The sequence below is a fragment of the Malania oleifera genome, chromosome 6 (genome assembly GCF_029873635.1).
Source record: "Malania oleifera isolate guangnan ecotype guangnan chromosome 6, ASM2987363v1, whole genome shotgun sequence".
NCBI lineage: Eukaryota > Viridiplantae > Streptophyta > Magnoliopsida > Santalales > Ximeniaceae > Malania > Malania oleifera.
In genome coordinates, this window is record NC_080422.1 from 51,265,780 (window position 1) to 51,337,868 (window position 72,089).

The window sequence follows — 72,089 nt, forward strand, 5'->3', positions numbered from 1 at the left end:
AGAGGGTCTTTATGATAGAAATTCGGCTACAAATAAAGCTTTTCTTTTCCAAAAATTGGTGAACTTGAAATATAAAAATGGTGGTCTTATTACAAAGCATTTGAATGAGATGAAAAATATTATCAATTAGCTTACTACTATGAAAATAGTTTTTGATGATGAATTGCGCGCCTTAATGCTTCTTAACTCTTTGCTGGAAAGTTGTGAGACTTTGGTTGTGACAGTTAGTAATTCGGCTTCCGATGGAATTGTTACTATGAACCAAGTAACTAGCAACTTGTTGAATGAAGGAATTAGAAGAAAATCAATTGGCTCTTCTCATTCAGAGGCACTTGTGACAGAAAGTCAGGGCAGAAACCGAAGCAAAAGCAAATATTCTCACCGTAATAATAAATCAAGAGACCGGTCCAGCTCAATTTCGAAAAAAAGATATTGAGTGTCATTATTGTCATAAAAAGGGGCATATGAAGCGGGAGTGTAAAAAATTGAAATTCAAGGAGCAAAATAAAGAGAAAAATTTTGAGAAAAATCATGAAGACAGAACTTCAGTTGCATCTGATGTTGATCTTATAGTTGTTTGTGATGAAATTTATATTAATTTGACAAGTCAAGAGATTGATTGGGCTATTAATTCCGGTGCATCATTCCATGTCACTTCTCGGGAAGATTTCTTCACTTCCTATTCCCAAGAAAGTTATGGAGTTGTTTGAATGAGAAATGAAGGTTTGTCAAAAATTGTTGGCATGAGAAATGTTTGTTTGGAAACAAATCTTGGATGTAAGTTGGTGCTCAAAGATTTGAGACATGTACCCGATATTCGACTAAATTTGATATCTACCAGAAAACTTGATGATGAAGGGTTTGACAACCATTTTGGTGATGGAAAATGGAAGCTCACAAAGGGTAATTTGGTGGTGGCTAAAGGCAAGAAGACTAGTACACTTTACATAATGCAAGGAAAAATTGGTAATGGTGTTGTGAATGCATTTGAGAGTCACTCTTCCACCGATTTATGGCATAAGCGGCTTGGGCACATGAGTGAAAAAGGAATGCAATTTTTGTTCAAAAAGAAGCTCCTACCTGACATGAAAGGTACTCCTCTTAAAGTTTGTGTTCATTGTTTGGCCGATAAGCAACATAGAGCCCCTTTTCATACAAAGTTTGTTACTAAAAAATTTAATATTCTAGATTTGATACATTCCAATATATGTGGTCCTTTGAAAGTTAAATCTCATAGTGATGCACTTTATTTTGTTACTTTTATTGATGATTGTTCAAGAAAAGTTTGGTCTTACACTTTAAAAACTAAAGATCAACTTTTAGATGTGTTTAAGCATTTTCAGGTTAAAGTTGAAAGGGAGACTGGAAAGAAGGTGAAATGTGTGCACTCTGATAATGGTGGAGAGTATATTGGCCCATTTGATGCATATTGTTATAGTGAATGCATTATACATCAAAAGACCATCAAGAAAACCCCCAACAAATGGAGTTGCCGAAAGGATGAACCGCACCATACTGGAGAGAATGAGATGTATGCTCTCTCATGCGAAGTTGCCAAAATCATTTTGGGGTGAAGCCATGAGGATGACGGTGGACTTGATTAATTTGTCTCCTTCAACTCCTCTATTTGGTGAAGTTCCCGAAAAAAATTAGAAATGTAAGGATGTCACTTATGATCACTTGAAAGTGTTTGGTTGTTGTGCATTTTTTCACATTCCAAAAGATGAAAGATCCAAACTTGATGACAAGACAATGTAATGTATTTTTCTTGGCTATGGGCATGATGAATTTGAATATAGATTGTGAAATCCGGTTGAAAAGAAAGTTGTTAGAAGCCGAGATGTTGTATTTTTTTAAGATCAAACAATTGAAGATTTTGGCACGATTAAGCAACCACAATCTAATGGGAATGATTTTGTTAACTTAGAGTCACCTTCTCTACCTTTGGTACATGATGAAAATATGGAAGATGTTCTTCCACCTCTTGAAGATGTTGGAAATGATGAAATTCCTAGTGATGTTGAAGATGAAAATGCGGGGGAGCAACAAGTTCAAGAGCAAGTTCCATTGAGAAGATCTTCAAGAGAGCCAAGACCTTCAACTAAATATCCATCAAGTGATTATGTTACTCTAACAGATTAAGGGGAGCCCAAAAGCCATCAAGAAGCCATGAAACATGAAAATAAAGATGAATGAATAGAGGCCATGCAAGAGGAAATAAAGTCCATATTTGATAATCATACCTATGATTTGGTTAAACTTCCTCTTGAAAAGAAAGGTTTGAAAAACAAATTGGTGTTTAGGTTAAAAAATGATGGAAAGAATCTTCGGTACAAGACTAGACTTGTGGTAAAAGGCTTTGGTCAAAAAAAGGGAATTGATTTTGATGAAATGTTCTCACCAGTTGTGAAAATGTCATCTATTTAGGTTGTTTTTGGCATGACAGTAAATTTGAATTTAGAAGTTGAGCAGCTAGATGTGAAACCACTTTCTTACATGGTGACTTGGAAAAGGAAATTTACATGGAACAACCGAAAGGCTTCAAACAAAAAGGGAAAGAGAATTTAGTGTGCATATTAAAGAAAAAGTTTGTATGGGTTGAAGCAAGCACCATAGAGATGGTACAAGAAATTTGATTCTTTCATGATTGATCATGGTTACTTAAAAACCTCTTTGAATGATTGCATGTTTGTGAAAAAGTTTTCAAATGGTACTTATATTATTCTCTTACTCTATATTGATGATATGTTTGTTGTAAGACAAGACTCCTTTAAGATTGACAAGTTGAAGTTGGAGTTGAGCAAGTTTTTTGCTATGAAATACTTGAGACTGGAAAAGCAAATTATTGGCATGAGAATTATTCGTGATCATGAAAAAGGGCAAATTTAGTTTTCTTAAGAAAGCTACATTGAAAAAGTGCTTGAGAGGTTCAATATGGATAAAGCAAAACCCGTTGGTTGACCACTTGCCAGTCACTTCAAGCTTAGTACAAAACAAAGTCCAACAAGTAAGAAAGACAAGGAAGAGATGAAAAAAATTCCTTATGCTTCGGCCATTGGTTCCTTAATGTACACAATGATTTGCACAAGACTGGATTTAACTTATGTTGTTGGAGTTGTTAGTCGGTTTCTCTCTAATCCGAGAAAAGAGCATTGGTTAGTGGTAAAATGGATTCTTCAATACCTTAAAGGCATTTCAAAGGCGTGTTTGTATTTTGGAAATGGTAAATCTATGCTCCATGGATTCACGGATGCCGACATGGCTGGTGATGTTGATTCTAGAAAATCTACTTTGGGTTATTTGATGAATTTTGCAGGGGGAGTTGTGGCATGACAATCAAAATTACAAAAAAGTGTTGCTCTATCTACTAAAGAAGCCGAGATTATTGCCATTACGAAAGCTTGCAAAGAATTACTTTGGTTGAAAAGATTCTTGAAAGAGTTGGACATGAAACAAGAAAGGTATGTTCTTTATTGCGATAGCCAAAGTGCAATTCATTTGAGCAAGAATTCTATCTTCCATTCAAAGTCAAAACATATTGATTTTAGATATCATTAGATTCAAGATGTGTTGGATAAGAAATTATTGCAACTTGACCAAATTCACACTGACGATAATGGTTCAGATATGATGACAAAAGTATTGTCTAGAAATAAGCATGTGAAGTGTAGAGTTTTGACCAAATTGGTGGAGTCGTTCCCATAAGTTGGGGGAGTTTCCCTTCTTGTGGGGCCCAAGAGATTAGAATTTTTTTTTTTTTTTTTTTTAATGTTGTTTGGCTTCTCAAGAAGCCTATCTGCCATGCCTAGCTATTCCTGGGCTTCTCCCAGGTGGCGCTTCATGCGCACAGCTCAGCACAAAGTGGCCGCCCCCAAATCCTTTCCTCCATTCAAATTTTCAGCACAATAATAGCAGAGCAAGCCGCTCCACGTGATGCTTCCATCTCCATTCTGATTTTATACACAGAGCCTCACCCAGCTCCTCACGCCTACACTGGTTGTCTTCTTCAGCTACCGGTCATCTTCTGTTGCAGCAACCTGCTGCTCCGGTTGCATACTATTATTAACAGCACATTGCGATATTCTGATTGTGCTATTTTGGCTGATTCTTTTGGGAGCTTTGTTCACAATATTTGCGCGACCTTTCTGTCTTGTTACATTTGTTTATACACTCGTATATTTGTAAGGCTATACCTTTTGTATCCGCTTTGTACAATATCTTAGTGATAATAGATTTGAATCACCGTACCCCGTGCACGTATCTCAACATTTGAGAGAATCACATTAAATTTTGTGTCTTATTTTTATTTATTATTTACATTACTCAATTTATTTACTTGTGAGAATTAATTCATATATAATCTTTTTCTCAACAGCATCGGGCAAGGGGGTTATTTGAAGCAGCTTTAGCAGCTGCACTAAGCATACAAATGGGATGAACCGGCAAATTAGGATCATCCTTTCTTGCAGTAGTACAGAATGAGAACTTTTACAAAGCTTAAATATCAAGCAAATGCAGAGTTCTGCTCTCACTTCAATGAACTGTAACAGGCGAATACATTATTGGAAATTAGGCAAAGAAAGCATCAATTTACACACGATGGATTGCACAGATGCTCCATTACAGGGTGAGCAAAATTATGCTGACAGGACCCAGAGAAATAGGGAAATGAAGAAGAGAACAACTGACATGGACCTTCAGTAGACACAATTGGAGAATAGTCCATCCAGTAATGATGGCGAATTCTGTTCTACTTTGCATGCCGTCTCTGCAATATTGCAATCTGCAAATGATCATGAATTGCTTATGTTCCATCAAATTGAAGTTAGGTGGACCAAAATGCCCTTCATGTTCTCTCATTCCATGAGATGTGCACAGGAGGAAGTTGATATTCATCAGGCTTTAATGCCAATGCAAAATCAGGCAAAGTCGGTGCTGTCTCCATAATTCTGCATTTAGTATTTCAAGTGCAACTGTTTACTATGCCATCATTCAGTTGCCTTCAACTAATGGATAATAATGACACCAACTTAACTGCTAAAGCAGGACTCACCTCTCGTGAGAGTACAGATCTCGATTGATTCGCACCTTGCTAGAAGCATCTTTTGGAATCTTCTCAGTAAGATATTTCATGGTTCCCCACAGTGGTGGATTTCTGCACCAACAAATAACAGTTGAGCTCGGTCATAAAATAGAAAAAGAACTGTTGATGTAGTTTTCTTGTACCATCCTAACTCATCCCCCTCTATCCCCACTACTCTCTCTTTCCCTAACTTTTTATTTTCAAACTTCTAACTGTGACAAATAAAAAACTGAGTAGCAAACCCTTAGAAGTAAAGGAAAACTCTAACCCCCACAACAATTTTTTAGAGTCGTTGTCGGTGCATTTGTACATATGGGCAGGCTCTCTTTCCGTCTTTCCCACTGCCTACAGGAAAAAAATTTCCTATTTTCCCCCTTTATACAGGAATCATAAAAACATGAATATTGAATTTTTTCCAACCCCTCATTTGATGCATGGCACATGAATCTTCAATATATATATTTTTAAGGAAAAAAAGACATCTTTTGCATTATACACTATAGCACTAGTCAGTGACTCAGTAACAGAATGAGGTAAAATAATTTGTGTTATCTTGATATACATCCTAACCTAAAAACTATCAACTGGCGACCATTGGAAAGCTTGTTATCACTGACCCAAAAAGAAATCCAACTAAAACAGCAGAATGGAGAGAGAAAAAAGTGCCACAGAAGGTTACTTTGACAAAGGAGGAGCCATGTTGAAAGCCTCACACATTTTCTTACTTTCCTTGAGATACTCATCAGCTGCCTGTAAAGCAGCTACAGCCATCCCATGGGATTTCTCTGTGTTCCCTTCGTCAAGGATCAAACCATGATAATAGTATGCTGCAGCCTAGGAAAATAAATAAATAAATAAATAAACAAATAGAGGCCTGCATTTTACAAAGATCAAAGAGTGCAAAATACAAAGTAAATTACTCATTAAGATTTTAAGTATTAGGGGATTAAAGAAATGGAAGAAGTCATGTTGGCATATTGTCGAGGTGCCTCAACTCAAGTTAACACAAAGGTGATGCACCATAAAAGTCACCTATGCACAGTGTCAATTCTGCACCTTCAGTACTTCATGTACATTTAAAAACTGAATTTTGGCACCAAAACTTTCATTTCATCTTCATTTTATGGCAATTAAACAGTTTAAAAGCTGGACTCCTTTTCCAGAAAATAAATATAACAAAACTGAATGAAAATATGGATAGCTTGGTGTTTGCAACAACAAATACAAAAGCCCCAGCATAAAACCTTGATCCCTTAATCAACAATGTACCAATAGAGCACTTGCGCATGTTCATGCGTGATATCACAAAATAATTCAAATCGAGCATCAATTTCATACAAATATTGGTATTCACTCGAGGTTTGATTGGTTAAGAAGCAACACGAACAACAGGAAATATACTCTTCAGAACACATATCCAAGAATATTTAATTCCCAAAAATTTCTCATCAAATGTTTGGTTGAAGCTAAGAAATGAAGTTAGGACAGCCTAACATACTCAATTCTCTGTTGGATTTTGATTGGTACTAAAATTCTAACTTTCACATTTGGTGAAAAAAGAAAAACAAAAGTGTCACATATTAAAATGTATTCTGTAAGAGGCATTGATGTATAAATTAGTGAAAGTTTGAGTGAAAGTTTGACCATTTGACAATTTTCAACCTGGAATCAACAACTAAATCAAACCTAGAAACAAAATAGGTTCAGGGCTTCAGGTGAAAATTTAGGTTCAGGGCTTCGGGTTAAAATTTATCTCAAATTAAATATATATTTTAAAATTGCAGACCCCTTTGTGGATTATTCAATATGTGTCTAAGGAGTGTCAAAGAATCTTTATAACCCAGACATGGGACAGCTGTCCGTGCTACATAGCCTTTTAGAAGGTTGGTTGGTTGGTAGCTCAGGAACTGCCATGGAGTTGCAGATTTTCCAAATTTTGGCATAGAGAAAACCCAATAAGATTTTCATCCTACATCTGGATGGTCATATGTGTGCAATTCAGGCTTTGATCAGAGTTCTGTGATGGCACCTGGAAAGGAACCATGAACTTGTCATAGAAGCAGGTTCTTATGTCAGAGAATGTGAACCTTTCTATAGCACAGAAGACAGAAGCTTGGGCCTGGCTGGCTCCTAGCTTCAAGATTGACTTTTTAAGCATCATCATTTACGTGCCCTAATGGGTACCAACTCTTCCAACCTCATATAGTAGCATGTCGATCAAGGACCATCTATGCTAATATATGAACCATCCATCTTATTGGCCTTCAGACAATTCTTTTGAAAAATTTACTTGACCCTAATGACCAATAATAAATGTGTTGGGTTTATCAAGGATTGGATTAAAAAAAAAAAAAACTACAAGTAACTTCTACTCTCCAAATTCTCTCACTGTTTCTATTCAATTTCTCAATATTTTAGGGGGAGTTAATCTCTAATGAGTTTAAATTCTAATTGCATCCACATCAAGGACGCCACCCACCTATTGATTTTAATGTGATCCAAACTCTCCATGACATTCTAGTTATTGCCAACATTTATTATTTTGTCAGATGTAAAGGTATCTTATCTTCAGGCTTTAGAAACTACTACTGTGTAATTTTCACATCATATAAGTGTCTTATAGTCTTCCTTAATCTTTTTCACACAGAAAATAAAAATATAGCAAACTATAAGAAGAGATGAGACTGTTCAGCGATAAAGATGGAATAATAACAAGGCTGGAAGAACAATTGTAGAAGTTATGGCAACCATACTATACCTTTGCTTCAACATATTTCCACTTTATGAAGAGCCTATGCTTTTCTCCCCAGCCATTTGCCAATGGAAGGTTCATAATGTTATCTTGAGCCTACAGAACAATATATTCAGAATATCAAAGACTATATGCATTTTTTTTTTTCTAATAGAAAATTTCAGTTAGACCCATAAAGAAAAGAATGTTGAGTTAATATGTGAATAAGTCCTTGCAATCACTGTAAACAAATAGAGGAAAAAATTTACTTTGAGAAGTCATCATATTGGTCCTAGAAAGTCCATACAAGCAAAAGCCCCGGAAAAAAAATGATGGCATTGATTTTCCCAAGTTCCCAACCACAAAAGTAGAATACTTCAAAAGCACAGGAAACAAACATTAAACTAGTTTGCAATGAACTACATTTCTGAGAAACCCTACAGGCAGTATCATCACACAGAAATTCATACAAGATATCCTATGTAAGAAATTCATAATGCAATTACAGAATAAGTCAACAATATTGTACCAAATCTCCATAGCTCAACCATAAAATTGAATAAGAAATTAAATAAAAATTCATCCAAGAAGAATCAGTCAAGCAGGAATTTTTCATTCTACAACTAAATAAAACTGGATTTATAAAGCTTAAAAAATAAAGGTAGAAAAATGAAACACCTTGGAGAGAAGGATCAACTAAAGACTCAAAATCATTCCCTTCAACTGCACTACAAAGATACAGCTGCTGGACAGTGAAAACTTTTGCTCTCTTACTTTCATCGTGAACAAGCGATTTCAGTTTCAACGTCCCTAGAGATAGGACAGGAAATGAGGGATCAGGTTAAAGATTGGGGTAGTTGGAAGGCGGCATGGCTTCTTTCAGCCACCAAAATTCAATATTAAAGCAAAACTTGGAATTGAAAAAATGGACAACACAAGAACCAGCAGACACAAACCAACCTTAGGTGAAATTTCAAAGCAATTTCAATGACACTTGCAGCCAAACATAGGTTGAAAAAATGGTAATTTAACCTACAGTCAGTTTCATTTTGCTATGAACCACCATGTACACCGGAAGCAAAAGGAAGGGGTTTTTTTTTTCACACATAGCACCGCCAGAAGGGAAGGCTCCAAAGATTTCAAATTTGACCTGATCATGTTTCAGAATTCTATTGGCATGAGATGTACCCCTCAAACAATCTGGCTTTAGCATTGTCAAGACAGACAGAAGATGAAGGCTTCCAAACTAGGATTGAAACCCTATAAGAGAAGTGGCTTTACAACAGCAGCAAAGTGGTTCCTGAAAATTATGGTCAGAATAGGCCTATAGAGCCACGAGGTAAACAGAGCCGCTGTCTCTCTAGACCAAAAGGCAGATCCATAATGCATAGGAACATTGAGAGGTAAACATAGTTGTTGTCTTCCTAGACCATAAGACCATGAGAACAATACAAAATGATACGTAGGTTTTGGGGGCATATGTGCCAGCCACAACCCATAAGGGAAATGCAGCTAGAATAACTAATTAAAATTGGAGGACAAACAACACAACATAAAAGCAGAGAACTTAGAAGGCTAACCCATCAACATAGTGGCTGGGTGTCATGACACAAGCTTGTTCAGGACCTTATGCGTGCCTATGACTGCTTGTCTGATGCACATTGGGTGGTTAACCATATATAAATATTTTTTGAAGGTTTTATTCTTTCGTTTGAGTAATGCCTTGACGAAAAAGGTGAATATCCTCGGTCATAATGATGTTTCCTCATGCTAGAGTAGGAATAGCATAGAAAGCTGTTTAGGGGAGGGGAATGTTCATAAATCATTGTATAATTCTCTAGCCTTTTTAAACATGTTAAGCCTACTAGCCTCCCCTCGCTAAACATTCATTTCCTACGGAGATGTAATAATATGAATTTGTTGCTTCACAGTTAACGCTTGACTTGTTGTTTAGTTTCATGCTTGCTTACTACTTCTTGGATAATCTGTATTCGGTGCTTGTGAACTTGTTCATGTGATGCATCTGCAGTTTAGTCTTGTGTCTTACAACTGCTGTTGTGCCCTTCACATGGTGTGATGTGTTTACACAGAGCATGTCTTTGAAAATGCGTGCAGGTTGAAAGAGGAGAAAAATTGGAAAGAAATTTGTTTAACTTTTTCCAAGTCATACCTGTACTTCCAAAGATTTGAAACCCATCCTCAGGCCTACTGTATGTGATTGCAAAATTAGACTTGATTTGTCCCATAGACAATCCATGGTACTTTGCTAAGCAAATCCATGTGAAATCCAAGAATGTCATATATGTTTGAAGAAGGAAAAAATTATAACAGGTTTGAAAGTGTCTTCCAAGATGTTGGCTGAAATAGATCCAGTGAAATAGAAGACTCTAGATGGCAAAATGAAAACAAGAGGTACTAGCAGCATGGACAATAGAAGAAATCATCCAGAATACAAAATTTCAGAAAATGTCCAAAATTTAAAACCATGTTTGCATAGTATGTGCTTAAATTTCTCTTGAATTTGTTCTGCTAGAACTAAACTTCATAACTGTTCCATAACCTTATTTCCTTCTCATTGTGTCAATCAAGCTCTCCGGATGAAGAAGAGGAATGTAAGGGATTGAGAAGGATAGCTTATGTTATTCCAATGATGGTCATGGACTGGTGGTAGATCCAGTTCCTGTCAATCAACTTCTTCAATGCTTACTCACGTGTTTCTTGTGCCATGATCGTTTGGGTCATCCATACCTTCACAATTTACAGCAAGTTTTTCCCGTTTTCAAGTTAATTTCTTGTTTTGAGAGTTCTGCATCTCAATTAGGAAAATACATCTCATGTTCTTTTCAATTTTTCCATTTACAATTGAGCCTCGAAGTAAATAAATTTTCTTCACTTATTCATTCAAATAATTGGGGTCCACATAAAATCAAGAATTTGACTGATAATCAGTATATTGTGTTCTTTCTGATAATTTTTCATGTCTAACCTAAATTTATTTATCATAGACACGTCTAAATTTCTTAATGTATTAACTCAATTCTACAATCAAGTAAAAACTACAATTGGCAATTGTACTCAAATTTTCTAATACTAAAAATACATACCCCTCAGCAAATTGGAGTAGCTGAATGGAAAAATGTACATTTACTTGAGATAGCACCATCTCTATTTTTTCATCCTCACAATATATTTTCTAACCAACAAAATTCCCTCCAACTTCCTAGGGGAAAACATCCCTGTTCTCTATTGTGCCTTGTGTCTTTGGATGCACATGCTTTGTTCATGTTCCACATACCAATCACAAGTCATCTCCTCTTTCTATTAAATGTGTCTTTGTAATCTACTAGAGAACTTAGAAGGTATATAAATGTTATGCAAAGGACGCTGAACTTGAGGTTTTGCAAAAAGATGCGAACAACCAAGGAGGATACAAAAATCTCATGAACCTCTCATGAAGTCTAGAAGAAATACGCAGACCTCCCTTGAGGTTTTGAAAATTCCATGGACCTCCTTTACATTTTATTTTTAGACACTTATACCTCCTCCTAGCTTGTCTTTTTGCCAAATATCATAGGAGGTCAGCATCTTTTACCAAATCTCAAGAGATCTCCATAGAATATTTGAATTATCATAGAGGTCCATGTCTTTTTACCAAATTTGGGCGTAGGTCAGTGTCTTTTGGCCTAGATGATTGCCTCTTTTCAGAAGACACCTAATTTATTCAATGTCAAGCACTCTTTAGATGAACCTCTTTCGAGTCCATCCACAATTTCTGGTTGCCCCTGGTGTGTTGAGCCTGTAATTTTAGAACCTGAACTGCTAACCAGCCCGATAAAGCCAGCAACATTGGTCTGACCAAGTCAAACATGACACCAAGCGATCAAATTAGTGATGTCAGCATGATGCTATAAATATATGTGTGTGTGTATATATATATCGTTGACCAATCTAATAAAGCCATTTGGTTGAATCATGGCAATTGGTCAAACCAATGGGTGACGTCAGCATGACACTATATATATATATATATATATATATATATATATATCGATAGATGTGAATATGTTATTTTAGCATTTAGGTTCTGTGAGTGGAGGTATTTTGTCCTCATTATTAATATATAAGAGGGCAGACATAGAGTAGAGCTATACAAGAAAGTCCTGCACAGCACTGACCTTCCACATAAGAAACAGAACCCTCCAATTATAAATAGCCATGCAGTTATGGAGCCCACAAAGATGTAAGGAAACAAATTAAAGGGAATGGGCACACAGAAAGCATTTAATTCAAAAATATTTTAAACCCCTTCCTAGCTAACATCTCACCGTTCTCCCAGCACCCCTTTTTCCCTCTTTCCCCTCTCTGTTGTTCCCTGTCCTCACACCTGTCGATGGCCACATCTAGCCCAACACCAGCAAAGGGCACTCCTCCAAACAAGCAGTTAATATCACTCTCAGCACTACCAGAACCTCGTCACTGTTAGGATGCCAAAGAAGAAGACTACACCCAAAACCAAAAAGGTCCATAATTGAACTAATAAGCTCTACGAACGAAAATTAAAAACACCAAATATTAATCCCTTCGATTCAATTGAAAAAAAATAAAAAATTGTTAAATTCCTTTGATTGCAGTGGCAGACACTAATCTTGCATCTTGAGGTATTTATTTACTTCTCTTCATTAAATCTAATAACAAACAATCTGTTTGAGATGGGTGCTTGTCCAGTGAATAGCATATGATCTCTCAAACTAAAACAGTAGATTTTCACTGGTAATGGAAAATATTGTGTCGCCTTGGACGTACACAGAGTTGTGAACATGTTTGAAGAGAGAGAGAGAGAGAGAGAGAGAGAGAGGCTGGTGCAGGTCTCTGATCAGCTGGCTGTGTTTCGCATGCTTTACTGGTGTTGAAAGGGGTTGACTGATGTGGTCGTTGACAGTTGTGAGGAGATGGGAAAGAGGGAAAAGGGGTACTGGGAGAACGGTGAGATGTTAGCTAGGGCTAGGTTTAAAATATTTTTGAACTAAATACCGTCTGTGCTCCCATTCCAATTAGTTTACTTCCTTCTATCTTTGTGGGATCTACCCCTCCATGACTGCGTGGCTATTTTTCATTGGAAGCTTCTGTTTCTTATGTGCAAGGACAGTCCCCACAAGTCTTTTTTGATCTATACAAATGCACCCAAAAAAATGACTGCCTCTTTTATCTCTTCTTTTCTTCTTCTCTTCTTCTCTTCTCTCCACTATCCATAACTTTACAACATGGTGTCAGAGCATTAATCTCCTCTAGATTTGATTTATCTGAGTTGTTTTTAGGCACTTTGTCTTTTGTTTTATCTCTCATCTTCCCCTGATCAGTTCTCATTTCTCAAAAATATGATTTTCGAGTTAGTTTGAGTCATTTAGGGACACTTTTGATCTTAGTTAGGCTGTGCAGCATCCTTTGTAGGATGCTTTCTGTGTTTATGGTGGTTTGCTTATGTGAAGTCAGTAATTCAATTTTTGGTATGCTGCTGCTGTTCTGCTGTTCACTGGATCATTGTGGCATGAAGATACTGTTTTGGTGCTGTGTGTGTTCATGATTTTTGCTTGCAATGTTATATCAACTAGTTGCCAGTGGTTTCGACTGGTGCTCAATGACTATTTCCTGTTCTTTCCTGCGCTCAGTTCAAGTTTCTACTAGCCATTATTCCTGCAGCTGCTGCGCTGACATTTTGCTCTTAAGGTTACTCTTTCCTCTGTTTTATATATGCCAAAATCTAACCTTATCAGTTAGTCAATTAACTAAATATTATATCCGTCATATGAACTTATTTACTTCTTATTGTGTTATTCAAGATCTCAAAGACAAAAAAAGAGGATAAGTGGAGGGCTTGAGAAGGATGGCATGCACTATTTCGATGGTGGTGGTGGTAGATATATTTCTTGTCATTCCACTTCCTTAATTTCTACTCATGGTGTTTCTGTCTCATTTGGGTCATCCATCCATGTTCAAGTCTATTTCTCATTTTGCGTATTATTTGTGTCAGTTGGGAAAGCATATTAGGACATATTTCCATCTAAAATTGAGTCTCATAGTAAATCATTGTTTCCTTTTATTCGTTCAAATATTTGAGATCCATGCAGAGTCAAGAATTTTATTGCTGATCAATATTTTGTGTCCTACATGGATGATGTTTTTCATATAACCTATATTTATTTATTAAAAGACTCGTTTGAATTTTTGAATGTATTTACTTAATTTTTCCAAGAAATAAAAATCAATTTTGCATTCGCATTCAAATTTTCATTCTAATAATGCACTTGAACTCTTTCAAAATGAGCTTCAGTCTTCCAGCTTGGCCAAAAGGATAGTTCATCAAACATCATGTATACATACCCCACTAAACGGAAAAATAGACATTTACCTGATATAACATGTCTCTACTCCTACATATGCATGTCCCCAAAACCTTTGGTTGATGCTCCTTTTACTGTTTTTTGCCCTACCCTCTAGTGTTCTAAGAATCTAAGGGAACAAGTACACAAAACATCCATGCTCTTTGTAGTGCCTCCTGTCTTCAGGCATATTTTTGTCCATCTTCCACACACTCATCAGGATAAGTTCTCTACTCATGCTAGTAAATGTGTGTTTGTCAAGTAAAGTATTCAAAAAAGTTATAGATGTTATGATCCCCACATTCGCAAGATATAAGTTAATGTTGATGCCACCTTCTTTAAGGGGACACCTTATTTCTCTAGTGTCGGGTCCTCCTTGGATGAATCTATTTTGAGACCAACAATGATTTATGATCCCCCCCGCCCCCCCCCCCCAATGCTAATCCTCTAGTTCCTACCCTTATCCCTAGTTAGAAATCATCTGCGACTATTCCAAATCCAAGAGTTACTAACCTAGATAAAAAATTGAGGTCTATGAACAACAAAAAGAAAGCACAAACTTCACCACTATCATGTTTCCTCTTTGCTCATCACCATTTTGACATTTTGTTTTATAGACTCATCCTAGTGTGACTTGGATTCACCCATTGCTCACAGAAAGGTAGTCGAACATGTGCTCAATAGTCCTTAACTGCTTATTATTGCTCATATGTTTCAATTCTTCACCTTCCAAGTTATGCATTCTTTTTCATCGTCTATTTGCTCTATTTCTATCCCTTCCTCACATGTTCAAGCGCATGCTAACCTTGGTAGGAAGCATGCAATGGATGTAGAAATGGATGCCTTAACCATCTGAAGGGCATGGGATTTGGTGGATCTTCCTCCTAGAAAGAGTTGGTTAGATGTTGAGGGCCACACCATCAAATATCTTCCCGACGACTCTATTGAACAACTTAGGGCTTACTTGGTTGCCAAGAAGTACTTCCAAACATATTGATTATTTAGAGTCCTCTCCAATTGCTAAACAAAATTCAATATGTGTACTAATTTTAGAAGTCAATTTTGATTGGCCCACATACCAATTGAACACAAAGAATGCGTTCTTGTATAGAGATTCGTAGGAAGAGGTATACATGGAACAACCTCCTGGGTATGTTGCTCAAGAAGGGTAGTAATGTATTTGGGTTGCACAAATTTAGTGTGGTGATCTCTGCATTTGGCCATATCTAGTGCTACTCTGATCATTTGGTTTTTGTCTGCAAAAAGGAGACAAGAGTATTACTTCTAGTAGTTCATGCTGATGATGTCATCAATATTGTCAATGAACAAAGTGGGATGGTAGAAGTTAAGCGGTGGATTTAGGTAAAAATTCCAAATCAAGTACTTGGATACTCTGTGTTACTTTCTTGGAATTGAGCTTGTACGGTGTAGAAAATGGTTAAATCTCTCTCAATGAAAATATACAATGGACTTGCTAAGTGAGACTACTAGATTGGTTTGTTGGGAGCTAAAATAGTTAGTTGATGCTCCTATAGATGCCAATGCGAAACTATCTAGGGACGTCAAATCGGACTTTGAAGACAAACATCGACATAGGCAGCTAGTTAGCAAGTTGATCTACTTGATTGTCACTAGAACTAACGTATCTTTTGCAGTGGGGGTGGTGAGTCAATTTATGGAAAATCTAAAACAATCACATTGGATCTATAATGAAAGCTAAAGGAGAAATTGAAGAAGATGTAATATATAAAGTTGAAGTAAGTTGGGTAAAATGGAGAAGTGCTTTGAGCATGTTGTGTGATCGTAGAATACCCTTAAAATGAAGTTTTATCGAACGACGATAAGACCAGCTATGCTATATGGATCAAAATGTTGAGTAACTAAGAAACAACATATCCAAAAGGTAAAAGTTATAGAAATAAGAATACTTAGGTGAATGGGTGGTACAATGCTAAAAGATAAATTAGAGAATGATCATATTTACGGTACATCAAGGGAGGGAAGATAAGATAAAGGGATAGACCACTCAAAATCTCCGATTGCTTGGGTATTTGCAACATAAGCCAAATAATGCACCAATGAGGAGTGAACTAGTTACTATGTGGGCCAATAGAAGGGATAGGGCAGACCTAAAAATCACTTGGAATAAGATAGTAAGGATTTAATAGCCCTTAAATTGTCCGAGGAAATTTCCCACAATTGTGTGAATTGGTAAAAAAGGACTCATATAGTCGATCCCACGGTCCCACCTAGTGGAACTTAAGGCTTTGTTTGCTATTGTTATTGTATTTGTCAAACAAAAATACTAAATGGAAAAAAATTTTTATTCAAATAAAATTACAAAGATTACTTAACTTGATGTGTGCATATATTTACCTTTTATATATATTTATTATTTATGGCATGAATAGACAACAAATAATGGTCGGTACACTGGTAACTCTCTTTTATCTTGTTCGAGGTTCCAGGTTCTAGTACCCTTGCAACCAAAATTACATCATCATCATGATTATCATTATCATAATTATTTTGGTAAAAAAACGAGTTGACCGAACTTGATTCAAACCGAGTCAGTCCACTCGGTTCAAACCTGCTTCTCTTCAAAAGGATCATAGCTACACTGATCCAGTCAAACCCAATAGGACCAGCCAGTTCAATGCAAGTTTTAAAACCATGATTGATCCTCCTATTAAAGACCTTAATTCATCTAGAGAACACTTCCTCATCCATTGCTTAAAGCATTGAGGGCTATGAATGTCAGAAAATGAGTGCAGACATCAGTACCACTATGCAGCTGCCTCTTCTGCCCTCCACTATCACAAATTCTAGCTATGGAGATTCATTCCAACTAGGTTCGAATTTTCCAATTACTCAGGTATTAGGATTTTTATTCAGCAGTTTTAAGTTGCTGTCCTACTGCTAATTATATTTCAATTCTTCATTTTCCCATTGCTATGTGGCCTTTTTCCTTGTTTATTTCATATATATCTATCCCCTCATGACATGTTGAAGTAGCTGCTAGGCCTCTAAGTGGAAGCATGCAATGGATGTAGAGATGGACACCTTGACTACTAAAAGTACATGGGACTTAGTGAATTGGTAAAGAGTTGATTAGGGGTCAACAAGTCTACACCCTCAAATATCTTCCAAATGGTCTTACCAAACAGCTTAACGCTCAATTAGTTGCCAATGGGTAACCCGAAAGATATGGTATTGGTTGTTTTGAGACATCTCAGGTTCCTCCATCAAATTCCTTTTGTTTGTTGATTTCATTGGCAATTAAATTTAATTGGCCTTTCATCAGTTAGGCGTGAATAATGCCTTCACATAATAGAGATTTTCCAGAAGAGGTGTACATGGAGGCTCGAGCGACCTATGGTGTATTTTGCTCAAGGGGAAAGTCGTAAAGTATGTAGTTTATATAGGGCCATTCATCTCCTGAAGCTTGGTTTGACAAATTTAGTATCGTGGTTCCATATTTGGTTTTATTCTATGCTACTCGCAAAAAGGAGATAGGTGCAGTATTTCTTGTTGTTTATGTTGATGATATCATCACTGGCTGCAATCACAGTGGGATTACAGATGTCGAGCATTAGGTTCATGAAAACTTACAAATAAAGGATTTTGGTACTCTGTATTCTCAATGCATTGAAATTGTACAGTGTAGGAAAGGACTGAACATATCTCTGTGAACACCTTAGGTTTTAAGAGCAGTGTATTGGAATTCATGCACCTATGGATCCTACCGTGAAGTTATCTAAGGATGTTGAACTAAATTTTGACAAAAAACATCAGAATAGGTAGCTGGATGGCACCGTCAGTGAACATGACGTATCATTTGTGGTAATGGTGTTGAGTCAATTTTTGGAGAATCCCAAGCAACCACAATGGGACACTATTCATAGAATTCCTTGGAATCTTAAGAGCTCTCGTGGTGCTCAGTTATTATAAATATTTATTTATTTATTTATTTTTAAAAAAGCTCTCTTGGTAAAGTTTTAATATATAAATGTAATGGAATAGAAACTATGACATAATGGTATACTTCGATGCAGATTGGGTTGGGCTTGTTAAAGATCGAAGGCCTGTTACTAGATACTGTACATTTGTGGGTGGTAATCTTCTTACTTGGCGCAGCCAGAAACAAACTACTGTAGTGATGCTAGGGCTTATACTGTCAATCAGCTGGTGTGGATGAAACCTCTTATATGAAAGATGAGTTCCTTGATAACAAAACCAATGGATATAATTTTGTGATAATCAGGCTGTCCTTTATATTGCTAAAAAACCAGTGTTTCATAAATGGACAAAGCACATTGAATTTGGTTGTCATTTTGAAAGGGATGTAGTGATGAAGAAGATTACGAGGATTTGAAAAATCTACTAATTAGTTAGAAGATGTTTTCATGGAGACTTTAGTTAAACACACCTTTTCTAACTACTGCAACAAATTGTGGGTTATGGGTAATTATTTCCTCCAGTATCATTTTGTTATAAGTATAAGGAGCTGACCTGGAAACCTGTACGTGGCTAACTAGGCAGGCCAACTCCTGTTTCTACCCCCTCTCCTCCACATTTCTCTTTTCTTATCTCTTCTTCTCCTTGTCTAAACATGCCATTTCTTCATTAAATATTCATTTAATTTCAGAGTTGCAAGACAGAGTAATCAGATCAGAGCTAAACAACAAAGTCTCTGAGGAAGTCAACCACGTAACCCAGAAGTATACAAGTTTCTGATCAGTTAGATTTGTTTCCTCTTTGTAATTCAATTTCCAGTGGAGTGTCATATGTCCATGAGGAGTTCTTGCTATTTTTTTCCAAAACCCTAGATATTAGTGAGCAAGAATTTTGTGTTGTAACTTTGAAAATCCATCAATTGAATCAGAATAGAATTTCATATCCTAAATTCTAAAATTTATTTTTGCAGTCTCCTCCACTTCTTTATGGTTTTATTTCTTTTTCATTTTCCCTGTTTCCTTTTAATTTTACATCACTAAATGTATTTTCCTTTCTTTTCTTTTCTCTTTTCGACCCCTTTTTGTTTCCATTTCCAGCTTCATCAACCAGAGATTCAGCTCTCTGGTTGCTAACAATCTGACGGCACAACATTTCTCGCTCCCCCTCCCCTCCCTCTCCCTCTACACACATGCACACATTTGCGCACCTCTGCTGTACATATGCTGCTCCTCTCCCCCCCCCCCCCCTCCCCCATGGGGCGCCTCCCTTGTTCTCTCACAAATTTATCCCTTTCTCTCTTCCTCTGCTTCATCTCTGATTAGGGTTTTGTTTCTTCTCAACAGAGGATGGTGGCGGATGCTGCTGGTGGATAAGTCATGTTGGTGATATAGGAAGTTTGGTTCTTTGGTGGGGTTGGCAACAATAGGATCTTAAATTTCGCAATTTTGGTTCACCAGAGTTGGGTATCACTGGCCACTTTAATGGGAAGCTTGAATTGTGACAGTGGGTTGAGGTTGCGGTTGTCGGTTCAGATGATGGAGGCTGTAGTGATGAGGGAGAAAAAGTTGGGGGGAAATGGAAGGAAGGTAATTGAATTGCTGAAATGTCAAGAGAAGCTTAACTGGGGCAAAAAAATTTATTTCACATCCATTGTTTTTTAAGCCCAAAATTTCCTTTTGATTTTAAACAAACCCAAATTCAGAATCTATTTATCAATCCAAATTGTTGGATTTGGGAAAAATACAGAATCCTTGGGTTAAAGTCTGAACATCCAAGTTAGCAATAAATGCAAAGATTGTGGAGGCTCCTGTGCTTAGCGAAAAATAAATATAAGATTACTGTTAGAATCCCACTTTACCTAAAAGCTTAAGCTGTTAGGTTGTGGGCCAACAACATATATGAAGCTTTAACACTCCATAACATGTGCAGCCCAACAGCACGTGAAGAGATAAACACAAGATAGATAACACCCAGTACAGGAAATACAATAGTTTTTTGAACACCACATAATAAAACCAGACAACAAGATTAGAATACAAGACCTCCTGGTAATCAGCTCTGATACCATGTTAGAATACCATTTCACCTAAAAGCGTAAGTTGTTAGGTTGTAAGCCAACAATGTATATCAAGCTTTAACAATTACTTTCTCGAAACCATATGGGTTATTTTCCACCTTAGCAAGTATGCTGACAACGTCAAATGTACTTTTAGTAAGCCCTGAAGGTACGTCTCAAATAGATCCATTTTGGCATGACTAATCTGTTACTATTAAAAAATCCCCCCCCCCCCCCTTTTTTCCTATCCTTATTTGCTTATAGTGCCCAGAAAGGAGAGAGAGAGAGAGAGAGAGAGAGAGCATTCTATTCAAGTATTCATGCATTATCATGGAAGGTGGCCATGAAATGCAAATTAGTAATTAATTAAGGCAGTTAGGAGAAATACCTTTTCTACCCTACAAAATGCAAAAAGGTTTAGGGGAAAACCTCAAGGAAAATTATATACAGAGAGACCGATGACACGCACAGAAAGCAGAACTGTGCTGATAATTTTTACTTATTTTGTATAAAGCCCACTAACCATAATGTTAGAGTATTGAAATATGAGTGAATGCACATATCTGCAATCCAATACAAGTAACACCAAGGATGCCTAAAGCATCAAAGGACGTATTCTATGGACTTTAAACTGCATCCTTGGTTGGTGAGATTGTACAAACAATTAGCAGGAGGAGCGCATTCATACCTGCTGCCAGTACTTCACCATCTCACATGCAAGCCTTCGTTTCACTGCAAGCGTTGCCTTGGTGCTATCGATTGCCATTCCAAGTTGGATATCATTACACTTCATCAGACATGAGAAAGAAAATTAAGAAAATGAAAATGAATAAGCGCCTGCACAGTATGAGCTAACAGTACATCCAATGATTAATTATGTTTTAAGAAAGCAAGAAAGATCCATGTGCATCAATCAAATTGAATGCAATCATTTAATAATGTAGAGAGAATTGAAATAACTAATGTCCAAAACTTTAGCAGTAACCATTAACAGGAACTCAATCAGAAACATATTAAGATTAGAAACAGGAAAAATATACGTGTGTTTGGGGCCTCTTCACTTTTTCTGCTTTTGTTTTAGCAGATTTTATCTTGCTTTCATTTTGAACCAATCACGTTTTCTGCTTTTGTTAGTGGACTTTAGCCCCAACTAGGCTGGGGCTACACAACAAGAGGCATTCCATCTCCCACCCTGAATTCAACCCAATCCATCCTAAGATTTGAACCAGAGCCACCAACATGAAAGTCCCATCGTCAAATAATCAGGCTGTCCTCTAGGGGATGCCTTATGGATATCGTATCACATTTACCTTTGGACTTAACAGCAGAAATTTTAGCCAAAACCAACCTATTTTTTCTTCATCTTCAATGTAAAATACTTAAGAACAAAGCACTATCCCTTGTGTTTGGAGAAAGAAATTAAAGTCAAATGTTGTCTCACAGGTTGCAACTCATACACAATGCACATTTATCCCATATGAAAGCAGTTTTGAAAGCAATTGATCAGGCATGTTTAACAAGGCACATCAACAATAAGAAAAACAACAGCCTTATCTCAAATGGGGTCAGCTACATCAACCCTTACTCTCCATTCAGCTTAAAATAGGACTTTCTTCTAGAATACTAACAATTCTTAGCATGCTCATTAATGATGGATTTCACCTTGAACACAAGCATCTGTTCAGTGATCCAACACAAGAAACTTGGCTGTTGTTACATAGGCTTATCCAGCTTTTGCAGAAAATAGTAGGGGAAAAATAGGTACTGGACAGCCACGACTTGTGAATGGCCTATAAAGTCCTTGTGCCAAGACAGATTGTTCCATGTCAGGGATAATATCCCTGTAGTAACCATATGTAACTATGAAATGAAAACAACTTGACAGTTCATCAACAGGCCTGGCCAGAGAATAAGGTATTACCTGCCCCAATGCTTGCAAGCAATGGGCTCGTAGAACTCCTTCAGTTAAGTCTACTGGCAGATCTCTCCTAAAATAAATAAAAAATTAGTCAAAAAGCGCATGCAACCTTGCAAAATACATGAAAGAACACTTATAATAACAGTAGGATTCAATACAAATCCTTCTTCTGTAAACCTGAGGTCAGCTGGCAACTGTGGAAGAATATGTCGAACAGCACAATCCAAGTATCCAGCTGCCTTCAAGAAGATGTCAATGGAAGCTCGCCTGCTTTCTGTTTGAATAGAAAAAGAGTGAAATTTTTGTAGCAGGACCAGCAGAAACAAGAGAACCAATGGCAAAAATGCAAAAGCAGCATATAAGCTCATCAACCATGACATTCAAAAGAGCAACTCAAAGACATAATCAAACCCTTAGGCCCTAAGCAATAATTTCATAAGTGAAGGATATGGTAAATTTTACACTTAAAAAAAAATTTCTTTCTGAACAAACAAAACCAGCCATATTCTTGACCAGGCTAACAGGAAGCATCTCTAAAGCATACAAATACAAATTTGCACTGGTACAAAACTTAAGGAAAGGAAAAATAATAATAAAATGAATAAATAAATAAATAGTCACTGCATACAATGTTAAATATATTTGGGTCCTTGTTAATGGTTAAAGCAGACCACAATACACTAGGACATGAGTACAGATACACTTATTGATGCATGCTACTAGAAACTCAAGAATAGAAGTTAAAGACCAAAAAGAGTTCAAAACCTAGGCTTTGAATTTGATGTTGAGCCAATGTGGAACCTCCCATATCTAGCCTAGTTATGATTAGGTCTTAGCTCAGATTCTCTCCATTTTAGCATTTATTTTTTCCCCAGTGTTTTTTCGTTCTGCTAGTATACCTTTTTTCCTGTTATTTGTTCCCTTTCATCCAGCTTTTCTACAATTTTATAAGGGGTGTTTTGGTACCTCTAACAAAGGTCTTAATTTCTATTTCAATGAAAATTTTGAGGCCTCAAAAGTATGAAAATTTTGATGGAAATTTCATAATAATGTCAAGTTTGATTTTGATTATAAAAAATTATTGAAATTAGTAGTAAAGCATGGAATTCTTTTATGAAACTTTAGCAACTATTAACAGATAAAATAATGCATGATTTAGAATTACAAAATAAAATATATCAAGAGCAGGAATTCAGGTTATAAGGTGCAATAAATATGATAATCATACTAAACATATTAATTGAATTAAATGAAATTCATAAGTCAGTCAAACCCTATTTATTATAAAAATACATACAATTTAAACATAAAAGGTCAAACAAAATGATGTACATAATATCTAAGTTTAGTTCTCCATATAATTTTAAAAGACTGAAAGCTATAATTCATATCCTTCTTGTAATAATATCTTCAATTCAACAAAGAAGAAAATAATTAACAGAGGAAAGCAGAAATTTCAACAATTTAAGCTATAATTCATATCCTTCTTGTAATAATATCTTTAATTTCAATAAAGAAGAAAATTAACAGAGGAAAGCAGAAATTTCAACAATTTCGTGGAAATTTAAGACCATGCTTTTTACTTGCTGGATATGCTCTGTAAATTCTTTGATTCCTAGTCCTAAATCGTCCTAAATCATTGAAATTTCAACATGCACAATTCAAGCAGAACAAAGGTAATTGTGATCCCTTAATTGACAGATATGAATGGAGACTGGCTGGGTGGAAAAGGAAGTATCTCTCAAAGGATGGCAGACTCACGCTCATCAAAAGCAACTTAGCCAATCTCCCAGTCTACTTTATGTCTCTGTTCCCCATCCCTAGTGCTGTTTCCAAAAGACTGGAAGGGATCCAAAGAAGATTCCTTTGGGGAAACACGAGATGAGTTCAAGTATCATCTTGTTAAATACTTAAATGGGGGGTTGTCAAACAACCTATGCAGAAAGGAAGGCTCGGCCTTAGATCCCTCCCCATCTTCAACAAGGCTCTCCTAGGAAAATGGCTGTGGAGGTTCATGCCCGAAAGAAATTATTTCTAGATGGATGTTATTGCTACTAAATATGGCCTTCATCATAACTGTTGGACTTCCAAAGAGGTTACTGAAGGCTATGGCATGGGTGTTTGGAAATTTATCCGGGGAGGATGGAAGAATTTCTTTTCTCACATACACTCCAGCGTGGGTAATTGAGAGGATCTTTTTTTTCGGTATGACATTTGGCGTGGCAAATTCCAGCTTAGCTCTTCTTTCCCTACCATTTACAGGCTCACCTTCAATAAAAATGCCCTCACTTGTCACCATCGAGAAAGTACTACTAATGGGACCATCTGGAACATTCCCCTGAACAGGAATGTTTATGACTGAGAGATAAGGCTGCAATCAATCCATGCCGAACCGAGCTTCAACATGTTCAAGCTTGGCTCGAGCAGAAAAAAGGTAGGCTTGGCTCGATTTGAGCTTAAAAAGCAGAGCTCAAGCTTAGCTCAAAACATAAAACATTGGCTTGGGCAGTGGGGTCGGCTCAGGCTCAGCTCAGTTCTAAGCCAAACCAAGAACAAACTGAATCATTGCTTTGCTACCTTCAAAATAAAAATAAATATTTTAAAACTACAAAAGCCCACAAAAATAGTAGGCCTCGAGGGTGGGGGTGGGGTGGAAAGATGCAAAGGGCAGTCAAGAATATCCGCACAGTTGAATGGCTTTTATAATAAATATAAGAGGTGACCCTTTTGTTGCATTTACAATGAGGGACAAAACTCTCCCAAGCAATCCCAAGCAAGATGGAACAAACCTTCGCCGTGCATGGCCAGCGCTGTGTCTACTGCCAAGCCTGGGCCACGGGTAAACGTGGAAAAGAGGACGGGAATAGCAGTGAAGAAGAGGATGATAGCTCAGCAATAGAAGTTCATGGGTGCGTCCTCAAACATAGAAACTGGGTGAAATCGACCATGGCTGGGAGGCAAGTGAGGAGAAGAAGAGGGAAGAAAAATAGAAGGGAAGAAGCAGCGGCCTTGGACAAGGTGGGGCATGGGTGAATGCAGAACACGAAGCACTGAGGAACTGTCTTTGAAGCTCTTCTTTAATGGCCTGATTGCAGCTCATGAGTCATGACCCTTTTGTTGCAGCTATCTCCCCTACTTTCAACTCCCAATTCCCATTCCCACATCAGAAGATGGAAGTCTTCCTGGGTCTCCCCTCTTTCTATATCCTTTTGACCAACTCCTTAAGCTTTCTCTTCTGTTGATTTGCAAATGAAGCAGCAGCTCAATTAATGATTTAAATAAATATAATTTTTTTAAGTACTGAAATTGAATCAAGCCCATACCGAGCGTAGTCAAGCTGCTCACGAGCTGAATCGAGCTGAGCTTGTCTATGTTCAAGCTCAGCTCATCTAGCAAATGAATATGAAAATTGGGCTTGAGAATTGCTCGTCTAAACAATAAACGAGCCCGAACGAGCTCTTACCAAGCCGAGCTCCCAAGCCGCTCATGAGCAGCTCAGTTCTTTTGCAGTCCTAATTGGAGATCGATACTTTTATTAATTTCAACAGCAGCCTTCATCATGTTCAGAGACAGGCCACTTCCAGAAAGCACATTGGGACCCTGAGCAAGGAGGGTATTTTTACAGTCAAGTCTTATAATAACCACCTTTGAAATCCGAAACGGTGTGTAACCAATTTTCCTTGGAAGCTTGTTTGGAAAACAGCAGCCCCTTTGAAAGTTGCTTTTTTCACCTGGGAGGCTGCTCTGGGGAAGATCCTCAACCTCCAAAGAAAAGTTTAATAACTACGATGAATAGGTGTTTTCTGTGCCTTGAAGAAGCGGAATCGGTGAACCACATCCTTCTTCACTGCTCTTGGCCCAAAAATCTCTGGAGCTTAGCCATTTCCAAGGTCAAACAGAAATGGGTCATGGCAGCTTTGGTTGAGGATGAGATTTGGGCTTAGAAAGGGCTCTGCTCCAACAAGTCCAATAGGAAGGTCATTTACTTTATTCCCCTTGCTATTTTTTGGGCTGGTTGGAAACTGGAAAGAAAGAAATGGGAGGGCCTCCATGGTTTTAAATAACAGCCACGACCATTACATAACGGCACCGTTAAGCAATGCGGAAAGTAACAGTTTTTTGGGTTACCGATCCCATTACACACAGGGCCGGCTCTTTACAATATGGGGCCCCAAGCGAATGATTTAATCAAAGACCCTTAATATTTTGTTTATTTTTTATTTTTATTTAAAATTAATTTTTCTTACTTTTTGAGATGCAAAATCACTAATTATGGGAATAGAGCATAATAAATAATGTTAATATTATTTAATTAAAAAAAAATTTGGGACCCAAAAACAATATTATTATATTAAGAAAAAATTTGGGGGCCCCAAAACTTTGGGGGCCCTAGGCGGGTGCCTCAACTGCCTAAAGGCAGAGCCGGCCCTGATTACACACCATGAAATCATTGGGAAGAAAAATCAAGGCCGTAGCGGCTGTTATAGACCATGAATGTTACGTAAAGGCCACTACGGCCATTATGTAACTGCTATAGTACATTTAATTTTATTTTATTTTTTACTTTTTCTTCTTATTCCCCACCCCCTTTTCATAAATCATTCTCAATATACTATGTAGCGAGAGGGGGAAAGTTATAATGAGAATGATAATGATACAAAATTTACTCTTTTTTTAAATACCCACAAGAGATGTATTAATTAACAATTTGAAAATACTAACTTGTTAGGAAAATATTTTATTTTGATAATTTGATATTTAATTTCTATATTTTTCAACTTCAAACCTTCTTTCTTTTCTAGTTATTGTAAATTTTTATTATTCATATGTCTAATGTGTCTAATAGATTAATGAAGTGTATAATGTATTTTTTTTATTAATTAATTTAGCACACATAAAAATTTATCACATCATAAGAACAATGAGAAGTATAAATATGCACACACAAGTAATTTGTTTTTCAATGGTGGTTTAAAACAAAAGTAAACTTCTTGCCTTACCAAACAACTTAGTTGAACTAAAGAATCCAAAAATACACTAACTCTTTCTAAGAAGGTTTAAAAGCTTTAACCATGCAAGTATTGTGCATGCTTGAAAAAAAAATCACAGCCGTTACACAGGCTAACCTTTATGTAACATCCGCTACTCCCACTTCCCAATACACCCATTACCGTTATGTTATGCTACCCGCTACCACGATTTAAAACCATGAGGGCTTTCAAGGGAAAGATTTCATCTATGCAAGTTGTTCTTGCCGGGACATCGGAGACATCTTCTGGGACAGCTGGATGTTCATGATCTCTAGTTGGCACAGTGGGTTGCCTGGGAGAAACTTGTCTGTAATTCTTGATTTCCTTGATGTATCCCCTTGATCAGGGTTTTTTTTTCGTTCTTTTGCTGTTCTCTCTGTACTGTTTAGCATCCCCTCGATGCCCTGTTTTCTCTAATAAAATTCTTTTTCTTTTCTGATAATAAGAAAAAAAAAAAACAAACAAACAAACAAATCATCCTAAATTGTCCACATGCACAACTCACATTAGCAATCCTTAATGGGAGTCAAACTGTAGACCTCCCAGGTGGGCAGGAGGTTAGCCATTGGGTGAAAGACTAAGGCCCATCAACTTCTTCTCCTTATCTTTGATATTCAGCACTTTCTGCCCACTGAAAAACCACAATTGGCACCTATTGTCTTCAAATGTCAGCACTAAACATTCATTTCAAAAACTCAACCCTTTTTTCTATATTTTTAGATAAAGAAAACCCCGTGAGAAAAGTAGAAGAAAGAGCACAAAAAAGAGAATGAAGAACTAATAAAACAAATACCAACAAATCTCTTTGGTTATCAGTCAGACTTCTAATAAATCAACAGAACACCAAAGGAGGTTAATGAAACTACCCTATACTACAAAAGACCAGATGGAGTAGCTAGACCCTTGAAGATTCTACAATATTATGCTCCAGTGTCAAATACATGACAACATAGCAAAGAAAGGCCACCTCAAGAAGAACTTGCAAACCCCAATCCTTCCCTCCATCAAACCCTAACTTAACACAACCCAAAATCTAAAGATAGCCACTGTTAGCACACAATACTTTCATTTTGTTTTTCGCTATTTAAACTTTAATATTCCTTTTCCTCTACACTTTTGCAAACCCTAAACACACATATTCTTGTAACCTTATAAGGAACCTCTCACCAACGAAGCCACAATTAACAATATTTAAGTAGCTGTTTCTTGTGCCCCATTAATCCTGCATGACTTTGTCAATGTCAGCTATTAATAATTTTAAACACAATATGCATTCTTCCTCTTCATAAATATTATTTAGAACATGTATTCTTCCTCTTACTTCAAAAAAAAATCTATGCTATATACTAATTAAAGAAACTTGGAGGTAGTTTTTGATATATATTTTTTCATAAAAAAAATTCTATATTCTCCTTCTTACTTGTCTTCCTTGAAACATCATACAATGAAAAAGAAAAGGGTATAGATCTATTTCAAAGTAAGAACAATCTTTGAAGGTAAAACTGGCTGCAAATCCTCTCCTTTTAGTCAAATAAAAGGATGCATCTTTTTACTTAAAATAACCAATCATATCCTTCCATGTGTTCATCAAGTCCCCATCAATTCATGGGATGGTTGTGTGCATAATAATTAACAACTTGTATTGAAAAGAATATATCTGTTGATGCCCATTTGACCCATGGGGTATTACTGAGGAGCATTGATCCTAGGACAGCTTAAAAGGCTATTTTCAATGGATAAGGCCCTTGAAGGGATTCATGCATCTTGTTGGGTTTAACTGAGAGCTCAAGGAGCGTCTTTGGGGTCTCAAGGAGGCCTCTTTGAAGCTTAAAAAAGGCTCCTTGTAGTCTAAGGGGCCCAAAAGCTCCTTGCAGAATAAGGAGCCTAATTGAGCCATTAGGGGGCCCAAGAGCTCAAACATGTGAAGCCCTAGAGCACAACTTGGAGGTCAAGCTTGCCTCCAAGGACACTCTTGTCCATTTAATTATTTTAAGAAAACCCTAGCTCCTTCTCCTTGCCTATAAATAGGAGGGAGGAGAGCAAGGAAAAAGGGGGGAGCCCAATTGAAGAGAAAGAAAAAAAGGGTAGGGTTTAGAATAGAGTTTGAGAGAGAGAGAAAGAGGTACGACTGCCTAGCCAAAAAAAGAGGAGAGAGTGAGTCTTGGGAAGAGGAAAATAAGAGAGAGAGAGAGAGAGAGAGAGGTACGGCCACACAAGGAGGAAGTAAGAGAGAGAGGAAGGCACACCAAGGAAAGAGATTATTTCTCTTCACAAAAGGTAGGTTTTTTTTCTTTGAAATAGTATTTTTGTTGTTTAAATTTTGTTTCTTGATCATTAAAAGTTCATGGTTTGATTTTTTTTTTTTCCTTCACTATGTATTGTGTTAAGGAGGTTTTTTTGAAGCATACGAGGCTGCATAGCAGCTAGGGTTTCGGCCATGAAAAGAGCCACAAAGGCAGCAGCCGCATAGGGGTTTGTAGGCAGGTTTTCAGGACAATTTGAATGCTGCTAAGAGCTGCAAACAGCAGCAGCAGAAGGCACAGCAGCACGGCAGTCTTTGGGGCTGCCTTGGTCAAATGGGGGCTTAGAGTTGATTTTTAGGGCAGTAGTTAGGAGACAGCAAGGTGCTGCAAACAGCAGCAGCTGTAGAAGCAGTTGGCGTCTAGGGCTAGGGTTTTGTTGTGAGTTGTGAGCAGCAGCAGAGGCTGTTAATCAGCTGGGCGTTAGGGTTATTTGAGTGTTTTTTCCTTGGGGATTATATTTGGGTTTTGGGTAGACAGCAGCAAGGGGCTGCTGGAGTATCCTTTTAGGGTTTTTATTAGGGCTGTTCCTTAGGAGTTACAGCTGGGTTTTGGGTAGACAGCAGCAAAGGCTGCTGGTCTGTTCTTCTAGGGTTTCATTAGGTTTATTTGGGTATTTTTCTGCAGGGTTATGGCTGGGTTTTGGATAAACAGCAGCAAGGGCCCCTGAGTTCATGTGTTTTCATGCTGAGTTTGTTTTATTTTGTTGCTATGTTGGTGTATGTGTTAGAATGACCACGTGCAGCAGCCTTGAGGGCTGGGATTTGAGGCATGGGGTTGGGTAGAAATTGTTCATGTTTATTTCTTGCATGCTCCCATGTTTACATACTCTACCTTGCATGCACACTTATACATCACTATAATATCTTTGTGATCCTATTAGATGCTTTGGATGAAATAAAAATTTCCCTTCTTGGTTGAATGAATTCATGAAAGAAACATAACTTTTAGCTCAGTCATAATTGTTCCATTTTCAAATGGTTTTAATATGCTTTGTTAGCTAGTTATCCTTCCATGACTCCTTGGATGAATGAATGGTGAAGAGTGGTTGTAACTTTTATGTCTTACATGAAGACATACCTAATGCAATGGATTCCCTTATTTTCTTACTTGCCAGAATATGTTTTTAGAAGGTGTTAGACCAAGTGGTTAAGGGTCTTTCATTCCAACTATGTTTTGATGACAACAACCCATTAGCAGTTCTTTGAGGCTACTAACCTTTTTCTCTAGTCGTGTTCAGCTGCACAAAACGGCACCAAAGCAAATAAGTTTCAAATCAGCCAGAAGCAACTCGTGACATGACCAAAAGTTCAGCCACTCAAAGCATTCATGGACTCTACATAATATGCAAGTGTTCTAAAGATTGAGTGTGAAAGTGAGAGAATATTTTGTAAATCCCTTGTATATGGAGTGACTCAAATAAAGAGCAAGAAATGGGCATATCACACACACACAACAAAAACAAATAAAGCTACTTAAGGTGTCCAAAAACCCTTAAACAGATAAGGACCTTTCTTAGAACTTAAAAGGATTTTTTCTAAAGAAGTAAGAAGGGACTCGTCGACGAACACAAGGCTTCATCGACGAGTATAACACATACTCTCGTCGATGAACACAGGGTTCTCGTCGACGAAAAGAAAACGAGACTTGTCTGAATTCAGAACCAGCAACTCGACAACGAACACAGGGCTTCGTCGACGAATATATTGAAGAGCTCGTCGACGAAAAGAAACCGAGACTTGTCTGAATTCAGAACCGGCAACTCGTCGACGAACACACTGAAGAGCTCATCGACGAAGTACAGATCTCGTCGACGAATGTCGGGCTGTAGGGTTCATTAAATGCAGCAGAACGGCTAGTTTTACCCTTGTCTTGCATCAATAAATGCCGAACGGCTCTCCAGCACCCAGCTCGCCCATTTGGTGTTTAAATAAGGGTTATTGCATTTACTTCTCACCAAGAAGCTCATTTACTTATCAAGATCATTTATTGTGCTTTCACTCTAGGAATTCCCTTATACTCACTTGCCCTCTTCTTGCTGCTCTTGCTTTTGTTTTTACTCCATTGAAAAGAGGACATAGTGTGAGGATATTGTGGTGATACTCAGCTCAAAGGGAGCATTTAATATTGTATTCACCTCTCATCTACTACTTGTATAGAAAGACCCTTTGTGAGCCATTGTAGGGTATCTCTAAGTGAGTACCTTGTTAAAAGCTCTTTGTGAGCAGTTGTGTGTATTGGCTTCTCCGCCTGAAGGAGGATCGTATAGTGGATTTTGGGAATCCTTGAGTTGGTCTCAAGACGTGGACGTAGGCGGGGTGCCGAACCACGTAAATATCACCGTGTTAAGTTTCTCTTATCTCCTCTCTCTTTTATACTGCTTATTCATTACCATTTGCTGCACTTTTATTTTTGTGATTTTATGCACTTGTTCTTGGCAAGATTTTTGTGTTTGTAGAAAACTTGCATATCCGCGAGAAACATCTATTCACCCCCCCTCTAGACGCTCAACCTAGCCAACAAGTGGTATCAGAGCGCCAGTCACTGAAATTCAGAGTAACTCCCAGGCGAAAAGATCAATATGGCGGATATGTTTTCCCAAGGCCAATCCGTGGACCGTCCCCCCAAATTTTGTGGAGCTAACTACCCGGCATGGAAAGATCGAATGTCAATCTTCATCCAGGCCTATGATTACCGAATGTGGAATGTCATCACTGAAGGAGACTACACCTTCAAGAACGAAGAAGGCGATGACATACCTATTGGAAAACTTCCCGAGGCAGATGCAAAGCTAGCACAACTGAACTTCAAGACCAAGAACTTCCCCTGTTGCGCTGTAAGTGATGAAGAGTACAACCGAATATGCGGATGCAACACGGCTAAGGAAATATGGGAAAAGCTTCAGGTGACATACGAAGGTACAACCCAGGTAAAATGGTCAAAAATTTATAGGCTGGTAAAAGAATATGAAATGTTTAAAATGGAAGAAGGTGAGACAATTACTGGCATGTTTACTCGATTCACACACATCACAAATGGACTAGAAGCTCTCGGTAAAGAGTACTCTACGGAAGACAATGTGCAAAAAGTCCTTCACTCATTACTGGCATCTTGGCACGCCAAGTCCACAGCAATTGAAGAAGCAAAGGACCTCTCAAAGGTCACCCTTGACGAACTGATCGGGTCTCTTATGACCTATGAGATTAAGAAGAAAAATGCTGCTGCAGAAGCTGAAATACCCAAGAAGGCTACCGGAATTGCTCTAAAAGCCAGAAAGCAAAAAGAGCTCGTAGAAGAGGAAGAAAATGATGATGATGATGAAGTCGCCCTCCTTACAAGAAGATTCAAGAATTTTCTGATGAACAAACGAAATGGCAAACAAAAGGAGAAAGGAGAATCGAGCATAAGATGCTACAATTGAAAAAGATCGAGCACCGCATGGCCGATTGTCCTCTCTTCAAAAACAAAGGCAACAATCAACAAGGAGACAAAAAAAGAAATTCAAAGCAATGAACGCAACCGAATGGGATGAAATGGATGGGACCTCAACCGACGAAGAAATCGAGGAAGAAGCTACTCATTTCTGCCTTATGGCGGACGACCAAAGTGAGGAAAACTCTGATGACGAATATCTCCCTTCTTATGAAGAACTAGAAGAAAATTGTAGAAAACTCTATATTGAATTAAAAGCATCTTAAAAGAAGCTCAAACTCTTAGAAGAAAATCACTCAAGATGCAAACAAAAACAAATCTGCTCATGTGACACTTTGAAAGAAGAAAATGCATCTCTTAGTCTTGACAATGAAAAGCTCACTAAGGAATACATAAATTGCAGAGTCTTCTCAAAAGGAAGTTGGATGCTTGAAAAGACAAATAATCGAAATTCTTCAAGAAAACTCTACATTGAAAAAGAAGGTGGAAGATCAAAACAATACTATTTATAAATTTACAAATGGTAAAGAAAATTTTGATAAGTTACTTGGAGCTCAAAGGTTTGGAATTTTCAAAGAAGGATTAGGATACGGCCTATCGTCTTCAGAATCAATAGGATTTGCAAATCTTTATGCTAAAAGGAGCGCCGCATCAAAGAAAAACCTTGTACCTAAACCAAACCCCTCACATGCTAATAAAGTTTGCCTATATTGTGAAAGAAAAAGTCATGTACGATTTACTTGTCCCTTCAGGGGAAATAGAGGAAAGAACATGAATTACAAATGGGTGATTAAGAACACTAACCCCATAGGACCAAGAAAATGTGGGTACCAAAACAAGTCACTTAATGCTGTGTGCAGGTATGCTTGAAGACCGACTCCATAAGAAATAAATGGGTTCTCAATAGTGGATGTTCAAGACACATGACGGGAGATGCAAGCAAATTTCTCTCTCTCTCCTACAAAAAGGAAGGACTAGTCACATTTGGAGACAATGCCAAAGGAAGAATCATCGGCAAAGGTAAAATAGGTAATTCATCCTTGGCTATTGAAAATGTTGCTCTTGTAGATACTCTCAAACACAACTTGTTAAGTGTTAGTCAATTGTGTGATAAAGGATTAAACATTACTTTCCAATCCACCAAATGTTTAGTAAATGATTTAAATGGAAAAACCATCCTCGTAGGAAAACGTGAATCCAACATATACACAATTGAGTTTGATGACATCAAAACTTGTAACATTAAATGTTTAGCAGTTACTAATGAAAATTGTTGGTTATGACATAGGAGACTAGGTCATGCAAGCATGGATCTACTTCATAAACTTTCATCCAAAGAACTAGTAAATGGCCTACCAAAAGACAATTATGTGAAAAGACAAAATTTGTGATACATGTCAATATGGAAAACAAGTTAAAACCTCTTTCAAAACCAAGAAAATGATATCTACCTCACGACCCTTAGAGTTAATCCATCTTGATTTATTTGGCCCTAATGACATAGCTAGTATTAGTGGAAAGTTGTATGCATTTGTTATAGTTGATGACTTCTCAAGATTTTCATGGGTAATTTTTCTTGCAAACAAAAGTGACACTTGTAATGCATTCATTCATTTTTGTGGAAAAATCCAAAATGAAAAAGGAATGTCAATTGTACACATTAGGAGTGATAGAGGGAGAGAATTTAGAAACAAAGAACTAGAAGACTTTTGCAACGAGAATGGCTATTCACACAACTTCTCTGCACCAAAAACTCCACAGCAAAACGGAGTAGTTGAAAGAAAAAATCAAACACTCCAAGAAATGGCTAGGACAATGCTCAACGAACATAACTTACCAAAATACTTCTGGGCAGAAGCCGTTAGCACAGCTTGCTATGTTAGTAACCGCGTCATCATTAGATCCAAATTAGGAAAAACCCCATACAAGATATGGAAGGGTAGGAAACCTAACATTTCACACATTAAGGTTTTTGGATGTAAATGTTTCATATCAAATGATAGGGATCATTTGGCGAAATTTGATTCAAAATCCGATGAGGGAATTTTTATAGGATATGCCATGAATAGCAAAGCATATAGGGTATTCAACAAAAGAATTCAAACTGTTCAAGAATCAACCCATGTGGTGTTTGATGAAACAAACCCTCACGCATCCAAAACACCTATTGAGATAGATGAAGATAATCAAGTCACCACCTTGAGAATTGAAAAAGAATTTGAGCATCTTAAGTTAAATAACGATCAAGATAGAAACTGTCAAGATACAAACATTGATCATCAAGAATCATCTCCTCAAGAGCCTAATAAACCAAAAGAAGAGAATCATGAACTACCTAGAGCTTGGAAGTTTGTAAAAAATCACCCAACTGATCTTATCATAGGTAGTCCATCCCAAGGAGTTAGCACCAGATCTCACCTAAGAAGTGGATGTAATCATATCGCGTTCGTATCTCATCTAGAACCAAAAAACTTTGAGGAAGCTGAAAATGATGAAAACTGGATAAATGTTATGCAAGAAGAACTAGACCAATTTGAAAGAAACAAAGTATGACACTTAGTTCCTAAACCCAAAAATAGTACAATAATTGGCACCAAATGGGTGTTTAGGAATAAGAAAGATGAAGATGGGAATATTGTCAGAAACAAAGCTAGATTAGTAGCCCAAGGGTATAACCAACAAGAGGGTATTGACTATGATGAAACTTATGCCCCTGTGGCAAGACTAGAAGCTATTAGAATGCTACTAGCCTTTGCTTGCTACAAAAATTTTAAGTTATTTCAAATGGATGTAAAAAGCGCATTTTTAAATGGATACATAAATGAAGAAGTATATGTCAAGCAACCTCCAGGATTTGAGAGCCACACTCATCCCGATTATGTATACAAACTCTCAAAAGCCCTTTACGGACTCAAGCAAGCACCAAGAGCATGGTATAAGCGTTTAAGTAAATTTTTCCTAGACAATGGGTTCACAAGAGGAAAATTCGACACTACTCTTTTCTTAAAACATAAGGATAATGATATGCTAGTCATACAGATTTATGTAGATGATATCATTTTCGGTGCCACCAATGAAACTTTATGTCAGGATTTTGCTCAAACTATGCAGGAAACATTTGAGATGAGTATGATGGGTGAACTAACATTCTTCCTAGGATTACAAATTAAACAAATGAAACATGGAATTTTCATAAATCAAGCCAAATACGTAAAGGACATGTTAAAGAAATTTAGTCTTGAAATGGATAAGTCTAAAGTAACCCCTATGAGCATCACAACAAAGCTTGACGCTGATGAAAAAGGGAAAAATGTTGACCAAAAACTCTACCGTGGAATGATCGGTAGTTTGTTGTACCTCACTTCAAGCAGGCCCGATATAATGTTCAGTGTTTGTCTATGCGCTAGATTCCAATCTTGTCCAAAAGAATCTCATATTCATGCAGTCAAAAGAATCTTTAGATACTTAGCAGGCACCCATGACTTAGGACTCTTCTATCCTAAGAATGCTCCCTTTGACCTCACATGCTACTCTGATGTTGACTACGGTGGTTGCAAAACCGACAGAAAAAACACTAGTAGAACATGTCATTTCCTAGGACACTCTCTTGTGTCCTGGTTTTGCAAAAAACAAACCTCCGTATCTTTCTCAACCACGGAAGCTGAGTATATCGCAGCCGGTAGCTGCTGTGCTCAAGCCTTATACATGAAACAACAACTTGAGGACTTCCGAATCTTAGTTAAGGGTACTCCAATCCATTGCGACAATACTAGTACCATCAACATTTCAAAAAATCCGTGCCTCCATTCTAGAACTAAGCATATTGAAATTAGGCACCACTTCATTCAAGACCATGTTCAAAAGGAAGACGTTGAGTTGGTTTATGTTCCTACTGAAAATCAACTCGCCAACATTCTAACTAAGCCACTCAATGAAGAAAGATTCCATAAAATCCGGCATGCCCTAGGCATGTATACTCCTTCAGATATATCATAGGATCCTTATATTGGTTCTGACCCCATTTTTTAGCTCATCCTACGCTTAACTTAATTTTTCTCCTTCATTCTGCTCTCGTCGACGAACACAGGGTATTCGTCGCCGAGAAGCCTATCATATTTGTCGACGAACACAGGGGTCTCTTCGTCGAATTTGCCTTAATTTCGTCGACAAACACAGGGCCTCGTCAACAAAATCTGTCGGGACACTTCATATTCCCGCTCGAACAAACCCTTCTCTTTGTAAACCCTAGCCATCCCTCTTCGCTCCCTCTCCTTCCTCTCGACACTCTGTCTCTCTGTCCCCTCCTTCTCTCAACCCACCTTGTCCCAAGCACCCTCTCAACCCTCTACCTCACTCCACCTCTCTCTCTCTCTCTCACCAAAACACACTCTCTCCACGGCCTCCCCTCTCCTTGGCTCTCCACTCGTCGTTGCACCTACCGTTTCTTCTCCCAGCTCTCTCTCTTTCCGCTTCATCCTTCCATGGCTCCCAAACCTAAGCGGCGTACCCTTCAAACCGAGGCCGGTGAAGGCTCCTCTCATCGTCCTACCACCGTTCCCTCTCTGACTGCCCCCGCAAACTCCGACCCCCGCTTCGTCTCTCTAGAGGCCGCCTATTGCTATCAGAATAACATTCTAAAACGGCACATCATTTACGGAAAGATCGTGCCTTCTGACTTCCTTCAACTCCATTTTCCCACTCTCCTCTCCAAAATTAAAGCTCTCGGATGGGATGCTCTCTTCGACCTAGATGAGCTTGTCTATAAGGACTTGGTTCGCGAATTCTATGCCAATTTTGTTCCCTCACATCGCGGCATTGCCACTTACTCCACAGTTCGCAAGACCGTCATTCGACTCTCCGAGGACACGTTCTCAGCCGTTCTTGGTTGCGCCAATTATCCACTCCGAGGCCTCCCCAAGGCTTCTTGGCCCACACAGTTTGACTGGTTCGACTCGCACGCCGCACTTAAGCTCATTACTGGTAACCCTCGTATTCCCTCCATTGCCCGCCCCAAATCCAAGGACCTCACAGTTGAATTTAGGGTCCTCCACCACATGATCACGTACAATCTTTGCCCTCGCACTGGTGGACGGGATTGGGTCACATTGGGTGATATTTTCAGCATGTACTACCTCTGGGTTGGGCGTGGTCTTTACTTGCCCTCTATCATTGTTCAGAATATGGAAGAGAGCCTCAAACGGCAGTGGGGTTGCCTTCCCTATGGTTGTCTCCTCACAACCTTTTTCGATCATTTCGAGCTCATCCGCGCTAGCTTGCCTTGCATTCGTCCTGCGCCCGAGGATATCTACAGCGAGGCGACCCTTCGTCGCATGCATTTTGAAAAAGACGATGCTACCAACACATGGGTCAAAGCCCACGAGCAGGGTCAAGTTCCGATCAATGAAGTTGAGGCCGCCATGGAGGAAGAAGAAGAAGAAGGCAAGGATGAGGATACTTCCTATGGCCATATCCTGGAGCGCCTGGACGGCCTTCCGCACGCCATGACGCAGTCTGAAATACGTCACCGCAATCGTTTTGATTCCCTAGATGCGTCCCTTGCCCGTCAAGAAAACACCAACCGCGCTCGTTTTGACACCATTGACGCTTCCTTTGCTGCCCTCTTCGACCGCCTCGGTCACCCGCGCGAGCAGCCCTCCGTTTTTGCTTTCCCCCAGTTTTGATAATGACAAAGGGGGAGAGATATAGGCTTTTATTCGGATGTATTTCCAATTGGTGTAGTAGCTTAGAAATCACTACGAGTAATGTAGTAATTTAGTATTTCACTGAAATTATTGTACTTAGCAGGTATTAAAACTGTTGAACATAAATACACTATCTTCGTACCAACATACTTGAATTCTACAATGATTGATATACTGGACTGTTACATATCGATTTTATGCAGGATTACTTGGGAAATGTCTTACTTATAAACGGCATGCTGCCAAAAATTTAAATAAAATTTACATTCATATAATGCAAACATTAAGGGGGAGAATTTATTTAAATTCTAAACCTATACATTTAGTAAGAGGGAGCATATATCTTTCAAAAAGAACACTAATAGATTGCCATCATCAAAAAGGGGGAGAATGTTAGACCAAGTGGTTAAGGGTCTTTCATTCCAACTATGTTTTGATGACAACAACCCATTAGCAATTCTTTAAGGCTACTAACCTTTTTCTCTAGTCGTGTTCAGCTGCACAAAACGGCACCAAAGCAAATAAGTTTCAAATCAACCAAAAGCAACTCGTGACATGACCAAAAGTTCAGCCACTCAAAGCATTCATGGACTCCACATAATATGCAAGTGTTCTAAAGATTGAGTGTGAAAGTGAGAGATTATTTTGTAAATCCCTTGTATATGGAGTGACTCAAATAAAGAGCAAGAAATGGGCATATCACACACACACAACAAAAACAAGTAAAGCTACTTAAGGTGTCCAAAAACCCTTAAACAGACAAGGACCTTTCTTAGAACTTAAAAGGATTTTTTCTAAAGAAGTAAGAAGGGACTCGTCGACGAACACAAGGCTTCATTGACGAGTATAACACATACTCTCGTCGATGAACACAGGGTTCTCGTCGACGAAAAGAAAACGAGACTTGTCTGAATTCAGAACCAGCAACTCGACAACGAACACAAGGCTTCGTCGACGAATATATTGAAGAGCTCGTCGACGAACACAGGGTTCTCGTCGACGAAAAGAAACCGAGACTTGTCTGAATTCAGAACCGGCAACTCGTCGACGAACACACTGAAGAGCTCGTCGACGAAGTACAGATCTCATCGACGTCGGGCTGTAGGGTTCATTAAATGCAGCAGAACGGCTAGTTTTACCCTTGTCTTGCATCAATAAATGCCGAACGGCTCTCCAGCACCCAACTCGCCCATTTGGTGTTTAAATAAGGGTTATTGCATTTACTTCTCACCAAGAAAGCTCATTTACTTATCAAGATCATTTATTGTGCTTTCACTCTAGGAATTCCCTTATACTCACTTGCCCTCTTCTTGCTGCTCTTGCTTTTGTTTTTACTCCATTGAAAAGAGGACATAGTGTGAGGATATTGTGGTGATACTCAGCTCAAAGGGAGCATTTAATATTGTATTCACCTCTCATCTACTACTTGTATAGAAAGCCCCTTTGTGAGCCATTGTAAGGGTATCTCTAAGTGAGTACCTTGTTAAAAGCTCTTTGTGAGCAGTTGTGTGTATTTGCTTCTCCGCCTGAAGGAGGATCATATAGTAGATTTTGGGAATCCTTGAGTTGGTCTCAAGGCGTGGACGTAGGCGGGGTGCCGAACCACGTAAATATCACCGCGTTAAGTTTCTCTTATCTCCTCTCTCTTTTATACTGCTTATTCATTACCATTTGCTGCACTTTTATATTGTGATTTTATGCACTTGTTCTTGGCAAGATTTTTGTATTTGTAGAAAATTTACATATCCGCGAGAAACGTCTATTCACCCCCCCCCCCCCTCTAGAGGCTCAACCGAGCCAACAGAAGGTTCTTATGGCATGCATGCATTTGATTAATGAAGAGCTAACTGTGAACATTGGAGTTTTATTTCAATTATGAATTTAAAATTGTTCTCAATCTCTACTATGTTATAGATTGTTCGTGCTTGCTCATTATCAAAAATTACTTCAAGAATATATTCTATCCTACCCCTTTTGTGCTAGCATGATTTGTTGGTCTCCAAACTCATTCCAAGCTTTAACCTAGCTAATGATGGGATGGTCAGGGGAATCTCACCATATGGTACTCTCCCCTTTCTCAACCTTAGGCATGGGACATGTGCTTTCCATTAAACCCGTATGGGCGAACGGAGTTGACATATGCACCACAGGATTGAAGCTAGGAATGAATTTGGAAGCTTCTTTTCCCAAAGAAAAATGTCCTTTTAAAGCCCTCCTCAAATCAACAACTTTCCAAACTTACTTTTCATTAAATTGGAACTTTCCTTCTTCTTCACATTCCAAATCTTTCCTTTTAATGACCAATGATGAATTTAGTAGTTCTTTCAAAACCTCCCTTTTTATCAAAATGGAAACTTTCCCTTTAAAAAAAAAAATTCAAATCCTTACCTTTAATGGTCAATGATAAATTTTAGCAGTCTTTCAAAAACTCTTTTTTTTTTTGTCAAATTGAAAAATCTTTCTCTTTCAAAATTTCAAATCCTATTCATAAATGATGATTACCTTAATTAAAATACTCAATCAAATTAGAATAATTTAAATATCCAAGATTCTCAAGCTTCCAATTAAAGAGTTGACTAAATCCCAACATTAAAACCCTAATCTCTGATTAGGGATTTTCAGAACTCCAAACAAGGGTTGACTAAATCTCTGCATTAAAACCCTGATTTCCAATCAAGGTTTTTTAAAATATCCTATCAAGGGTTGACCCCATTTTTTGCATTAAAACCCTAATAATCAATCAGGGATTTTCAAAATCCTCAATTAACAGTCAACCCTATCTTGACATTAAACTTTGATAGTCCATCTAATATTTTCAACTCTTCATTAATGATGAATTATTTCAACCCTTTATTAAAGCTTGGTATCAATCAAGGAATCCTCTACTCCATCAACATTAATCTTTTAAAATTCAATCACCTATTCAAAATTCAAACCAGAAACCTCATTCACATCATCCAATCCACGATTGAAATTAAAACTTTGATGCTGAGATTTTCTAAATCATAATTCCAAAGGAATGAGTCTTCTTTGAATCTAAGGTAATCAATCAAAACCTTTTTTCATTATCTCTTCTTTTTTTCAAAAATTGGGATATTCTGAGGTCAATTCCTCTTTTCAAACAAAATTATAGGTCTTTTAGCCTTGTTTCTTTGGACTCTTGTATAGTGATTCTTCACTGGATGATCAAAAGGAGATTTTCCTTGCTTTCTTCCTATTCTTTTTTCTTAATTAGGACACACACACACATAGAGGTAACCGTTCTCTGAACGGGTGTTGTAGGGTGTTGGATGGCTAATCACCCTTAGAATGGTTGGCCCACCACCTTCCCTACACTCAAACATACTCCCAAACCTATTTTCTCTAGACCGTAGACCTTTTAGAATTTTTTCCTTTGTTTTCCCCATAAAAAAAAATTAATAAAGGTGGCGACTCCGCATTTTTTATCTTTTGTATCTTTCGAGTCTACTTCACCCTATTTAACTATCTTGTTTGGGGATCGCCATACATAAGCAATTTGCTATTTATTAGTGTACCCTGGACCAAAATCCGATGTCAACAATATCCTTCTAATAAATTAAAATGACTGAATCAAAATTGAGTAAACCTGACTTCTAAATGATTGAATCAAAATGAGCCAATCCGAATTCACATCTCTCTCTCATTTCCAGTTTTTCCCAAAAATGCCAAACTTATTCCTAACTCAATTGGTTTTTAAAATTTCTCACTTGATTATCTTTTTAAAAAATACCAAATCTACTTCTGATTCAATTGTCTTTATGTTCTCATGTCTAGAAAGCTGCAAATTATGCACATTGCATGTGTGCACAACTGGTTTATACATATGCCATCTAATTCCAATATGCATGACATGTACACTATGGACGTTATGAACTCCAATTTTGATATTTGTTTCAATAGAATATCAACAACGAAGAAACCATGCACACTAGTAATAGTATGTCATCTAATTCCAATATGTATGACACATACACAAATGGATGTTAGAAAGGGAGACAAAATTTCTTTTCATAATTTCATTTTTCTTTTCCTCAGCTGCTTATTCACCTCATGATTCACACCAATCTTTTCTGTTGCATCTTCTGCCTCATTCATCTTGAGCTTTTCACACAAGTTCAAGATTCAATAGGCTAGAGCACAATCCTTCTGAAGGTTTTCACCTCACCCTTCTTATGTTTCTGTTTATGTTGAGAAAGAAGTTATATTTTTAGAGCATTAAGCTTTTTCCAATCAAAAGTACAGGTTTTTACATCACATCTGCAACTAAGGTCCCTGTTTCAGTGTTCTATTTCAAAAGTAAAAAGTGCAGGGTATTCAAAAATTGTCAACTAAGTTTTCACCCATCATACGCTTGTCCGTTGCATATGGATATGGATATATATATATATATATATAGGATTTGATTTGAAATTCTCATTTGTTATTTCAGCCGTTGATTGAAACACTTGTCTTTAATATGTCTCAATCCTTTTAGGCAGATTGCTTTTTACCACTATATGCTTGGGTTTTACAGAAGAAAGCATGTAGAATTATAATGTCACAGAACTTATCCAAATCTTTTCTTTTTCCAGTAAGTTTCTTATAGATTAAACAGGTTTTCTATCTGGTTTCCGATACAATTTCTTCCTCCTCTCAGTTCTAAGAATCTAATACCATTCGGAAATTTTTTGTAATAATTTTTATCAGCAATTGGCACTAGGATGCAGGAAAATAAGAGAGAACAGTAAGAAAATAAACAAGAAATTAAAAGAGTTAAAAAATGAAGACCAAATTCAATCTGTACTTAATCCTCAATTAGGCCTTGCTGGCCAGTTTGGTAGGGATAAGACCACTCTTTTTGTTGAATACAGGTTCTATTGGCCCTTTTTAAAGAGAGATATTACTAGGATTCTGTCCCAGTGTCACACCTGCCAATTTGCGAAGGCTAAGAAGTATACGCTGGCCTATATACTCCTCTTCCATGTCCACTTCCTCACACACCTTGGAAGGCTCTTAGAATGGACTATATTTTAGGGTTGTCTAAAACCATTAGGGGTCATCCTTCTATTCTTGTGGTGGTTGATAGGTATTTGATAATGGCACATTTCATCTCCTGTAGTAAAACCAGTGATGCGTCACCCATACCCAAGCTCTTCTTTCGTGATAGGTTTGCCCACATCAACTCTCTCTAATAGGGATGTGAAATTGGTTACTTTTGGAAGACCTTGTTGAAATTCTAATTCTGGTTTCTAATACATTTTTCGTACTCCCCTCCCCATCCCCACCCCCCAAAAAAAAAAAAAAATTGTAAGTCTAATACCATTCAGAAATTTCATAACAATTTATCAGCCAAAATGGAAGTAGTATGTCAAATATGGAAACTTCAATCGGTGGCAATACAATGCAGGACCGATTGGCACAAGAGAAGTATGCAGGAAAATAAGAGAAAACAATTGGAAAATAAACAAGAAATTAAAAGAGAGTTAAAATGAAGAAAAAAATTCAATTCGTGCTTCATGCTAAATTAGGCCTTGCTGGCCAGTTTGGTAGGGATTAAACTACTCTTGTAGTTGAAGACAGGTTATATTGGCCCTCCTTAAAGAAAGATGATGCTAGATCGCGTCCTGAGGTAGCACTTGCCAATTAGCCAAGGCCAAGAAGCATAACACTGGCCTATATACTCCTCTCCAACTTCCACTTCCTCATATAACTGGGAAGAATCTTAGCAAGCACTTTATGTCAATAGAAGGCCATAAATTATGCCTTGTTAATAGCTATTAATCTAGGTTGTATATACTTTCATAAATAGGAGAGGACATTTAGCTTACCATGTATAGCTTCCTAAAATCACTCTATGTAAATTAGCTGGCTTACCTTATATAGCTTCCTAATATCACTCTTGTGCAATTATCATGTGCATATATAGTTTCCTTGTATAACTGGCAGTCTTGCCTATATAATGAAAGACCTTCTCAAAAGAGAGAACAATTCGACCCATTCTGTTATGGTATCAGAGCTATTCTCTAAGAAATCTCAGTCCTGGTTTTCTCAGTCATGGCCTCGGTACTTATGGAGAAGTCAGATAATGTTTGAGTAAGATTCACTGGAAAAAATTATGCTGCCTGGGAGTTTCAATTGGAGACCTTTCTCAAGGGTAAAGAGTTGTGGGGACATAGATTGCAGCAGCAAAGGGGGATCTACAGCGGAAAGGCCTGTGGCCGACAAGGCAGCTTGGGATGCCAAAGATAATCAAATCACGTCCTAGATTCTTGGTTCTATGGAGCCACATCTGATTCTTTCTCTGCGTCCTCATAGGTCTGCAAAGGCTATGTGGAATTATCTCAAGCAAGTCTATAACCAAGAAAACAATGCTAGGCGCTTCCAGCTTGAGTTGGCCATTGCTAACTATACTCAAGGGACTCTATCAGTTCAAGACTACCACTCTGGTTTTCTGATTTTGTGGAATGATTATTCCGACCTTGTTACAGCCATGGTCTCTCTAGAAGGATTGGAGGCAGGATTGGTGACAGTACAACACGTACACGAAACCAGCCAAAGAGACCAATTTCTAATGAAATTGAGACCTGACTTTGAATCTATTCATGCCTCTCTAGTAAATAGAGATCTTGTTCCGACTTTGGAGGCCTGTTTTGGAGAACTCTTGCGTGAGGAACAACGCCTCAATACTCAGAATATTATGGAGCAGTCTCGTGTTGCTTCTAATACTGTCTCAGTTGCCTATGCTGCTCATGGCAAAGGGGAAGGGTCGAGACATGAGCACCACACAGTGCTATAGTTGCAAGAAATATGGTCATATTAACTGTCCTCAGAAATTTTGTAATGACTGCAAGCAGCCGGGGTACATTATTAAGAACTGTACTATTCGTCCTTCATGCTCCAACAAGGTCTATCATGCTGTTGTTACCGGTGACTTACAGACAGCTATGCCTGCAGCTACTGCTGCAACTTCTGCTGTTGCTTTACAGCCTCCAACACCTTTTCTAACTCAAGAAATGGTGCAAGAAATGATTGTGAGTGCATTTTCAGCGTTGGGTCTTCAAGGTACTGGTTCTCCATATCCCTCTTGGATCTTAGACTCGGGTGCTTCTAATCATATGACTAATTCTCTCCATGGTTTAAGTAATGTCAGAGAATATTGTGGCTCTTCACATATTCAAACAGCCAATGGTAGTGCTCTACCCATTGTGGCAGTTGGTGATGTATCCTAAGGATGTTCTTGTATCACCTAATCTCTCTGTGAATTTAGTTTCTGTTGGCCAGCTTGCGGACCAAAATTATGATGTACATTTTACTCATGGTGGTTGTGTTGTGCAGGATCAGACGTCAGGGTAGTTGATAGCGAAGGAGCCTAAGAATGTATGTCTCTTTTCTCTACAACTACCTGTTCCACAAAGCTTAAGCGCCTTGGTCATCTTAATTCTAGGGTTCTATCTTATTTGTTGAAATCTGGTCTATTGAATAAGAAAGAGCATTCTTCTTCCACTATGTTTCCTGATTGTGCAACTAGTAAACTTGGCAAAAGTAAGACTCTACCCTTTCCTTCTGAAGGAAGTAGAACCACCCACAGTTTTGAGATCATTCATAGTGATGTCTGAGGTATTAGTCCTATTATTTCTCATGCCCAATACAAATATTTTGTTGCATTTATCGATGACTACAGCAGATATACATGGGTGTATTTCTTGCGGCACAAATCAGAAGTTTTTCACATGTTCAAACTGTTCTTAGCTCTTGTTGACACTCAATTTTCAGCTGCCGCAATTCTTCGGTCCAACTCGGGTGGGGAATATATGTCTCATGAGTTCCAATCTTTCTTGCAATCGAAAGGTATATATCTCTCAACATTCTTGTCCATAAACTCCACAACAAAATGGAGTAGCAGAACAAAAGAATTGTAATCTTTTAGATGTTGTCTGGACCATGCTCATCGAGTCTTCGGTTCCTCCTACGTTTTGGGTAGAAGCACTTACAACAGCAACCTTTCTTATAAATAGACTTCCTTCCCAAGTTTTGGATTTCGAGTCTCCATATTTCATGCTTTATCATCACAATCCTACCTAAACAAATCTTCACATTTTGGGTGTGTATGCTTTATGCATCTTCCCCCACCAGACAGAAACAAGCTTTCAGCCCAATCCATCCATTGTGCCTTCTTGGGATATAGTGTCACACAAAAGGGTTATTTATGCTATGATCCAAACTCTAATCGGGTTTGTGTTTCAAGGAATGTGCTTTTTAAAAAAAATCAATGGTTCATTCCTATGTCTTCCTCACCGGAGTCTTCCGTTGCTCTCTTGCTGCTCCTAGTACTCATGTTGAAAGGTTCCAGCCAGGCATGGTATACCAGCGGAGACCTCCAGTGCTGCCCCCTTCTGCTCCTGTCTTGCCATCTGCTCCTTTGCGCTGCTCCTCTAGAGTATCTGGTCCTCCTGACCGTTATGGATTCCCGTCACGTATGACAGATACTACTACTTCTGCACTGTCTGCCACTCTATCTTCTATTGCTATTCCTACTGGTTACTCAGAGGCAGTCAAAGAGAAATGCTAGCAGCAGGCCATGCAGGAGGAACTATGTGCTCTTAAGGCTAATAAGACTTGGGAAGTGGCGGATTGTCCTGCAGGTGTGACTCCACTTGGATGTAAGCATGTCTAATCAATTAAGGTTAAGTCTGATGGTAGTTTGGAAAGGTATAAAGCCCGCTTAGTAGCCCTTGGAAATAATCAAGAATATGGAGTAGATTACGAGGAAACTTTTGCTCCGGTGGCCAAAATGACCACCATCCACACAATTTTCGCTATTGCCGCTTCTCAAAATTGGGTTTTGCACCAAATGGATGTGAAGAACGCCTTTCTTCACGGGGATCTCAAGGAAGATGTTTATATGCGTCCTCCTGCAGTATTACTTTCCACCCCTCCTTCGGCAGTGTGCAAGTTGCGTCACTCCTTGTATGATCTCAAACAGGCCCCTTGTGCATGGTATGAGAAATTTACTTCTACCGTACTCAAGTTTGCTTTTCTCAAAAACAAGTATGATGCATCTTTGTTTCTTCGCAAAACTGAGATTGGTGTTGTCATTCTCTTGGTGTATGTTGATGACAAAATCATCACGGGTACTGATTCAATTATGATCTCTCAATTAAAGTAGTATTTACAGGACTCTTTTCACATGAAGGATCTGGGATCTCTCATGTATTTTCTTGGTCTAGAAACTACTGCTGGTTCGCATGGTATTTTTCTGTCACAGCACAAGTATGTCCAAGATTTGGCGGCTGCTGCTGGTCTCCAGGACTCTACCCCTCTTGATACTCCCATGGAACTTAATCTCAAGCTTTGCAAAGAAGAGGGTGACTTGTTATCAGACCCTGTAGCCTATCGTATGCTGGTTGGCAGCTTGGTCTATCTTACAATTACTAGACCTGATATTTCTTACACAGTTTAACAGGTTAGTCAGTTCATGGCTTCTCCTTGGCACCTTCATATGGCTGCAGTTCAATGAATCATTCACTATGTCCATGGTGCTTTGCGGGGACTTTTCTATCCTGCTTGTACTTCACTTGATCTTGTAGCATATAGTGATGCTGATTATGCCGGGTGTAGTGACACTCAGCGTTCTACTACGGGTTGGTGTATGTTTCTTGGTCCAGTTCTTATTTCTTGGAAAAGCAAGAAACAGGATTGTGTTTCTATTGAGTTCGAATATAGGGCCATATCCCAAGCTTGCATTGAGATACATTGGCTCCGAGGGCTATTGGCTGAACTTGGCTTCTTTCCAGGTGATCCTACTTCTCTTCAAGCAGATAATATTAGTTCCATTCACATTTCAACCAAACCCATCTTCCATGAACGCACTAAACATATTGAGGTTGATTGCCACTTCATCCGTGAGGCATTTGAGCTCATAATATCTCTCTTCCTCATGTGTCTAGCAATCTTCAAGTGGCAGATATTTTCACCAAGGCTCTCACACGGCAACGACATAATTTTCTTACAAACAAATTGATGCTTATGGATAACCCGCATCAATTTGAGGGGGGATGTCAATAGAAGACCATAAATTATGCCTTGTTAATAGCTATGAATCCAGGCTGTATATACTTTCATAAATAGGAGAGAAGATTTAGCTTACCATGTGTAGCCCTCCTAAAATCACTTTGTAAATCAGCTGGCTTACCATATATAGCTTCCTAAGATCACTCTGTGTAATTAATACGTACAAATTTAAGTTCCCTTTGTATAACTAGTAGTCTTGCTTATATAATGAAAGACCTTCTCAAAAGAGAGGACAATTCGAACCATTATGTTACTTTATTCTAGGGTTGTTAGGGTCATCATTCTATTCTTGAGGTTGTCGATATGTACTCAAAAATGGCATATTTCATTCCTTGTAGTAAAATCAATGATGCTTCACACATAGCCAAGCTCTTCTTTTGTGAAATCATTCAGCTCCATGGTTGCCCACGTCAATACTCTGATAGGGATGTGAAATTTGTTACTTTTCGAAGACCTTGTGGAAATTGTTCAGCACCCAGCTAAAGCTTTCAGCTGTTTTCCATTAAGGTCGTTAATCGTAGTTCAGATGACTTGCTTAGGTGCATAGTAGGGGACAAAGCCTGGAACGTGCGATTTGTTGTTACCAACTGCAGAATTCGCATACAAAAATTTAGGAAACTGGAAGGAGTTCTTTTGAAACCATCCATGGTTATTTCCCATGCCACCCTGTTGACCTTACCCTACCCACCTTATACCTACTCATATATGCCAACCGAGTTGTTCACCATAGACATGTTGAATTAAATAAGTATGTATCCATCCTAAACATTATCCCAAGCAATCTTTTAAGAAATTACATGTTTGTGCTTCTGGCCCTTCTTGCATTCTTTGTCCTTTTGGCCCTAATGCTTTTGCATTTGAACCATTATCCAGTACGAGCATTAGTCCGATTTTCAACATTGAGGATTTAAACCCTTATGGAGGGACCTTTGAGCCTTCTCTTGCACATGCAAATATTTCACCTTCTTAAGTGTTGTGTCCATGAGTTCTAGTTCCAAAGCTTCCATATCTTCTCCCTCTTTTGCAACTTGTGTTGAGAGCATTCTAGAAAACAAGCATGCTGCATATATACAAGGAAGGTATAAACAATACCTTGTGAAGTGGACAAATTGCCTTACTTCAGACTCCACGTGGGTTACCGAGGATGAGTTGTGACTTTTGTCGCCTAGATCCAAATCTATTGGAGCAACACATCCATCTTTCCTCATTAGCGACAAGTTTTTCTCACCACAGGGCAATTTATAAGGATCACGCTCGACAAGAATGTCATGTCAACCATAGCCAAAGGCATAGACATAAGATAGGGTCTTTTTGATCATCTAAGGTTTTTTTATTTTAATGTTTTAGAATTATTTGTTGGTCAATTCTTAGGGATTTGATATTATGTTTTATCAATTAGGATTTTATATTAATTCCTAGAAATTGTTCACTCATTTATTATTACAAAAAGTCCATATTAAGGCTTGATGTGTAACAATAAGAGGTAGATTGGAATATTGAGCATTGAATCCTAATTGAATTCTGTCTTTATTTTTACTCTCTTTCAGTCTATTGTTTATTTTCCATTTTTTTCTCTTATTTTCCTGCATCCTCTTCTCGTGCCAATTGGTCCTGCGTCACACAATATGGTGACAATATTGAGATACTAAACAATATTCCACAATGAAAAGGATAGCAAATCCTTTCCATGGGTGAAAACCAAATCATTAAGTCATCTCAAGAAGACCTCTAGTTTTCCAAAATCTTTGCATATGTGCCAACACATGTAATCTCAATAAACAATTTTCTTGGTCCAACATACACCTTTAAATCATTTCTGTCTTCCAAGTTAATCTGGATATTGTAAATAAGTGCAGAAAAACAGCTACACACAATCAAGGGTTGATCTAGGATGTTTGTTAGTAGGAGCACATAATACTTATTATAAAAATAAATATAACTCTAGAAAAAAGTTAGAAAATCAAATGCTCAGAAAATATGATATTTTATTAATAGCAAAAATGTTAATAAAATTGAATAACTAGAATCAATTAAAATTGCAACCTTGTGCTACTGTTGCTTTGTGCTTTCTTATTTTCTCTCTTCTTCTTTCTCTAAAACAATCTAACACAAATTGATGGGACTGTTTCTGTCATAATAGCACTGCCAATGGAAAAATGTTAGGGTTGCAACAAAACAAAGCAGTTAAAGTTCTCTCCATTTCTGAGCATACACAATAACTGGATCTAAGTTCTGTTTTCCACCCAATAGCTTTCATAATGAAGTTCCCTGGTAACTTAACAAAAGGGCATAATGAAAACAGCCAAAAGTCTATTTTATCTACACATGCACTAAGCTAACTGTTGATAAGTCAGCGGAGGCAACCCCAACTCAACCTTTATTGCATCTGGTCCAGACTCCTGAGCATAGTCAATTTCTAGCTTAGGTGATGATCTACAATCTACATTGTATACAATAAATGATACCAATAAGCTTCAACACATGTATGTGCTTATGATATGCATTCAGACAAGAAGAAGGACAAATATTTCACTTCATCCCACAGGCATTTCCACAAGAATTTTTGCCTCTACATTTAAGCTTAGAATGTGTAAAAAGAAGCTCGTTTACATTCCCATATTTTATATTACAGCCCAAGAGAACTGCTCAATGGATATAAATATGTATCTTCATGAGCAAGCCAAACAATGGCCAAAATAGTATGATTGATAGATTCCTCTTATTTGGAACAGATGTATCTTCAAAATTTAGTTTTACCATGATTTCAAATCGCGGCAGTGGGTAGCGTAACGTAACGGTAACGGGTGTAACAAGAAGCGACAGTAGCAGATGTTACATAACAGTAAGCGGGTGTAACGGCCGTGAATTTTTTTGAAGCACGCACAACCTTGTGCATATTAGCATACTTGCATGTTTTAAGCTTTTAGCCCTTCTTAGAAATAGTTTTAGTGTATTTTGGATCCTTTAGTTCGAGTAACTAAGTTATTTGGTAAGGGCAACAAGTTTACATTTGTTTCAAACCACCATCGATAGAAAAATTATGTGTGTGTGCACATATTTATGCTTCTCAGTGTTCTTATCTATGATAAATTCTTATGTGTGCTAAATTAATTAATAAAACAAAATACATTATACACTCCATTAATCTATTAGACACATAAGGCATACGAATAATACAAATATAAAATAGCTAGAAAAGAAAGAATGTTGAAATTGAAAAATATAGAACATAAATGTTGCATTACTAATATTATCAAAATAAAATATTTTCCTAACAAGTTAGCATTTTTAAATTGTTAATTAATGCATCTCTTGTGAGTATTTAAAGAAATAGTAAATTGTGTATCATTGTCGTCCTCATTATAATCCTTTCCCCTCTTGCCACACCAATATTGAGAATGATTTATGAAAGAGAGGGAAAAAGTGAGAAGAAAAGGTAAAAAAATAAAATAAATTTTTCAGTGTAACAGTCCTGTAGTGGTTACGTAATAGTCGTAGCAGCCTTTACGTAACAGTTGCAGTCTGTAACAGCCACTACAGCCATGATTTTTCTTCCCACCAATTTTGCGGAGTGTAACTGGTAACCCAAAAAACCGTTACATAACGGTCGCAACTGTTATTTAAAACCATGAGTTTTACTAAGTACAGAATAAGGTAGCAGCCAAGTATTACAGTGTAATGCACAGATTCAGCTAATTAGGATTCACTCTGTTTTTGGGTGGCTAACCTGTCCTGAAGAGTCAAACAGAACACTTCACGTTAGTGAAAATTTTTGAATAAATTAAATTTAGCCACGTGTGTTCATGTTTTAAAATTTCAAGAATAAAAGATTAATAATCAAAAAGTGGGAAAAAAAAAAGGGGCAACAAGCAAAAAAACAAGATGGCTCACAGCAGCTAGTTTTTTCATTAAACACATACCTTCCGATACTCTCGCCTGGTAACCATCCGCAGATGTCTTTGGAAGAAGCAACAAGTTGGCCTGTGATAATGATATCATAGCCATCAAGTGCAAAATAGACAATACCTCATACCAACAATTACAGATGGCTGATTCCTGAAGGATAGTGATTTATATTAAAGCCAACACTCCACAGAAGGGCTATATATCAAACCCCAATAGGAAAAAGTGCAGCAAACAAAAAAATAAAAAACAGTTCTAAAAAAACAAAAGAAAAAATGATATACACCCACCTCTGCATCATCCTCCTGATTAACCCATACAAATTGTACCTTGTATTGTAGGTGGCTTCCTGTACAGACAAATAACCATCAGGTATTGTCCTAACCAGAGGATACGTCATACTGCAAATGGCATCATAAATGTATTACCGTCTTTGACTAGTCCCAACAAAACTGGCAAATAATCTTCAAGAGCCTGCAGAAGATCTGACAATGGTGAACCTCCTGCGGAAAACAATTTGATCTGGTATATCAGTACCTAATTTTTGTAACAAATAACAAACCTACAACACCATCCTTCTCTAAAACTAAGTACTAACCATGTTGAGTAGCAGTTTTCCTTCTTGTTCTTGTAATCATCGGAGCTTCTTGGCCAGCCATGACAACTATTCGAGTTCTAAGAGCTGACAGGCGCTCAACTAAACTCTTCGACAAGTACTCACCAAGTGGCTGGGAGAAATCAACAGGCTTAGGGATGCGTAATCCAGGAACAAAGACAGAAACTTCCCCAATGTTTCCAGGCCGCCTTCTTATTCCACCAGCATCTTTTGGCGTAGATAAAAGGCATCCCATATCCTCAGGTTTACTATATCTTCCAACCAAGTTTATGAAAAGAAAAACAAATGAACAAACAAACAATCACCCTTAAAAAAAATCTAGACTTGGAAAGGAAAACTTCTAAAGAAATAGTGCACGCAATTACAAGCACCCAATCAAGCAAGAAATAGTGCAAGCAACTAGAAGCACCCAATCGAGCAAGATGATCCTCAATAGTGGTAAATACATCAAAAAAGAACAAATATTTTATCTCCGAAATAAATGATCACATACATGCAGAACCATCCAAAATCATGAAGTGATAAGAAAATATAGATCATATATTCGACTGAGTAAATGATCAAATAACAAAAGAATAACAAAATTCAATGAATTATGTTCATGTACACTAACAATCACAAGGCAGATAATCAGCAGTAAATGCCAACCAACAAAGCAGTCAACTACTCACGAGCAGCATTCAAACAACAGTAACTAGAACTCTCCAAAAGGTTTTCTAAAACACTGGCTAACTTTCTGTATAGATTCTCACCTCGTCACACCTCTCAGAAGATTAGATGATAGACCACGACTTCTGGTAATTTCTGCACGGTCAAATCTAGAAATTAACATATGAGGAAGAAAATTACACAACTGCAAGCAAGTCACATGAAATTCATGACACTTAACGGTCCTAGTTCTTCTTTTTCTTTTTCTAACTTGTATTGTAAATTAATCGACATCTTCATCTAACTTGTTAAAAATCAGGTCCAAATGCAAAATTCAACTACAAGTGAGAACCCAACAAATAATAAGTTAGAAAAAAGACCAGCAGATCAGAATATTACTACTATTTTTTTAAAACAGAAAAATTCACTGAAATTTGCAAGCAAATGATCCCCTACAAAAGAATAGAACAAAATTTGAAAACACAGAAGATTAAAACTGACAACCCAATTCAGCCTTAATCATTGAATTGAGAATTCATGGACTCCAGTACAAAAGAATCCATAGAGAACACAATTTAATGCTGTCCAAGCCAACTTAGTGAAACTGAATTCCAAAGCAGCAATCAATAAAATTCTATCATAAATTAAAGAAGAAGAAAGGTAGAAGAAGAAGGGGAAATTATTATACAAAACAAAAATCTACAATATGGGATGAAGGGAATAATTGGAGCAGAAGCTACCATTACAGTACCTTGTTCAGAGCAGAACAACCGAAGGTTTCCATCGCAGCAAGTGTGTTGGACGACAGACTCGATCAGAACTGCAATAAAGCCCTAGAATTAAAAAATTTTGCCTTCCTTCATGGGCATTTACAGTCAAGCAAATGCTTCGAAGACAAACAACAGCATCATCGTCGGAAAGCGAAAAAAAATATCGTAATCCGGGATAGCTGCGAATTTTAAAGCTTCAAACATTCCTTGGAAGACAGACAGAGTGGGTTTCGGAAAATGGTTCAAATGATAATAAATAAATTGAGGAAATCATATATCATGGGGTAAAATTAATTACCACTCTGTTTCAAGGTTGCTTTACTTTAAAAAGTTGGTGGCGAACTCTTTGTGGGTGCTGAACTTTTTCAAATCGTGCCGTGGCGCACGTGCGTTTGCCACGCCCCAAAATTGCCTTTATTTTAGCATAAGTTAACTACTATAAAAAATTAAGAATGTGTATTTTTTGTTTCTACTTCTCCACCTGTGACGCATTTAATGTCCAAATTTTTTCACACACAGTCGGTCCCAAACCCGAATAAAGGAGGAGGGTCGCGTTAGGTAGCTGATAGCTAGCGTAAAATTTGTCATACCACTATGATATGAATCATTACCGAATATTTGTTGACGCGTCCCCCTACGAGTGATGCGTTACACTTGAACCATCCGAGTGTAGCGAAAAGTGGGCGAGGGTGGGTTAGGTCGTCGCTCCAAAGCGACACGTCGTGTCGGCACTCAGGTACGATGTCAAATATGCGAGAGTTCTTGCATCATTCTGGACATAGGTAAGTAAAGACGTTAGTTCAGGAAACTATGATTAGATTAGTAACGTAGAATATAGGGACACTTATGGGTAAAAGAATGGAAATTATGGATACAATGATCAGAAGAAGAATTAATATAATTTGCCTTCAAGAAATTAAGGGTGGGTGGGGGAGAAAGTAAGAGAAATTGATAAATTAGGATTTAAACTTTGGTACACTGAAAAAGAAAAACATAAGAATGGAGTAAGCATTATCATAGACAAAAACTTAAAAGATAACGTAGTGGATGTAATTAGAGTAGATGATAGAATTATAAAATTTAAGATGGTATTAGGATAACAGATAATAAATGTCATTAGTGCTTATGCTCCTCAAGTCGACTTAGTAGAAAATCTTAAAAAACAATTTTAGGAAGATATAGATAGTCTTATACAAGGCATACTAGGGACTGAGAAAATATTTATAAGAGGAAATCTGAATGGACATGTTGGAAGAGATAATAAAAATTATAAGATGATACATAGAGGATATGGATATGGAGACAAAAATGAGTATGGGGAGATGATCTTAGACTTCGCTATGTCATATGATTTTAGTATAATGAATACTTGCTTTAAGAAGAGAGAAGAACACTTAATAACCTTTAAAAGTGAATAAAATAGAAGTCAAATAGATTTTTTTTCTAATTAGGAGGGTTGATCATTTATCGTGCAAGGATTGTAAAGTTATTCCAGGTGAAAGTTTAACCACGCTACATAGAGTTTTAGTGTTAGATATATGATTAAAAAATAAAATAAAAATGATAAAATAAATCAGTGTAAGAGAACTAGATAGTGGAACTTAAAAGGAGAAAATATAATAAAATTTAAAGATAAAATGATCAAAGATGGGAATTGGACCATAAAGGATGAGATAGATACAAATACTCTTTGGAATAAATTAGCTAACTCTATTAAAAATATAACAAAAGAGATTTTAGGTGAATCAAGGGGGAGATTTTCAAATAGCAAAGAGAGTTGGTGGTAGGATAAAGATGTACAAAAAATCATAAAGACAAAAAGAATTTGGCATAAAACGTGACAAAAATGTAAAAAACAGAGATAACTTTGAAAAATATAAGGAGGCAAGAAAAGATGCAAAAAATGTCGTTAGTGAAGCTAAATATAGATCATTTAATAATTTGTATGATACATTAGTGAAGCTAAATATAGATCATTTAATAGTTTGTATGATACATTAGGTACAAAAGAAGGGGAAAGAAATATATTTAAACTTGCTATAGGCAGAGAAAGGAAGAGTAAGGACTTAGGAAATGTAAAATGTATAAAAAGTCAGGATGATATTGTCTTAGTTAAGGACGAAGACATTAAAGAAAGATGGCGAAGTTACTTTAGTTAGTTATTTAATGAAAACCAAATAGAAGACCTTAACCTAGAATTGTCAAATGAGGAAAAGACTAAAAATATGAAATTTATTCGCAAAATTTGAGTTAATAAAGTTAAGTTTGCACTAAAAAAAGATGAAAAATGGCAAAGTTATGGGACCAAATAACATCATAATTGAAGTTTGGAATGCTTAGGTGATAACGGAATTATATGGTTAACTAATTTATTTAATACAATTGTAAAAATTAAGAAAATGTTAAACAAATAGAAGAAAAACACTTTAATACCTATGTACAAAAATAAATGAGATATTCAAAATTGTAATAACTATCGTGGAATTAAACTTATGAGTCATACGATGAAATTATGGGAAAGGGTAGTTGAACAAATATTAAGATTAGAAACAAAGGTCTCAGAAAATAAATTTGGTTTTATGCCTGAGAGATCTATCACATATGCTATTTATCTTTTAAGAAGATCAAAGGAAAATTTTAGGGAAAAGAAGAGGGACTTGCATATAATATTTATTGACCTTGAGAAAGTATATGAGATAGGATACCTAGGGAAGTTCTATGGTGGGTTTTAGAAAAAAAGGGTATATGTGGTAGGTATACCGATATCATTAAGGATATGTACAATGCAGTAATGACTAGTGTAAGGATTATATATCGAGAAACTAGAAAATTTCCAATCACCATGGGTGTACATCAAAGATCTGCTTTGAGTCTTTATCTTTTTGCTTTAGTAATGGACCAATTGACTAAGAATATTCAAAAGGAGGTTCCATGATGTATATTGTTTGCAGATGATATTGTATTAATTGACGAAACTAAGGACGGAGTAGAGGCTAAGTTAGAATTATGAAGAGAAGTTGATGCGAACCTCAATCGACACGCATTGAGACCCAGCAAACAATGTTGGAATGCTTGCCCAAGAAAGCTAAAAATCAGATTTTTGGATAGATATGAATGGTAGACCTCGACCCGTTGTTTACGACAAACAAGAATTTTGGTATATACAACCTCAACCCGTTGTTTAGTGCAAAACACGAACCTTGGTATAAGGAAGACGCCACAAATGGTGGTGGAAAGCCGTTTGATAAGTCGTTGGTGAACGCCATGGGAAATCCCGATAAGTTCGAAAAGTTCTTTGAAGAACCAATAGAAGAAACAAAACCTTACATTTTTATTCAATGTCATTTTTTTTTGTAGAATGTGGCTACAAGTCTATTTATAAACCCCTCCAATTAAATTTAAATTCAAATTCAAAATCAAAAATCAAATTCAAATTCAAATTCAAATTCAAATTTAAATTCAAATTTAAATTTAAATTTAATTCAAATTCAAATAACATAACCCTAAACACCTATAACTAATAAACATAAAATAGGCCCACATGCCTATACTTATTGAAATAAAAAGTCCACACTAAATACTAGGCTATGTCGTCCCCCGTTGTAATGGATTGCACCAATCCTTACATTGCTTCCTTGATCTTCTTAGCTCTTGACCTTGTGATTGGCCCATATGGAACTTGCAATGGATCCTTTAATGGTGCTTGTCGATTCTCATCAGAAGTTTTGGAATATAGAGGCTTTAGGATAAGTAGAAAATAAGATAGAATATATGAATGTAATTTTAGTAATAATAGGCGGAATATTGGAGACAAAGTTAAACTTGATGATGAAGAAATTAATAACACTTGTAGATTTCGATACATTGGATCTATTATGCAAGCTGAAGGAGAAATCAAAAATGATGTAATGCATAGAGTTAAAACAGGTTGGGTAAAAAGGAGAAGTGTTTCAAGTGTGCTTTGTGATCATAGAATACCCTTAATATTGAAAGAGAAGTTTTATAAGACAGCTATAAGACTAGCTATACTATATGTACTGGAATGTTCGACAATGAAGGAACATAATATCCAAAAAGTAAAAGTTGAAAAGATGAGAATGCTTAGATGGATAAATGGTATAACATTGAAAGATAAATTAAGGAATGGACATATTCGTGGTAAGTTAGGTATAACTCTTATATAAGATAAGATAAGGGTGAGACGACTCAGATGGTATGGACACTTGCAACGTAGGCCACATAGTGCATTTGTGAGGAAGAGTGACTTAGTTACTGTGGGGGCAGTAGAAGGGGCTGAGGTAAACTTAAAATAACTTGGGAGGAGATAGTGAGTAAGAATTTAATATCCTTAAATCTATCAAAATAAACAGTCCACGATCACATAAATTAGCGGAAAATAATTCATATAACCGACTCCACCTAGTTGGACTAAGGCTTGGTTTTGCTGTTGTACTTCTCCACAATGAAGAAATAGATTATAAAAAGTATTTGTTTATATTTATCAGTTTTTTATTTTTTTATTTCTCTTATCGGATATAATTTTCGATTGTTTTGTCAATCTATTGCCATAAATTTTAATATCCATAAATTTTTCACTACTTTTCAATTGTCATGTTCAATAAAATTTTTTATTGTAAGTAAAATTTGAAAGTAGAAAAATTAAATAAAATAATTATAATAAATTTGATTTTTATTATAATTATTTTTTTCAATGTGTATTATTTGTGATTTTTATTATTTTAATCATATGTTTGTAATATTATTTGATTTAAAATGAAAATAAGTAATTTTTAATTAAAATTTTAATTTGTATTAGTTTTATGAATGTTAACCAATAGGTTGCTGGTTTCTAAATTTAATTTTTGTTTTTAATTTTTGGTTTTATTTTCTAGTTTCCATTTCTTTAATTTTTAACAATGATACCAAATAACTCCCAAACAAATGAAAATCAAAAACAAAAATCAAAAACTAGAAACAAAAGTTAAAAATTAGAAACCAACAACCTATTTTGTTAACACTTATAAAACTAGCAAAAATTTAAAAATACTCATTTTCATCTTTAAATTAAATAATATTATAAAAATATAATTAAAACAACAAAATTACAAATAATACTCATTACAAAATTTACTATAATAGAAATAATATTTATTATAATTATTTTACTTAATTGTTCTACTTTCAAAGTTTACTTTACAAAAAAAAAAAATTATTGGACATGACAATTGAAAAATAGTAAAATTGTTATGTTATTGGCTTAATAATTATCTTTTGAAATTTATATATATTTTTATTTTAATTATATTTAAATTCAAATGATGATCTAATTTTGATTTTAATTTAAAAGTTGTATGAAATAAATAATTTGATGCAAAAAAATTATTTCTAAATATTAAACTTTCTTGCAATAGGTTGCCAAAATAATTGAAAATCATAAAATTTGGTTTTCAGTTTTTTTGGCAAACAACTGAAAACCAACAACAAAAACAAAAATTTTATAATATATTTTTTCACTGTAGTAAAATAGAAAACAACAATTATACCAAACGGGCCCTACACTATTTGTTGTAATTTTATTAGTCCGAAACAACTTATAAGGAAAACACTGCAATTTTCAAAGAAAATTTAAGATCCATTTAATTGTGTAGAATTTTTTTTCTAAGTTATTTAAAAATTATTTTTTAAAATTAATTAATTTTTAATAATATTAGTAAAAAATAAATGAACAACAATAAACATTTTTTACACTATTTGGTTGTGGAAATAATTTATTTCTATTTCTATTTTTTAAATAATTACAAAATACCATCTTGTGTTCTAATTTTCTAATTTTATATTGAAAAATTGGGAAATATTTTTTTTTTCTAAACTTCTAACTTTTACTTTGCGTGAGAGTATGAAATTTGGATCTTAAACTTTAATTTACATTGATTACGTGTAGAGTTTTTTTTCTAAATTCAAACCTCAAATTCCATGATTTCAAATATTATTTTATATAATTTTTAAAAATTTTAAAAAATATCTTTTTTGTAATTATTTTGAAATCTATAAATTAAAAATTGAAAAATTATTTTGCACATTTAGTCAAACTCTTTATTTCTGTCTTTTTAATACAAATCTTGAAAAATTAAAAATAAGCTAAATTTCTAAATTTTTTCTATAATTCTTTTGAAAACTAATGAATGGAGAACACGGAAAATGTTTTTCACTACTAAACAAACCCTTAACTTTTTCTATTATGTGTACTGAATATATTTGTGCTTTTTGACAATATTAGTAATATAAACTATTTCCACATTTAGTATTGAGAAATGAAATGGAATCAGAATGAGTGTAATCAAATTTATTATTTAATTTCATTTTGCTCTTTATTTAAATTTTCATTCAATTCATTTCATGTTCTGTTTCAAGAGGGGGGTGAATTAGGTAATCTTTTTTAGCTTACAAATAAAACTTTTCTCTTGTTTAAAAAATTCTTTTCAAAACATTAAGATGATAGTGATAAGAAAAATTAACCAAAAAAAATATTTTGATGCAATTCAATTACAATCACAATGACAAATAATCAAACCATACAAGCAAGAGATAAAGAGACACACAAGATTTATAATGATTCAATCACATACCTATATTCACTTATCAAACAATTAATTTGAGAATTTTCCATTATAATCATATACTTACTACACATAGTACAAAGTCAAGACAATCGTTCTATTTTTCTCACTCTCGGGTCCTCAACCAAAAACTAGTATAGCAACACTTTACGACACTTTGCCCCAAGGCAACACACCCCAAATATAGGAGTATAGAAATAATAACTTAAAGATTCTTCACCAATAATTTGATCCTTAGGGTGGTTCTTCATGAATTTCCATTCTTTTGGCAATTTAGTGACTTCAACTTGATTTTGAGAGTCATAATGAGATGGTTCTTTAATTTCAATAATCTCTTCTTTGTTATCATGAATTGCTAAGTCTTCTAAACTTTTTCTTATCTCTAGATCATCATCGACAATGGTTTTAGAAGAGAAAGGGTTGACTTCATCAAATGGTACATGAATTGATTCCACAACCAACATCGTTCTTTTGTTGTATACTCTAAATGCTTTACTATTTAGAGTGTATTCTAGAAAAATTCCTTCATTGAATTTTGCATCAAATTTTCCCTAGCCACCTTTATCATTCAAAACAAAACATTTACAACCAAAGACACGAAAGTACAAAATGTTTGGTTTCTTTCCTTTCCAAAGCTCGTAAGGGGTTTTATTTAAGTTTGCCCTAATGGAAACCCAGTTCATGACATAACAAGCGGTATTTACCACTTTGGCCCAAAAATATTTGGGTAAGTTATGCTCATTTAGCATAGTCCTAACCATTATTTGTAAAGATCTGTTCTTCCTCTTAATAACTTCATTTTGTTGAGGTGTTTGAGGTGCTGAAAAATTGTATAAAATGTCATTTTCATCACAAAAGTTTTCAACATCTTTATTTCTAAACTCTCCACCCCTACCACTTTGGATGTGTAAAAGAGCATAAACCTTTTCGTTTTGGAGTTTCTTACACAAGTTTGTAAGCATCTTACACACTTTATCTTTGGAGGTTAAGTATAACACCCAGGTGAACTTGGTATAGTCATCTTTTATGAAAAATGCGTATTGTTTTCCTCCTAGGCTTTGTATTTTTGTAGGGCCAAATAGATCTAGATGAATTAATTCCAATGGCCTGCCAGTGGATATTAATTACTTCTTTTTGAAGCTTGTCTTGGCTTGCTTTCCGAGTTGGCAAGCATCACAAATTTTGTTTTTTTATGAATTTAATTTTAGGTAAACCCTTGACTAAATCCTTCTTAATTAATTTAGATAGGAGATTCATGCTCGCATGTCCTAGTCTCCTATGCCATAACTAGCTAGATTCATTCAAGGTCATAAAACACTTTACGTATTGAGACACTAAGTTTCAAAGTTAATGCAATACACATTTTCACAACGATTTGCAATAAAAAGTGTTTCATTTTTTTCTGCATTCTCAACAATACACTTGTCTTTTTTAAAGGTATTGTCAAAGTCTTTGTCACATAGTTGACTAATACTTAGTAAGTTATGTTTTAAACCTTCTACCAATAAAACATTCTCAATAATTAAAGAAGGTTCCTTACCGACTTTGCCAATACCGATAATCTTACCTTTGGCGTTGTCTCTGTTGACCTTATAGGTCATACTCGGTTTTGATAATGACAAATACTCTTGGTATTTGATGACTTTCAAGTTTGAGTGCAAGATCATACTAAACTGGATCACATTGATAGCATGCAGCAACTTGAAGAAATATAAAAAACCCGACACATTTATTATTTGTTGTAATATTATTGGGTCTGTAATAAATTCATTTCAAATGGGTCTGTAATAATCTGCATATCATGCATATAGGACTATAAGCTCAAGACCTTAGAATGACCTTAGGGAATTCAATCGACCAACGCCAGGTTTTTGGGACTAACTTAAAGACCTTAGAAAGACCCTAGGTCCTTGCACATAAACATAAGATTGTCCCTCATATCACATATATTATTAGAGGAAATAATTGAATTGAAATAGGACATAAAGGGCCAAGATTGTGAGGTTTAGAGCGATTGAACCCCTAGTGTTCAAAACACTTCGGGCGACCAAACCTTTGACCAGTTAGAGTGTTGACTTGGTTTCAAGTGACTGAACCAATTTGACCGTAGCATCCTCGGGTGACCGAACCAATATTCTAACTTTTCCCAACAACTCGGCAGCCCGAACTTATACGTTCAAAATAGCCTCAGGCACCCGAACACATGAGTTCGATAAACCGAACTTTGGACCAAGCGACCAAACCGCAGTCTTTTGAAATCGCCTTCGGTTCAGCAGACCAAACCCTTATTTGGGCACTCGAACGTTAAAAAATGACTTTTTCTATTATGTCTTTTCGGGCAACCGAACCTCAGGTCGGGCACCCAAAACTCTCGGGTTGGCTCATTTTTTTAATTGAGGTAATTAGAGTTAAACATGGTTAATTTTTCTAATCAGTTTTAAAACAAATTTAATAATACCCATTAAGTCCCCAACGGTCATAATTTTGCCTATGCCTATATATATAAGCTCATTTGCAAAATTAAGACATGATTAGCATTTAAATTATCTTGAAAATCCTCTAAAATTTTAAGTGCCTATTTTTCATATACAAACCCAATACACTTTCCTATTGTGATTCCTTTGATAAACCAAATTTATTGAGAGTGTTATTGAGTGATCTTGAGTAGCTACACTTGCCTAAAACTCTCTTTAGTTGAGATTGATTGTTTGACTTTGTTGGAGAGTTTTAGCTAAGGTTTCTCCTTGGTATAATCTATACTCTTTGTGTGGGAAAACCTTGAAGCTAGTGGGTCTTTGCATCACCATTGCAAGACTCACTAAGCTTGTATTTTGATTGTGCAAATACATTTTTACAAGCATACTTTTCAAATATCTCTTGAGCTTTATTTTTGAGAAAATCATTTGACACTCTTGTTGCAAATCTTTGAAACCCTTGCTATGATTGATCAATATTGATACTTGGTTTTAAAGATATATTAATTGTACACTATTTGTGGTTATTGCATATTAACGGTTGTAAGAGTGTAGTTGGACACTTATTGCACAGAGCTTATAATTTCTATATATATTGTGTTGATGTGCATTGATTATACTGTTTTGTATTATTGGTACAAATTTGCTTGTGTAAGAAGCATTTCCATGTACGTAAATTTTCATATATTTGTTGTATTCCAGGTGTGAGCCTATAGAGAAAGACTAGGCCTATTGAATAGTCTTGAATTAGCTTAAACCCGGTTAGGAAAGGTAGGTGCACCATTCTGGTAAGATTCGATTGTAGGTTGATGTCAGCCTTGTTAATTGACTTGGTTGTAAATGGTGCCGCTCTACCCATTAAGTGAGCATTAGTGGAATCCTCGGGCTTGCGAGCTAGAGGCAGGGACGTAGGCATAGTTGGCCGAACCCCGATAACATATCGTGTGTGCACTATTTATATTTCCGCAATTTATATTCCTGCACGTGTATATTATAGCGTGAATGTTGCGTATGGTTTAATTTTCATATCTTACATTTATCTGCGCGTTTGGGTTTACGTGTATATAGATAAACCCTAGGTTGAGTATTACTATTGTCTGATTAGTTGAACCTAGGAAGAATTTTTTAAATACCCAATTCACCCGCCTCCCCCCCTCTCTTGGGAAAACACCAAAGTTAACAGTATCCAAAGGTAACATGTCCACCTTGCTTTAATGTTAAGGACGTGAACTTGGACTTGTCTCCCGTCATATGCCTTGAGCATCCACTATCCAAGTGCCACTTTTCTTTAGAAGGGGTGGACCTAAAGTATACCTACAAAAGGATTTAAGTAACTTTCTTAGGTACCCAATCTTCTTTGGTCCTTTTAGGTTAGTTTTTTATGTTTCTTTAATTTTGTACACCTTTTTAGTTTTGACATTCTTTCTTTTAAACGGATAATAAAATTTGATATAGCCCTTCGTTTTGCAAAAGAAACACGTGGTGTGTGTGTAAACATTATTTGAAGAAGTACTGGCATTATGTTTAAATTCTCTTACAAAATAACCCATGTAAAAATTCTTCTTTCTCTAATTTTATTTTCCATTAAAGCCGGTGACTTCTTTATCCAAAGTCATCTTTTGAGAACCAACTAGCTTATCAAAGTTGTCTTTCGCACTTATGAAATCATAGATTATTTTTTAATAATCATATACTTTTCTTTCTAAACTAGTGATCTTTAAATCCTTCTCATTTTCAAAAGTAGCTTGGGATTTTGAGTTTTCTAGCTTTTTTGACAGTTTTTCAGTCTTATTCTCTAATGTTGCTATGTATGAGTCTTTTTTCTTTCCAACAATGTGATTTGATTCTAATTTCTGTACGAATGCTTAATTCTCATTTTTTAGTGTGGTGTTTCATTTGGACACCCTAAGGAAAATTTTATGTAATTTAAATAGTTCAATTTGCAATTCAATATATGAGGGTTTTAGCTTTGGTGCAATCCCAAGAAGGAGGGGGGGGGGTGAATTGGTATTTAAAAATTTTATCCCCTTGGTCAATCCACTAATCAATAGTATTACACAAGCCCAAGGTCAATCTAGTGCATATAAAAAAAAAATCAATGCAAATATACAATGGAATTTAAACTGCAATAGAAATTTAATCAAGCATGTACAATAAAGCAGTAAAGGAGACGACACCCAGAAATGTTATCGAGGTTCGGCCAAATTGTCTACGTCCCTGCCTTGGCTAACAAGCACAAGGATTACCACTATAGGCTCACTTAACGGGTGGAGTGTCACCTAAACAACCAAGTCAATTAGCAGAAGGCTAACCTCAACCTTTACAACCAGGTTAATTAACACAGGGCTGACCTCAACTTACACAATCCTTACTAGGCTGAATTACCGCCCCTCAAGCCATGCCTGGAAATACAACAATATTCACTCAATCAAATGATACAGTGATTGTGTTTTCATATAAAGCATATATGTACCAAGTTACGCATTGTATAATCAATTCACACCAAACATATATGAACTATAAGCTCAGTGGTGTATATGTGTAATCAACACTCAATATAATATAATCAGTATGATGCTCAAAAGTATTCAAAGCAAGCAATATCTTGGAATCTAAGCAAAGTACTTCAATAGAAAATCAATTTTCCAAAGATACGAATCAGATAATCAAACTAGTTCAAAAGGGTTTTCTTCAATGTAATATGTACAATATTAGTTTGAAAATATATGCTTGTTTGAAAAAATATTTGCACAAACAAAAACCAAGTTATTGGACACTTGCAACAAGATGCAAATATCCCAAGCTTACTTAGTTTTTCTCCACACAAGATTTATCAAGTTAAATCTGTAGGATAAACTATGCCAAACTCCCCAAAATCAATATTAAATATTCAAGCAAGGCAATGGGAGTATTAGCAATACCTAATAAGTACTAGCGCACAAGATATACTCACAATGCTAAGATGTATCAAGGGAATGAATATACGTGAGTATTTGGAGTGGAATAGGCTAAAATAGGTTTATGAGATTGAGAGGATTTTTGCTAATTATTTTGGCTAATCTTTTACTAATTGTTGCAAATAAAGCCCTATATATAGAGATAAGAAAAATCATAGCCGTTAGGACATGTAGGGTATTATTATATTTGTTTTAAAACATTTTAACCCTATTAACCCTGTTTAAAAAATTAAACCACGGTAAAAAATTCAGGGCAATCCGAGAGCACCGGTCAACCAGAACACTTTCGGTCAACCCAAGTTCATATGGTTCAGTCGACCGGGCCAAAAATGAACTCTAGGGTCGGTCAATTGGAAGGGTATGTTCAAGGCGATTTTTTCAAATTAGCGAGGTTCAGTCGACCAGGACTAGAATGAACTAGACTGGTCAGTCTACCAGACCATTAGATTCCCACACGAGAGAACTCGGTCGACTAGGTTGGTGCAATACAAATTTTGCTCGGTCGACTAGGAAGTCAAACTATTGACTTCAAGGGAGGTTCGGTTGATCGGGCTGTGGTCAACCAGTTAACCCAGACCGGGTTCGGTTGACCGGGCTGAAAATATACTTGATAGGCTGGTCGACCAAGTGTGCACATTTTGTGCATTTTGGTCCTATTTCATGCAATAAACACCCTATTCAAAAGTCTAACACATACATATGTAATAGTGAGTGTCCTAGGGTCATTTCTAGGTCCTTTTGAAGGCACCAAAAAAATCCGGTGTCGGTCAATCGAGGTAGTCCCTAAGGTCTTTCTATGGTCATTTGCTTTTCAGAAGATGTGTAGGGACCTAGAGTCATTCTATGGTCTTTGAGCTTTGTAATTCTACATGCATGATATGCACCAATTATTACAGACCATAGCCTATTTACTTACTACAGACCCAAAATGATAAATATAAATTGCAACATAAAATAATCTTTAGGGTCTTTGTCTTCTTCAAGTCCATGTGCGTGCACCATATGATACCTCTGATGGGTCCTGCACACAAACTCATTAACCATTAAATATCATAGTATTTGTCATAATCAAAATGGGATATGACCAATAAGGTCAACAATGAGGGCATACTGTCATAGGATTCATTACATGATTCATCACTAGATTCAATAAACGAGTTTGAGTAAGAGTTTTGTAACTCATCGTTTAATGCCATAAGTTAAAAGTTCGCCACCTCCTAATCGCTCGAGTTACTTTGAGAGCTGCTTGAGCTGGAGTCATCCCTAGTTGTGGCTTTCATAGCCTTCTTCTTCTTCTTCTTAGAATCCTTTTTGAGTCGTGGACAATCAAGTTTAATATGACCCACCTTCTTGCAGTTGTAACAAGTAGGAGGTTCTTCTTTTATTTCTTTTCTACTTGATTCTCCTTTGTCCATCCTAAAGCCTCGAAATTTTCTAGTGAATTTCTTATTCTTTTTAAAGAGCCTACCGAGTCTTTTGCTATATCTTCTTCATCCATCTCTTCATCTTCCTCATCACTTGAGCTTTCCTTAGAAGCTTTGAATGCGATGGATTTCTTAGCTCTACTATTTTCAATTGCTTGTTTATTTATGGTTATCTCGTATGTAAGAATGACCCGATGAGCTTGCCTAAGGTCATCACCTTTAAATTTCTACCCTCAGCAATTGTGGTGGCCTTAGGTTCCCATAGGGATGGGAGTCCTCTAAGAATTTTCCTAATCATCTCATATGTGGGGTAGTTCTTTCCAAGTGCATTTAGGGAATTTATGATGTGAGTGAACCTAGTATATTAGATATGGATTCATCATGGTTCATTCTAAAGGCTTCATACTCACTTATAAGCATGTCTATACGACTATCCCTAATGTCTACGGTTCCTTCATAAGTTATTTCTAACTTCTCCCAAATTTCTTTGGCATTCTTACAACCCATTATCCTATTAAATTCATTTACGTCTAATGCATCGTATAAAGCATTCATGGGACTAGAGTTGATTTGCATTAGTTTCATATCTGTTTCATTCATTTCACTTTCAACCTTAGGAACTTCTTTATTATCAATGAATTTTGTAGGCACGTAATTTCCTTGGACAATAACTCTCCAGGCCCTCCAATCCATGGTTTGTAGAAAAATTCTCATCCTTTGTTTCTAAATGGGGTAGTCAACACCAAAAAATATTAGTTGGAGGCCTTGTGGAGGATTGACCATCACCAAATGGGGACACACCTAGGTTTTCCATTTGATCTTTATGCAACTACTTGTTAGGATTTATTGCAACTTGGCTTTGATACCAATTAAAAGTCGAGGTGTAATCCCAAGAGGGGGGTGAATTGAGTATTTTTAAAAAATTATTGCGGAAGCTTAATTAATTTTAAATGTTATGGTTTTACAAGTTCTCTAACTTCTTAATAGCAACAGTATTCTCAACAGACAACTTTATCAATACACACACACACACACACACACACACACACATATATATATATGTATGCATGCATGCATGTATGTATGTATGTATGTATGTATGTATGTATGTAAGTATATATGTATGTATCCTTAGATTCTAAGAGTCTAAACTAATATTTCAATATGTAATCAACCATACAATATTAACAATATTCACAAAAATATGCTCATCCACAAGATAGTTAATGCTTTAACTTGAATAAGTGATAAACCAATACAATAATATTCTAGAAGATTAAATCAATATTATATTCATAACTACAACATATTTTAATCAATAAGAATATTCACAGCATTCACAACAATCACAAATCAGAGAAAATATGCTTAGAAAGATAAGGAGTTAAGGTAGAGAATGATACCAGATTTTTTACAAGGTTCGGTAACCATGCCTATGTCCTTGCCTCAAGTAACCAGCTATGAGGATTCACTAATCCCTCCTTCAATAAGTGGAGACACTTCTCTCCTTTAGTAGGCGGAGAAGCCTCTTAAACAAAGACACCCTTCTGATTGTCAACAACTCAATACCAGAGTCGTCAATTTATACTAGGAAATCAAGAACTAATTTTGTACAAAGATAACTCTCTAACCAAAGTAGATTCATACACAAAAAGCACTCTACTGCACTCTCAGAAGATATTTGTTAAGAAGCTCAAAGAGTTAGGGTAAGTTTTCTAGGTTTTGAAGGCTCTAAACTTGAAAGAACAACTCAAAAAATGAGTTTCAGCAAGGACGATGTAAAACACAATCGATCAGTGTCAAATCGTTATGTTTAGTGTGTAAAACATGATTTGGGTTGGCTATTTATATGTAGGTTTGAATTATAGAATTTTTGCCTATTTTGGTAATATTATAGTTGAGAATCAAAAATATTTTCAGCTATTTTTGAAACTTATAGCAACACTTCGGTCGACTAAACTCAATATTTGGTCACCCAAACCAATTAAATAATGAATTTCAAAACTGGTTGTTAGCCTTGGTGGCTACACCATCATTGTTTAAAGTGTTTTGATGATATTGACCTATATATTGTTCCTAATGTTTTCCTATCTTTGCAAATCATGTTTAGTACAGGTACTCGTACATGAAGTGCTGGATCGAAAGCAAAGATCGGACCGAGTAGACGTCAAGAAGGAAAGATCAAATGGACATGTACTCGGAAGGACCCAAGCATGACCAAAGGAAACTTAATGTAGTATTATACCATGTTACCTTTGTGGTGCTCCTACTCTACAAAACAAAGTAGATCAACCTTTAGGTACCCAAGTGAATTTGGGTCCTTTCTTTTTAGCATACCTCTTCTTGACCCAAACCTTTAAAGGTCCATTATATTCACCATTTCTCAATCTACATTGGTAAATATAATGTCCATGGCCAAGACAATAATGACAATGCACATTAATCCTTGGCGTAAGGTTTTTCTATATAATGTAGTATATATGTTTTTTCTATATGTTATCCTACCAAATATACCATACATTTGAGCATAAATCTTTCTACCATAATGATTTTGTAGTTTTATTCTTCTTTGGAAAAGAGCATGAGAAGTAGATGCAGCATCATGTGATACTTTAGTGTTATATGGTGGTATTTCTGAAGTTGATGCTTGTGATTGCATTTGTGTGGTAGTAGCCATAACAAAGTGAGCATGGAAAGGTTTAACTACTTGTGTGCTACCATGTGTAAATTGTAACTCTTTTATCATTGATAATCTCTTCTAAACTTTCCTTTTGAAATTTTTTAAAAGTGGCATTTAGTTCATCCATTCTAATTTTCAAAGCAACATGTTCCTCTCTTTTAATGAATCATGCAATTTCAATTTGTTAGATAAACTATCATTCTCCTTAATAAAGCATGCATTTCTAGATTCTAAGCTAGATACTTGCCTTTTCAAATCCTTATTTAAACTATAAATATGTAAGAATTTTTCTTGTAGTTCATCATATGCATCATGTAATTCATCATTGGAAAATTGAGAATTTACCTCATTCTCATGGGCCATAACACATAAACTTGCCAGTCCTTCTGGTTCTTCTTCCTCATTGGGTTGTTCATCCCAAGTGGACTTGTAGACTTTCTCTTTTCCTTTTTTCTTTTTGGAGCTTTGGACATTCATTTTGGTAGTGCCTATTCTTCTTGCATTCATAGCATGTGACTTCATCATCATCCTCTTCATTCTTCTTTTTGGTGGATGTATTCTTAGTATCCTTGAATATTTTCCTTCCTTTGTTTCTTGTAAACGTTTTGAATCTTCTAGCCAAGTTTGCAATTTCATCATCTCTATCTTCCTCTTCATCTTCATTTGCACTTTCACCAAGTTCCTTTAATATAAATTTGAAGGCTACGTTATTTTTCTTCTTCTCTTCAACCTCCCTTGCTTTTCTAGCTTTGAGTGTCAACTCATGGGTCATGAGCGGAAATTAAAGTGCTAAAAAAGCGTAGGGAAGAGAGAACGACACTATATTTGTTATCGAGGTTCAGCAACCGTGCTTGCGTCCCCGCCTCTAGCAAACCTGTCGGAGGATTCCATTAATGCTCACTTACGAGTAGAGCGACATTGGTTACAACCTCCTTTCCTTACTGGGTAAGGAATACCCCAACTCACATTACAGGGCTGAGCCTAACCTTTACAACCACTCCTTCACAGGGCAGAGTACCTAGTTTTCCTAACTGGGTCTGAACCAATCCGGTACACATTACAAGCCAATGTAATCTTCTTCCAACCACACGCTGAAAATACAAAAAATATAGGAAATATTTGTACAATTACGAATGCTTCTACACAAGCAAATGTGTACACAATGAAGTACTATATGCACTCACATATGATATGAAATTAAGCTCGAGTGAGTAGGTATATTTTTCTCAAAATAAATTTTCCAATCTTTGTGTAAGATGTATATGATAAAGTACTTCAAAGATTTGAACAATAATAAATGTTTTCTCTTAAAAATAATTTTCAATGAAGATGTAGGAGAACCT

At 36.4% G+C, this 72,089-nt stretch overlaps 1 protein-coding gene across 6 annotated transcripts; it reads right to left on the bottom strand.

The window, feature by feature from the left end:
• Window positions 1–4,390: 4,390 nt before the first annotated feature.
• Window positions 4,391–54,920, bottom strand: LOC131158190 (uncharacterized). 6 transcript variants are annotated; one of them, XM_058112870.1, is made up of 14 exons: window positions 54,893–54,920; window positions 54,576–54,644; window positions 53,929–53,980; window positions 53,159–53,424; window positions 52,989–53,063; window positions 52,851–52,909; window positions 52,578–52,713; window positions 22,300–22,396; window positions 22,126–22,192; window positions 20,893–20,991; window positions 7,842–7,931; window positions 5,763–5,917; window positions 5,054–5,155; window positions 4,391–4,949 (listed from the first exon to the last, which is right to left on the bottom strand). In XM_058112870.1, exons 4-14 carry the CDS (start codon window positions 53,409–53,411, stop codon window positions 4,847–4,849), a joined length of 1,236 nt encoding a protein of 411 aa, XP_057968853.1. In that variant the 5' UTR covers window positions 53,412–53,424; window positions 53,929–53,980; window positions 54,576–54,644; window positions 54,893–54,920; the 3' UTR covers window positions 4,391–4,846. The 6 variants fall into 6 exon arrangements, with proteins under 6 accessions (XP_057968853.1, XP_057968855.1, XP_057968852.1 ...); XM_058112872.1 differs by having other exon boundaries at window positions 53,159–53,430; window positions 53,929–53,994; window positions 54,893–54,915; XM_058112869.1 differs by lacking the exon at window positions 54,893–54,920 and having other exon boundaries at window positions 53,159–53,430; window positions 54,576–54,890.
• Between the last annotated feature and the right edge of the window lie 17,169 nt (window positions 54,921–72,089).

Coding starts and splice junctions, on each gene's coding strand:
- LOC131158190 (XM_058112870.1), bottom strand. CDS start 53,411: ATGGGATGCCTTTTATCTACGCCAAAAGATGCTGGTGGAATAAGAAGG. Junction 20,992..22,125: donor GCTTGCAAGCATTGGGGCAG/GTAATACCTTAT, acceptor TGTCTGATGAAG/TGTAATGATATCCAACTTGG. Junction 5,918..7,841: donor GGAAATATGTTGAAGCAAAG/GTATAGTATGGT, acceptor TTATTTTCCTAG/GCTGCAGCATACTATTATCA.